Genomic DNA, 72089 nt, shown 5'->3' with positions numbered 1-72089 from the left:
TGCATTGACAAAAGGGATGGTTGGGGATAATCATGTACCCCGTGGCGGGCACTCTTTGGTGCCTGTCACACTGTGCCTGGCTGGGAAGAGGGGACATCCACGGGCCGGATTTGGAGGGCCCCAGTTGAAGGGACCTGCTACTGGCCCCCAAATACCGATTCTGGAAGCCTTTTCAATCCGGGCAAACTGAATCCAAAAGGCAGCCCGAATCGGTCATTGTGCTTGCTCACTCGTAATACCTAGTCCATAGAGCTGTACAAATCAGCTCTGGAAGGCTCTATCTCTCCGAATGCCTTCCGGAACAAATTTAGTCAGCGCTAAGGCTTTCCAGGCATCGTACTTGTTCTTTCGGAACTGTGAACGATTAGATCAGAAACAAGGGCTCAGGATCGCTTTAGGCAATTCCAAATCCGATTTGGAACCCTTCTGACCGAGATCGGAATCGACCCCTTTCTCTACTGTTGCTGAAACTGCAGTTGGAATAGTAACTGTAATCCCTCTGAAGTTAAACACTTTTCCGTACTGTTGCATAAATTGGAGTGGGAATAGTAAATATAACCCCTCCGAAGTCCATCGCTTTCCATACTGTTGCTTAGACTGCAGTGGGAATAGTAAGTCCAGCCCCTCCAAAGTCCAACACACATACAGAGATAGAGGAGGATACAACTAGTACCCTGGGTATATATTAGAAAGAACTATCATATTGTGGATTGAACAAGGAAAAGAAACCAGCCCTTTCAAACCATCATCGAAATGTTTGCCCCAATTGCCCATTGATGCAATCGATAACTTTGTGGAGGCAGTCAATAAGGATCTTCTCAAACTGAGAACAAAGACGAGCAGGAGAATAAAATACAACACAATAAAGGAACAACATCAAGCTTTAGAAAACTTGCAAAATGACACGTCGATAATATGCAAGTCTTCAGATAAAGGCAGCAATATTGTCATAGAAGCTAGAGAGCAATACTAAGCTGAAGCTCAAAGACAATTTTTGGACAGTAAATGCTATGAAAGAATAACTAAAGAAAGATACTATGAAAGCATAACGCAATACCATCTGCTGATCAAATCCTGGTATGATAAAGCCATGCTTGAAACAGACGAATATCTCTTACTTCATTTTTTGAACACGACAATACCAACCTTCTACCACATACCCAAGATTCACAAAGATCAAGACCATCCACCTGGTAGAACGATTGTGTCCTCACAGGGGAGTTTAACTGAACACTTGTCTATATTCATAGATAATTTTTTAATAAACTTTGTGACTGAATTAACGTCTTATATAAAAGATACTAAATACTTTTTTTGTTGCATGGAAGAGTTGCATTGGGACTCGAGTTACAAATTAATGGTTTTGGACATCACAAGTCTTTATACTTGCATAAATCACAAACAGGGCTTGCAAGCTGTGAAATATTTTTGGTCTAAACGATCATTGGAGTTTGCTGAGCATAATAAGATGTTGTTGGAATTCACTGACTTTTGTTTGACACACAATATTTTTTTATTCGAAGAAGACCACTATAGGCATATTTCTGGGACAGCAATGGGCACCTGCTTCACCCCCAGCTACTCAAATTTATTTGTGGGCTTAAAAGAGAAGCAGGTGGCCTGGTCACAGGAAAACAAACCATGGATAGAAAATGTTGTATCATGGTATCGATATATTGATGATTTGCTTATAGTTTGGAGTGGGTCCATAGAACTAGCAGTGGAGTTCATTAAACATCTGAACAACAATAATGTCAACTTACAATTCATAGGGGAGGTCAATCCTAAGACAGTTAACTTTTTAGACCTCAAGGTTAGTGCAGCAGACAATCAACTCAGCATGTCACTATATTGTAAACCAATGGTAGGTAATTCTACCTTACACGCGTGGAGTAGTCATCACCTCAACTGATTAGAAGTATTCCCTACGGGGAATTCTTAAGATTAAAGAGGAACAGCACCAGGGATAGTGACTTCAGCAGTGAAAAATAATAGTGACAGATTTGTGATGTGAGGCTACAATATAGAACTGTTAGAGGCAACACTTAAAAAGGTTGAAAAGATTCCCAGACAACAGCTATTGAAGGCAAAGGCAAAAAGATCAATGATGAAACTATAACTAAGTTCAGAATGATCACAACATTCTCAGAGGATGCAAATTATCTCAGGAAAATACTGATAAAGAACTGGCACATCCTTAAGATGGATGGAGTCATTGGTCCGGATTTACCAGCAGTTCCCCTAATAGCTTTTAAGATGTCAAGATCAGTGGGAGACCATTCAGTACCCAGTTACCTAGAAAAGAAGCCAAGCAATAAGGGAACCCTCAAAGAAATGAGGGGATTTTTTGCCATGTTGAAAATGCAAAGCTTGCATCAGCAGTAAGAGAACATTTTCATATGGAATACCAGGCTTAAAAAACGTAAAACTATAAATAGGTTTCTTACTTGCAACTCAAGCTATGTGGTATATTGCTTGACATGTCCTTGTGGACTTGGGTATATAGGAAGCACTATTCACCCAATTAAGGTTCGGATTTTGGAACATATGCGTGCCATAGCTAAAAATGATGCTGCATACCCAGTCGTCAGACATTTTGCCAAAAAACATCAGAGCAATAGGGATCTGCTACAATACTTCGGCATAGATTATGTACCGCCAAATGTGAGATTGGCAACAGAATTACCAAACTTTGGAGGTTGGAATCAAGGTACATCATAGACCTTCAGACAAAACCCCCAAAATGGATCAATAGTGGGGAGGAATTGCAATACACTTAGGGGATTCAATATGGGTTACTGGTTATAATGTGGAAAATAAAGTCATATCTGACAATGTGCAAGCCAATACATGGCAGGAGCAGGGGTAGGAACCATTGGGAATAGAAATGAATCGTGAATGTGTGTATGCAGATTCTTTTAGAATTAAGGCAGTGTATGTTAATCCATTGTCGACCCCTAGAAATTATATTCTTTGTTCAAAATATCAGAAGATACAATGCTATGCAGATACACAGCAAGAAATGTACTATGAATTCAAATATATATCCACGGCCAGGGCAATTCAATTGATTTTATTTGAGAGAGAAAGTATTATGGTACTAATCTGACACCGTTCCAGTATGGCGGCTTTGATTACTTTTTATGTGAGTCCATCGTTGATATCTGTGTGTATAGCGTGTTAATGTCTATTTACATAAAAACATTCTTTTTTGACGTGCATATTAAACATCGAAAAAGGCACAAGCCAAAACGTGTCTGTTTGCTCTGAGTAAACAGATTCAAAAGTACCCCAGTGAGTGCTCTTTCCTTAAGGAGAGGAGGAGGAAAAGGAGCGTTGAGATATATATATATATATATATATATATATATATATATATATATATATATATATATATATATATATAAACAAAATTCGACAAGTTGCCCTTGAGAGATGCTACTCACGTCGGGGTAAATGCACACCACTTCACAGGCGACAGCAGGATTAGCAGCCTGCACCCATCCCAGATGCCATACGCGTTTCGAGCTAATTGTAGCTCTTGTTCACTGGCTACTTGACGACAGGAAACACCAATGTCAGAACAAATCACTTTTATTTAATTGAGAGTCCCCGCCCCAGTGGGCGCGTGGCATGATGGTTAAGGTAGTTCCAAAGTTATAGCCACACCGAGACTTTACAGTTCTTTGACCAAGTGGATGGTATTCCTGCCCCAAGTCAATAAATCATCCTTGTATATATCTAAATACACACTGAGGAAGGCGCACCGTGTTGTTTTGAGTTTGTGCCATTAAATCCGGACTGAGGATTTACCCCCTGCGAGTGCTGGTGTTATTCTTTTGAGTGTGGGGATATATATATATATATATATATATACTATCAATCAATCAATCAATCATGCCATTTGTATAGCGCACTACTCACCCGGGAGGGTCTCAAGGCGCTTGGGGGGAGGGGTATGCTACTGCTCGAACAGCCAGGTCTTGAGTTGTTTCCTGAAGGCGAGATTGTCCTGGGTCAGCCGAAGGTGGATGGGGAGGGAGTTCCAAGTCTTGGCAGCCAGGTAAGAGAAGGATCTTCCTCCGGCGGTGGCTCTTCGGATGCGTGGTACGGCTGCGAGGGCGAGGCTGGTGGACCGTAGCTGGCGGGTGGGCGTGTAGAAGGTCAGGCTGTCGTTGAGGTACTTGGGGCCCAGGTCGTGGAGAGACTTGTGTGCGTGGGTGAGGAGCCAGAACGTGATCCTCTTGTCAACGGGGAGCCAGTGCAGGTTCCTCAGGTGGCTGGAGATGTGGCTGCGTCGGGGGACATCCAGGATGAGTCGGGCGGAGGCGTTCTGGATGCGCTGGAGTCTTTTCTGTAGCTTGGCTGTGGTTCCGGCGTAGAGGGCGTTTCCGTAGTCCAGTCGGCTGGTGACGAGTGCCTGGGTGACAGTCTTCCTGGTCTCGGTCGGGATCCAGCGGAAGATCTTGCGAACCATACGCAGGGTGTTGAAGCACGATGAGGAGACGGCGTTGACTTGTCTGGTCATCGAGAGGGAGGGGTCCAGGATGAAGCCCAGGTTGCGTGCGTGGTCGGTTGGCTTGGGTGCGGTGCCCAGGGCTGGGGGCCACCAGGAGTCGTCCCAGGCGGATGGCGAAGATCCCAGGATGAGGACTTTCGTCTTGTCCGAGTTCAGTTTCAGGCGGCTGTCCTTCATCCACTCGGCGACGTCTTTCATCCCTTCGTGTAGGCAGGTTCTGGCGGTGGCTGCGATGAGGGCGGTCTCGGTGCTGTGGTTGGCTCTGAAGCCGGACTGCGAGGGGTCGAGGGATCCGTTCGTCTCGAGGAAGGTGGTCAGCTGTCTGTTGACGATCTTCTCGATGACTTTAGCAGGAAAAGGGAGGAGCGAGATGGGGCGGAAGTTTTTGAGATCGGTGGGGTCCGCTGTAGGTTTCTTCAGGAGGGCGCTGATCTCGGCGTGCTTCCAGCTCTCCGGGAAGGTGGCGGTGTTGAAGGAGGCATTGATGATGTTCCGGAGTTGGGGTGCGATGGTGGAGTCGGCCTTGTTGAAGACGTGGTGTGGGCAGGGGTCGGTCGGTGATCCGGAGTGGATGGTGTTCATCGTGTGGGCTGTGTCTTCGGTGGTCACCGTGGTCCAGGTGCGAAGGGTGGCGGTGGGGGGCGTTGGTTCTACGGTTGGGTGCGTGGGTGGGACGCCGAAGCTGTTGTGGACGTCGGCGATCTTGCGGTGGAAGAACGAGGCGAGGGAGTCGCAGAGGTCTTGTGACGGAGTGATGTTGTTGGTGCCGGTGCTGGGGTTGGAGAACTCCTTGACGATAGTGAAGAGCTCTTTGCTGTTGTGGGCGTTGTTGTCCAGTCGTTCCTTCAGGGATTTCTTCTTGGTGGTGCGGATGAGCTGGTGGTGCTTGCGGGTAGCGTGTTTGAGGGCGGTCATGTTGTCGGTGGTCCGGTCGAGGAGCCAGGCTTTCTCGAGGGTGCGGCAGGTCTTCTTGGAGTCCTTGAGGTCGTCGGTGAACCAGGATGCCTTCTTGCTTCTGGGTCTGCTGGGAGGGTTCTTTAGTGGCGCGAGGTCGTCGGCGCAGGCGGTCAGCCACTGTGTGAAGTTGCGGGCTGCTTCGTTGGGGTCCGTTGTGTTGGCGGTTGGGCTCTGGCTGAGGGAGGTGGTGAGCTGGTCTGCGGTGATCTTGCTCCAATTCCTGTGAGGTACCTGTTGCGGGTGGTGGTGGGTCGTGGATCTTTTGAAGCTGAAGTGGACGCAGCTGTGGTCGGTCCAGTGGAGTCCGGTGGCGTGGCTGAAGGGGATGTACTTGCTGGAAGAGAAGACGGGATCAAGAGTGTGGCCGGCGTAGTGGGTTGGGGTGTTGACCAGTTGCTTGAGTCCGAGGTTGGCGAGGTTTTCCAGCAGGGCGGTGGTGTTGCGGTCCTTGTTGTTCTCCAGGTGGAAGTTGAGGTCCCTGAGGAGGATGTAGTCGGTGGAGGGGAGGGTGTGCGGGCTGATGAAGTCTGTGATGTCTTCGCTGAATTGTGTGCGTGGTCCCGGGGGTCTGTAGACGAGGGTGCCTCTGAGGGTCGTCTTAGGGTCGGTGTGAATCTGGAAGTGGAGATGTTCGGCTGCGGCGAAGGAGTCGTTGGCGTCGGTCGTGATGCGGATGGTGTTCCTGTGGACGATGGTGATGCCACCTCCGGTCTGGTTGATGCGGTCCCTCCTGATGATCTTGTACCCGTCCGGGATGGCGATGGCGATGTCGGGTGCTATAATATCCTCAAAAGAGAAAGAGGCAGATTATTAAATGTAATCTCATTCTGTCAAAGCATTTAAACTGTTAGGTATTGTTTCTATGTCCATGAAATGTTTTGATGCACTAGCACTTTAAATTTGGACAATTGTCTGCGCATGATCAGGTGATCAAGGCCGCTTGGACAGCCGAAACGTGTCTTGACGAATGTGAGATTGGAATAAATAATGCTGGAGCACAAGTTGATCTACGCTCGTGATTTTCGTTCGTAAGCGAAGTACTTTACGAGTTGTTGCATATATATATATATATATATTACCTACTGGCGGTCGCCAGTAGGTATATATAGTTAGGATTTTTTTGAATAGGGATTTCTGAAAATTCTATGTTGAATAAATTTGGCGTTGATGGAGGTAATTGGCTGAAATTTTCAGGAAAATGGCACAATTTGTTTCTGAGCGTCCCCTGAAAGTTTGGGGGGGTTTCGTCAAGCGGGGGCCGAGAAAAAAGGGGGTCCCAAAACGTGTTTTTAACATTGTTTTCCATAGGGCGGTTGGACTCACTTTTAGCTCGAACGGCTGAATGGATTTCCACAAAACTTGGCAAAATTGTAGGGACTGGTAGCCCGATGTGCCTTTGCTATGTCTCAAGATATATGCTCCAAGGGTTTTTACGAAAATTAACTTTGAAAAATATATATTGGGCTACATTGGGCTATATATATATGTTAGAGCCCAAATGTAGCCCAATGTAGCCCAAAGATGGCCACCAGAGACAAAAAAAAACAAATGTAGCCCAAATATCAGCCAGATGTAGCCCAACTATAGCCCAGTGACAGAATGTCCCAGAGTCTAAAGAACAACTAGAGCGCTAACAGTCTTACTTATGACAAAAGTATGGCACACCTGAAGTCATCTTGATTGGAATAAAGTGTTAACACTTAAAACATTTAATTTGCAAAGGAACAAAATGAGGGGTTTCATTTTGCCATAGAAATGTTATATATATATATATATTCACTGAAAAAACCATAGGTTATAAACCATATATAGTTAGGAATTAGCATTTACAAAACCTTATTTTATTCACACAAAACCATTGAAATTCGCATATATAGTTAGTTGCACTAACTATATATCGCGCACCCGCAATCCACTGCTGATCATGTCACATATTACATCATTCATGACATGGTCAGTGACATCACTGATGACATCACTGATGACATCTCAAATGACATCACTGATGACATCACTGATGACATCTCAAATGACATCACTGATGATATCACTGATGACATCACTGGTGACATCTCAAATGACATCACTGATGACATCACTGATGACATCACTGATGGCATCTCAAATGACATCACTGATGATATCACTGATGACATCACTGGTGACATCTCAAATGACATCACTGATGACATCACTGATGACATCTCATTTGACATTACTGATCACATCACTGATGACATCATTCATGTGATAATACGATGAACCTCTTCAGACTCTAATATAACCTTAGATACACTCAGTGTAAACAGACACTCACAGACTGTCACTCATCCATGGAGTTACTCACACACCTAGTCAGTCATGCAAAGAATCAATCACACCTCCATTTCCTCAACTATACAGTTATACACACCTTACTTATTCAAACATATACTAACACATATTTACTCTCTTATACAATCCCTGATACAAGTTCACAATGATCCATACAGCCACTCACACATTCACTGGCTCTTATGCACAGTTATTTATATATGTCAACTCTCACATGTACTGTGTTTTACATATGTACTTACTTTGACATGTAGCACTGAGATATCCATTCACTCACCAATACACTCATGCACACAGTCAACCGCCCATACAGCTGTTTCCACATGCACTTTTGAACCCATACATCTAGTGAATCAACTGCTCACACGCTCATACACCTCCCAGCCACCCACACACACACTCAGTCTCCCATACAAATACTTGGGCAACCAATCAATAACCCATATAGTTACTCATATAGCTACTGATCAACACATGCAGCAGTTTACAGAACAACAGACATAATGATGCACAAATTAAGACAGTTTAGTCACTAACCCATGCACTCAGTGAGACACATTTAATCACTCACTCATACAGTCAGTCATGCACCTACTAAATCCTTCATCCAGACACTTATACATCCACTAATTCTTCAATATGTAAGACATATTTTAACTTTACAGAAACATACAGTCACTGGATGTTGTCATCAGTGATGTCATCAGTGATGTAATTTGAGATGTCATCAGTGATGTCATCAGTGATGTCCCTGACCATATCATGAATGATGTAATATGTGACATGATCAGCAGTGGATTGCGGGTGCGCGATATATAGTTAGTGCAACTAACTATATATGCGAATTTCAATGGTTTTGTGTGAGTAAAATAAGGTTTTGTAAATGCTAATTCCTAACTATATATGGTCTATAACCTATGGTTTTTTCAGTGAATTTTCAAGGTTTTGTAAATGCTAATTCCTAACTATATATGGTCTATAACCTATGGTTTTTTCAGTGAATTGCAATGGTTTTTTAATAGCAAATATCAAAAGCTGTAAAATGTATTCTTCTTTTAAAGGAAAAATATATTTTATATGTATTTAATATAATTTTTTTATGTATATACATTTTTTGAGGGAACGAATTTATTAACTATCATGCTGAAGAAGAGTGTGGGGAAAAAAACAAAGAGGAGGACTAAGAGGAAAGAACAATCAGTTCAATGAAGTGCTTTTCCACACATTTACATTTAAATAACCCATATTAGAACATACAAAATATCTACAGAGGAGACGGTGTACATTGAATTTTAGACTCTTCATTGGTACCTACATGTTGGTACTTACATCACCCACACAACACAACAACCGGGACGCTGTCACAGATATATATATATTTTTTTTAACGTTAATTTTTTAAAATCCACTGGAGCACATATCTTGAGACCTAGCAAAGGCACATCGGGCAAACAGTCTCTACAATTTTGCCAAGTTTCATAGAAATCCATTCAGCCGTTCGAGCTAAAAGTTAGTCCAACCGCCCTATGGAAAACTCAATGTTAAAAACACGTTTTGGGACCCCCCTTTTCTCTCGGTCCCCGCTTTACGAAACCCCCCAAACTTTCAGGGGACGGTCAGAAACGAAATGTGCCATTTTTCTGAAAATTTCCGCCAATTCCGTCCATCAACGCCAAAGTTATTCAACATTGAATTTCAGAAATCCCTATTCAAAAAAATCCTAACTGTATATACCTACTGGCATATATATATATATATATATATATATATATATATATATATATATATATATATATATATATATATATATATATATATATATATATATATATATATATATATATATATATATATATATATATATATATATATATATATATATATATATATTTATATATATATATTACCTACTGGCGGTCGCCAGTAGGTATATATAGTTAGGATTTTTTCTCTATGGGTTTTTTGAAAATTCTATGTCTAATAACTTTGGCGTTTGTGGACGGAATTGGCTGAAATTTTCAGGAAAATGGCACATTTTGTTTCTGAGCAGCCCCTGAAAATTGGGGGGGGGGTCGTCCAGGGGGGGTCGAGAAAAAAGGGGGGTCCCAAAACTTGTTTTTAACATTGAGTTTTCCATAGGGCGGTTGGCCTCACTTTTAGCCCGAACGGCTGAATGGATTTGCACGAAACTTGGCAAAATTGTAGGGACTGGTAGCCCGATGTGCCTTTTGTAGGTCTCAATATATGTGCTACAGTGGATTTTGAGAAATTAACGTTTAAAAAAAGATATATATCTGTAACAGCGGACCGGGCAGCGCTCCAGGACGCGTACTTTTCGCGCAACGGAGCTTTGTGAAGCGAAGCTGATTGGTTCTCCGGCGTCTGTCAACATTCCAAACAGTCCATAGCGGCCGCCATCTTGTCTCTCGGTAGGATCGAGAGACAAGAGGAGGCCAAAGCGAAGGGGCAAATGACCATAAGGGGGAATAGTAGATCCTCGCTGACCCCCTAGGTTTGATGTGGAGGTTTTAAAAGGGCCCCGCGGGGCAAAAAAAATAAATAATAATAATAATCGAACGGCTGAATGGATTTGCACGAAACTTGGCAAAATTGTAGGGACTGGTAGCCCGATGTGCCTTTGCTAGGTCTCAATATATGTGCTTCAGTGGATTTTGAGAAATTAACGTTCAAAAAAAGATATATATCTGTAACAGCGCACCGCTTCGCGTACTTTTCGCGTTACGGAGCTTTGCGAAGCGAAGCTGATTGGCTCTCCGGTGTCTGTAAACATTCCAAACAGTACGTAGCGGCCGCCATCTTGTCTCTCGGTAGGATCGAGAGACAAGAGGAGGCCAAAGCGAAGGGGCAAATGACCATAAGGGGGCATAGTAGATCCTCGCTGACCCCCTAGGTTTGATGTGGAGGTTTAAAAAGGGCCCCGCGGGGCAAAAAAATAAAATAATAATAATAATCGAACGGCTGAATGGATTTGCACGAAACTTGGTAAAATATTAGGGACTGGTAGCCCGATGTGCCTTTGCTAGGTCTCAATATATGTGCTTCAGTGCATTTTGAGAAATTAACGTTCAAAAACAAGATATATATCTGTAACAGCGCTCCGCTTCGCGGAGATAAAATTATATCTGTATTACCTAGCTGTTGCTAACACCAGTTAGCGACGGCTAGTAGGAGATAGCGACCATCTTGGGCCCCACTTTGCATGTGAGTGATATTTATCACTAATGACATGCAAAGTGGGCATGCCAAGATGTTAGCGACTGGAAACAGTCGCTAACATCGCTATCTCCTATTATCAACTTTTGGAAATATTCGAGATAAGCGCGAATATCTCCAAAAAGTAACAGCTGCCCTGAGCAGTTCTTAGCCATGTTATGCAATGGGAGGTGGATAACATGGCTAAGAGCATTAGCTCGGTAATGCATGAATATCGCTGAGTTTTCAGCGATATTAATGCATTGCGGTCGTTTTTTATCGTATTTGCGATAAACCTTGATAATAGCAAGGTTTATCTGCGATAATTTCTGACGGTAAAAAAATCTTTGCAATACATCGTTAGCGATAAATATCGCTTAACTTTGGTAATATGCCCCAACGTCTGTTAACGTTCGATTCGAAGGAAATCAGGAAGTGTTGAAAAACATTGTCTGCGCCATCTTGTCTTTTTTCAAATGCCACACTTTTGTCGTGCACGGCAGCCATTTTAGATGCCTTGACCAGACCCACTCTGTGCACGCTGTCGATCCTTAGCATGGCTCCCCACCCTCGCAAGCATCTCACCCAGGCAGTGGTCACCCCCGCTCTCTGTCTTATGCATGGGTAATAAACCTCCCCCCATCTGCGCTGCTCTTCCCTGAGAATCACACCCTGTGCCCGCCCGACACCTCCCTTTCGCCCTATTCACTACCGCACCCTCTGACACTCCTTTTCCTCTGTGTCCGATTGTCCAGGCCGGTCCTAGGCTATCAGCTAGCCCTGCAGATGTAGTTTATGGCCACAGCTGTAAAGAATCACCCCTCTTCAAAGGAGTTATAGTAGATCAAGGCCCACACTCGATGAGATCCGTCACAGCAGAAGCGTTGCTATTATCTGAAAACCATCCTGTATTGTGATTGGGGAGGGGACCGAGCGTGAAGCGGAAGATTCCAGGGATGACTCTTTGTACATCAAAGTTTTTACAATTATGTGTCACATTAAAAATATATAGCACTCCGACAAAGTAGTAAGATTATAAAACTTTAATAATTTATAAATATATACAAGAAAACAAAAATAGTAATAACATATAAACATTTTTAGGGAAAAACAACGAAGTAGCGGTCGGCTGTGCGAATAGTCCCAATGCAGCACAACGTCCAGATTTCCGGCGTGGGGCGTCGCGGGGGGTGGGTCATCAGTAGCAAACTGTTGTGCGAATAGTTCGAAGGCAGCAGAACGCGCCGAAATCTAGATGACACGAAAGTGATGTCTAGTAAGTTGCCACCCAGCAAATAACGGCGTGGGGCGTCGCGGGGGGTGGGTCATCAGTAGCAAACTGTTGTGCGAATAGTTCCAAGGCAGCAGAACGATGGCACCAAGGTGATGTCCAGTAAGTTGCCGCACTGGTTTTGGTATCCTACAATGCTGCTCCGAATAACGGCGTGGGGCGCCCCGGGGGAGGCGGCGTGAACGGGCCTCTCCAGGTGGAGTGTCATCTGTTGTAGTGGGGCGCCCCTTTACCGTTTCAGTTGCCATTCCGTCCGTTTTTGGTCCACTGTGTCAAAAGCCGCAATTCAGCTGAGTTGCGCCCACTCTTGCGGTGCAGCGATAGGCGGCTGTCACAGGACTCTCAAAATGGCGGCAGGCTCTTTCCTTTTTGGGCCTGGTCCACTGAAATGGCCCTGGGACACCTTGGAAATCAGACGCTTGTCTGCTAGGTCTTGGACCCCATTCTCGAAAGCGTCCCCTCCGCCTTGAGAATTCATCAAAAGTTTTGGGGGCCCCGACTCCAGCAGGCTTCTGGTGGGGAGCGGCTGCCATGATTGCTCGCGGAATGACCACGACGGAGCTACGAGATGGTGGTGCTCTCATGCTGACGCCAGTTTAGTCTGAAACATCCAGAAACAAGGTGGGGCTTTCATCGTTTGGGAAAAAAAAAAAAGTTTTCATCCAATGAAAAGTGTTGTTTTTAGGTCATATGATCAAGCCTTCCATCATTAGGAAACCAAAAGTAAAATGAACCAATGAAAAGTTTTATAAACAAGTCACATGACCTGTTATGCGGCATAGGGTATAAAATGCGGAGAAAATACGTTGGCACGTGAGGCGGCGTCAGTAGCGGACCGATGTGCGAATAGGCCGAAGGCAATACAACGCGCCAAGATCCGGATGGCACCGAGGTGGTGTCCAGCAAGTTGCAGCACTGGTGTGGCCATCCTACAATGCTGAAAGTCGGCGTGGGGCGCCCCGTTGGCCTGTGAGTTTGCGTCAGTAGCGGACCGATGTGCGAATAGGCCGAAGGCAGCACAACGCGCCAAGATCCGGATGGCACCGAGGTGGTGTCTAGTAAGTTGCCGCACTGGTGTGGCCATCCAACAATGCTGAAAGTCGGCGTGGGGCGCCCCGTTGGCCTGTGAGATGGCGTCAGTAGCGGACCGATGTGCGAATAGGCCGAAGGCAGCACAACGCGCCAAGATCCGGATGGCACCAAGGTGGTGTCTAGTAAGTTGTCGCACTTCTGTGGCCATCCTACAATGTTGAAAGTCGGCGTGGGGCGCCCCGTTGGCCTGTGAGATGGCGTCAGTAGCGGACCGATGTGCGAATGGGGCCAAAGGCAGCGCAACAATATTTTCTGACTGACACCACAAGGCGCTGAGATGCCAAGATCCGGATGGCACCGAGGTGATGTCTAAGTTGCGGACTGATGTGCGAATGGGGCCAAAGGCAGCGTAACAATATTTTTTGTATGGAAGATACCACTAGGCGTTGAGATGCCAAGATTCGGATGGCACCGAGGTGATGTCTAGCAAGTTGCTGTACTGGTGTGGTCATTCTACAATGCTGAAACTCGGCGTGGGTCGCCCCATTAGCCTGTGAGATGGCGTCAGTAGCGGACCGATGTGCGAATAGGCCGAAGGCAGCACAACGCGCCAAGATCCGGATGTCACCGTGGTGGTTTCATAGTTGAGAGGCACTTCATCTGCAGTGGGGCGCCGAGATCCGGATGGCACCGAGGTGATGTCTAGCAAGTTGCTGTACTGGTGTGGTCATTCTACAATGCTGAAAGTCGGCGTGGGGCGCCCCATTAGCCTGTGAGATGGCGTCAGTAGCGGACTGATGTGCGAATGGGGCCAAAGGCAGCGCAACAATATTTTCTGAAGAGAAGACACCAAAAGGTGCTGAGATTCCAAGATCCGGATGGCACCGAGGTGGTGTCTAGCAAGCTATGCAGTTGAGTTGTGTGCGCACTTGCGGCGAATAGGTCGAAGGCAGCATAACAATGTTTTTTGAATAGAAGACACCACAAGGCGTTGAGATTCGGTTACCACCGAGGTGATGTCTAGCAAGTTGCCGCACTGGTGTGGCCATCCTACAATACTGCTCCGAATAACGGCGTGGGGTGCCCGAAGGGGGGGGGAGCCGGCGTGAATGGGCCTTCCTAGGTGGAGGCTCGTCTGCTGTAGTAGGGGGCCCCTTTACCGTTTCAGTTGCCATTCAGCTGAGTTTCGGCTGCTCTTGATGCTACAGCGACAGGCGGCTGCAAGAGGACTCTCAAAATGGCGGCCTGTTCTTTGGATTTGGGCCTGGTCCACTAAAATGGCCCTGGGACACCTTAGAACTCGGACGCTCGATTTTTTTTCCTTTCCTGTACATGCAAAAAAAGGTAAATGCTTGGTACGTTACACGCTTCATCTGCCACGATGAACTCTCCAGAGGAACCGAAAAAAAATATAGTTGTGGTAACTATACCATGCATCGTCATATGGAGAGGTGGCACCAATTAATTATAGTGCTGCATAAAAGAGAGATTTGGAGGAGAACCCCTGACCTGCTAGTACATTCATCAAAGAAGTGGCACTGAGAGCTTCAGAGGCAAGGGAAACGGTCCCAAATATTTAGAAGAACTTTGGAAAGATTAAAATGACATGTTTAGATTGTGGCAAATTAATTTCATGTGGACAGATGAGTGTTACTCTAATAAATACAGCATATAAACATCATCATAGTCGATGGTTGGTAGAGACATTTTGACTATATCCTGGACCTGCCCGTCCTCGCCCAAAATGGCGCCGGAATAAATGGGACTCGTAACTCCTTGTTGTGTACTGGTTGCAGAACCTTGAAATCACGAGATACGTATGCAGTTTTGAAGCACATGGCGGGCGGGGACGAGAATTGATTGACTATTTCGACATCCCTATTGATATTAAGTTCTGATGTGTTATTGATTACTGTACTGTTGAAAGTTCGAATTAACGTCACCCATGGTACTTGCCCGCAAATGTATATCTAGATAATTTTATTGTAACTGGCCCTGTCGTATTTTAATTATAAAATGTACGTCCACCGATTCCGTAACTGTTAGACACCTTAGTTCTTGCAACCTAATGGCCCGCCCGTTACGTTCCTCTACAGTGTAAATGTCTATTCATCATATACGATTACAGTTTGCTCTGTGGCAGGCCCACGTGGTTATAGGCTCGTATTTGTATAATGAAATTTTCACAATAAAGGTTTTTAAAAGAAAACATGGTAGTAGTATATACATTGGTAAAGTTTTTAATAATAGTGACTGTTTTAGAATCATTAAAAGGCAAGTGAAATAAAGCAGACCAATTACATGAAGGGTAAAAGGTATAATACGAAGGAACGCAGTAAAGATAAATGGTCAAGGGCTGTTGTGTTTTCTATTCCTGCAACATAAAGTGATCGATAAGAATCTCATATTCAGGCGTATCGGCGACTAAGACAGCAGGTCGACCCTCTTTTGCTCAACGGCTCCGTCATGGGACGAAGAAACGCTCTTTTTCTCGAAAAAAGAATATATTTTACTTGCAGGACAGTTGTAAAATTTCCGGGAAAGTACATTAGCCTGGAACATTATAACATATATTTAAGAAAAAATAATGTTCGGAAGTAATGAAAAGCGTACTTTTTAGGTCATATGACCAAGCCTTTCATCATTACAATAAGAAAAGTAAAATGAACCAATGAAAAGTTTTATTAACAAGTCACATGACTTGTTATGCTTACATTACGCGCTGCGCGCCCCGGATGACTTCCGGATGCGCTAACGCGGCGCGTCATATGACGCATTACGCGACAACGCAGGTCCAGAATATAGTCAAAATGTCTCCACCAACCAGCGGTCGGAACACAACCCCTTTCAGCAGGCTAAATAGTTCTGTTAAATGACAACAGAAGGGACAGGCAACAAGAACCATCAGTCAAAGAGGGGAGGGCTAGTTCTTCTCTACCGGGTTACATTGGGGCGCTACCGGAACTGATCGAATTGGTAGTCTACAGTGTTTCTGGATGTTTCAGACTGAAGCTGGGGTTAGCATGAGAGCAGCACCATTTCGTAGCTCCGTCGTGGTCATTCCGCAACCAATCATGGCAGCCGTTCTTTATCGTTATTTTGGGCGGGGTGGGTGGCGGAGCCGAGCTGTTTTGCAGCCATCATTGTGTGGAGTTCAGTTCATCTCACTAGTTTTGTATTTGTCATGAGGGGTTGTTCCTAATGTTTCTATTTTAGCGAGGTCAAAAAGAGATCCCATTAGTGGCCTACTGATTTTGCTCGATTCCTTTTCGTTTTTTTTACACGATTTTTCGTTATCTGCAAAGACTAAACAGAGTATTGCGACTCTGTGTTTGTTTGTAAATAGAGAATGAACCAAAGAGAACTAATTCTAAAACAGTAAATACTTGGATAACAATCAATCAAATGGAGAGAGAAGCAGGCACGACGGATTACAACGGGGCAAAGGCCTGCGTTAACTACCTTTCACTATCTGCAAAGAGAGAGTACTCCTAATAGAAATGAGGGGGGGGGGCACCATTCAAAGCAGATCAGTGTGCATAAACACGAAAATGTTTTCACTTACCACGTACTTGACATTCGACAGCTTATGATATTTGCTATTAAAAAACCATTGAAATTCACTGAAAAAACCATAGGTTATAGACCATATATAGTTAGGAATTAGCATTTACAAAACCTTGAAAATTCACTGAAAAAACCATAGGTTATAGACCATATATAGTTAGGAATTAGCATTTAAAAAACCTTATTTTACTCACACAAAACCATTGAAATTCCATATATAGTTAGTTGCACTAACTATATATTGCGCACCCGCAATCCACTGCTGATCATGTCACATATTACATCATTCATGACATGGTCAGTGACATCACTGATGACATCACTGATGACATCTCAAATGACATCACTGATGACATCACTGATGACATCTCATTTGACATCATTCTTGTGCTAATACGATAAACCTCTTCAGACTCTAATATAACCTTAGATACACTCAGTGTATACAGACACTCACACACTGCCACTCATCCATGGAGTTACTCACACACCCAGTCAGTCATGCAAAGAAACAATCTCACCTCCATTTCTTCAACTATACAGTTAAACACACCTTACTTATTGAAACATATACTAACACATATTTACTCTCTTATACAATCCCTGATACAAGTTCACAATGATCGATACAACCACTCACTCATTCAGTGGCTCTCATGCACAGTTATTTATATATGCCAACTCTCACATGTACTGTGTTTTACATATGTACTTACTATGACATGTAGCATTGAGATATCCATTCACTCATCAATACACTCATGCACACAGTCAACTGCCCATGTAGCTGTTTCCACATGCACTCTTGAACTCATACACCTAGTGAATAAACTGCTCACACATCTATGCATAGAGTCACACACCTTCCAGCCACCCCCACACAAACTCAATCTCCCATAGAAATACTTGGGCAACCAATTAATAACACATATAGCCTCTCGTATAGCTAATGATCAACACATGCAGCAGTTTACAGAACAACAGACATAATGATGCACAAATTAAGACAGTTTAGTTACTAACCCATGCATTCAGTGAGACACATTTAATCACTCACTCATACAGTCAGTCACGCACCTACTAAATCCTTCATCCAGACACTTATACATCCACTCATTCTTCAATATGTAAGACATATTTTAACTTTACAGAAACATACAGTCACTGGATGTTGTCATCAGTGATGTCATCAGTGATGTCATTTGAGATGTCATCAGTGATGTCATCAGTGATGTCACTGACCATGTCATGAATGATGTAATATGTGACATGATCAGCAGTGGATTGCGGGTGCGCAATATATAGTTAGTGCAACTAACTATATATGGAATTTCAATGGTTTTGTGTGAGTAAAATAAGGTTTTTTAAATGCTAATTCCTAACTATATATGGTCTATAACCTATGGTTTTTTCAGTGAATATATATATATATATATATATATATATATTACCTACTGGCGGTCGCCAGTAGGTATATATAGTTAGGATTTTTTCTCTATGGGATTTTTTTAAATTCTATGTCGAATAACTTTGGCGTTTGAGGACGGAATTGGCTGACATTTTCAGGAAAATGGAACATTTTGTTTCTGAGCAGCCCCTGAAAATTTTGAGCCGAGAAAAAAGGGGGGTCCCAAAACGCGTTTTTCCCATGCAATTTTCCATAGGGCGGTTGGCCTCACTTTTAGCTCAAACGGCTGAATGGATTTCCACGAAACTTGGCAAAATTGCAGGGACTGGTAGCCTGATGTGCCTTTGCTAGGTCTCAATATATGTGTTCCAGTGGATTTTGAGAAATGAACGTTCAAAAAAATATATATATCTGTAAGCGCGCTCCGGGCAGCGCCCCGGTAACGTACCTGACGCGTAACGGAACTTCGCGAAGCGAAGCTGATTGGCTCTCCGGTGTCTGTCAACATTCTAAACAGTCCGGAGCGGCCGCCATCTTGTCTCTCGGTAGGATCGAGACACAAGAGGAGGCCAAAACAAAGGGATAAATGACCATAAGGGGGCATAGCAGATCCTCCCTGACCCCCTAGGTTTGATGTGGAGGCTTTAAAAGGGCCCCGCGGGGGAAAAGAAAAAAAAAATCATTTTTTTTGCGTGGGGAGCGCCCGGTACGCACACCGGGAAGCGGTCCGGGGAGCGTATTATAAGGAAAAAAGAATGATAGACTTTTTAAATATTGTATGTTTATTGATTGTTCGTTTTGTTGGGTTTTTTTTCGTTTTTTTATTTAAGTAGCAATATGTAGGTACCAATGCAGAGTCAAAAAATTAATATACACCGTCTCCTTTGTAGATATCTTGCATGTTGTTTCAGAAGTTATTGTGGAATATGGAATTCATACCATAGTGTGTCAGGAAAGCAGAAACAATATGGAGGCAGGAGATGATAAAGAGATGTTAAATACACATTGGAGATAATATAAAGTTGCACAGTATACTATAAGTCTGACTTTACATTATAATCAATTTGGTACTAGTTTATGAATTAGATATAAAAATGATTAAAGACTCGAACAATTTTTGATTATTAAATATAAATTTATTTTTCTGATTCTTTTTCAAAATTTAATAGAACGTCTAACATTTGACTGTCCGAAATGTCTTCTTTTTGACTGAACATAACTTCCAACATTTGACCGTCCTCATATTGAAGTAAGAAATCCACAGATTCTACACATTGTAGAAGTTCATGGTCATCCATGAATTCCAAGTCAATGGGTTCAATGATTTCCTCATTGTTCATCTCTAGGACAATTTCAAAGGAAACGTTCTGTTCTCCTTCCATTTTTGTGCTGACATTTGCATAAAAAATAAATATATCAGTAGAGATAGGGCACTGTTGGGTTTAAGTTCAGACAGGTACTTTTCAGGCGTGAAGTAGTACTATTAAAAAGTGCCTGTGAAAAAGCCTAAGTAAATTCATAATTATACCACAGAAACCCAAATCAATCCATAATTATAATAAACAAGCCTTTCTCAATGTCTAACTCTTACAGAGGGATAGTATATCACTATCTGAAAATGTTTTCAAATTTATAAAATAACATCTTACCTTTTAAAAACAAGTTTAAGTTGTCAGTGAAAATGCTCTTGCAATGTAGTTCAGGAAGTAGTAGTCAAAATGGCTGTGTTTCTCTCTCTTTCTTTATATATATTCAGGTACATAACCAATCAAATGTCAGGTAAAAAAAGTAGAAAATGAAAGTAACATTTTAATTGGTTGTCAATTCCAACACTTCAGATGTGTTTTGTGAAGTAATTTACCTCAGGGTATTCAGAGAGGTCTAGAGGCTAAATGGCTAAATGGAATTCCAACCAAATTTGTGAAAATGGTAGGGATTGGTATGTAGTATGAGCTAATCTATATTTGGTGAAAGTGTCTCCAGTGGTTTTTCTGTATATTACTTTCCCACCTTTTTTGAGCGAGCGCTTCCCGGTGCGCGCCCCGATACGCGAACCGGCAGCGTTACGGGAGTCCTCCATTTTGTGTTTCGGTAGATTTGAGATACAAGATGGAGGGCAAATAATGTTGAGAATAGGTAGAAGGGGGCACGGTAGACGTATCCTGACCCCCTAGGTTTTCTGAGGGTGGCTGAGGAGGCCCATATGTGCAAAAAAACCACATTTTTTTTCAAATTTTTGCACGGTTAGCGTCCGGTGCGCGTACTGGGTAGCGCTCCGGTGAGCGTACTTTGGTGAAAATTAGTGAAAAAAGTTAGAGTAAAATAATAATTGTGAGTGATCAGATGTAGGGTAGCTTTGAAAAGAGCTTTTGGGTCCTGTGGCTGATTTAGGTACCTACAAGTAGGTACCAATACATAGTCTTAAATTCAGGATGAAAATTCTGTTCCCCTCATCTGAGAAGTGAACTCCATCTCCTCTGTAGATATCTTGCATGTAGTAACGCAAGTTATTGTTGTAGATGGAGCCCATTCCATGGTCTCTCATGTAAGCTGAAACAGACTTATTTACATGCTTCCTCGATTTCTCAATTTGTGGACAAAATTGGTTGGACCACCTCCATTTCTGTCTTTGGCATATATTTGAATATACCAAGGCAGTTTGAGGAAAAAGTGCCATCAATTGGTCAAAGGTGTCTTTTAAAAGCATTTCCAGACCTACCCCAGTCAAAGTGCCCAAGTCATTTCCTCCACAGTGCACAATTAACAGGTCAGGCTTTGGCAAATGCAAAAAGGTTTTCACCAATGGTATCAATTGGTGACATCTTAATCCTCTGTGGCCAATCCAGTTGATTTCCACATTTTGTAAATTGAGGTTGTGTAAATTTCTATTATCAGCATACCTTTGAGCCCAGTGGATATAACTATGTCCAACAATCCAGACAGAAAACATGGTGAGAGGAGGTTCTGCTGCAGTCAGATGAAGTGTGGTAATGAAATGGCAGTTGGAACAGTAGGAGTATGTAATGAAAAACACTGTGGAGTTTCTGTGGTAATTAATCAGTAGCAATGATTGGTGGATTTTGATTGCTGAAAACAGAAAGTTAGGGTGCATGGATGAGTTCTTTGAAAGATGTAATTTGAATGGTCAAGAAAAAATCGTTTTATGAAAGATTGCACTGGATACGCAGGTGTACTGAGAGTTCAGAGTTCAATTGAAACATTGTTGTGTGAACTTGCAAACATGAGAGGTCTTTCAGGAGGTGGTTGCTATGGAAAAAAGGCAGAAAGGGCAGAAGGGGGAAGGGTGTTGATTTGAAAAAAGTGAGGGAAGAGTTTTGATTGGGTGACATGAGAGATATGTGTGATGAATTACAGCATTTCTGTGCCATTGTTGGTTGCAGCCTCTGGAGTGCATACCTTTTGCTCTGCTGAAGACAAATTGGTGTGTGTCTGAGACTGTTTTGAAACTCAAAAAATATTTGCTAAGGTGAGAAAAGATTCATTTAATTTAGATAGAGAATAGTATGCTTTAGGGAGAAAATTATGAAGAAAGTTGTGTATTTAAAATGTTTCATAGGTTGCTTGGGGCATATTTACAAGGCCTTTGAGTCCCTTTGATATTATTTTTCCCATTTTAATTTAAGACATTTCCCCGTGGTGCAAGGTCCTTGTAAATACGCCCCCATGTGTGCTTGGCAAATTTAGATTTTGTTTCTTTGAGTTACAAAGCCATGTTAAAAGTGATGCAAAAATGGTTTAAGGGCCTTCAAAATACGCTTTCATGTGTGTTAGGGCATTTTAAGTCACTTCCCCATGAATGTAGTTGAATAACTGCTTTACTTGATGTGTTTAAAAACGTTTATTGAAGTCATTTAAGTTTCTTGATATGTACTGCTAGAGTTTCATAGGCTGCTTGGGGCATATTTACAAGGCCTTTGAGTCCCTTTGATATTATTTTTCCCATTTTAATGTAAGACATTTCCCCGTGGTGCAAGGTCCTTGTAAATACGCCCCCATGTGTGCTTGGCAAATTTAGATTTTGTTTCTTTGAGTTACATAGCCATGTTAAAAGTGATGCAAAAATGGTTTAAGGGCCTTCAAAATATGCTTTCATGTGTGTTAGGGCATTTTAAGTCACTTCCCCTTGAATGTAGTTGAATAACTGCTTTACTTGATGTGTTTAAAAATGTTTATTGAAGTCATTTAAGTTTCTTGATATGTACTGCTAGAGTTTCATAGGCTGCTTGGGGCATATTTACAAGGCCTTTGAGTCCCTTTGATGTTTTTTTCCCCATTTTAATTTAAGTCATTTCCCTATGGTGCAAGGTCCTTGTAAATACGCCCCCATGTGTGCTTGGCAAATTTAGATTTTGTTTCTTTGAGTTACATAGCCATGTTAAAAGTGATGGAAAAATGGTGCAAGGACCTTCAAAATACGCTTTCATGTGTGTTAGGGCATTTTAAGTCACTTCCCCTTGAATGTAGTTGAATAACTGCTTTACTTGATGTGTTTAAAAACGTTTATTGAAGTCATTTAAGTTTCTTGATATGTACTGCTAGAGTTTCATAGGCTGCTTGGGGCATATTTAAAAGGCCTTTGAGTCCCTTTGATGTTATTTTCCCCATTTTAATTTAAGTTATTTCCCCGTGGTGTAAGGTCCTTGTAAATACGCTCCCATGTGTGCTTGGCTAATTTAAGTACTGATAGGATGTGCTTCTACATAGGACCTGTGTTGTGTTTTCAAATTATGACCAGAAAATCGTTTTAAAAGAAAAAAAAATTGCTTTTCACATTTATGAGAAAGTCATATTGGTGTCTGCTTCTTTAAATAAATATTGAACTGAGAAATATTAAACTGAGGCTTCTGTAAGTGTCAAAGGAGGTGAGTAATGTACATTGCTCTGTTGGATACAGTCCTCATCCTCTGCGTACTCTTGGATATGCTAGACTAAATCTGCTCAATGAGATAACTAAGCTGAGGAAACACAGGTTATGTGATTCTGAAATGAGGAAAATAAATTCCATATTTTTCAATTACATCACCTGTGTTTCCTAACATTATGAATCACATTGTGCAGTTGAGGTTTAGGCCTGTCCAGGGACACAGAAGAGGTCTGGCCTTTGTTCAAGAGTGAAGTGGACATGACTCACTTCATTGGTATGCCTGCACATGTATTATCTCCTCTGTACTCTTCAACAAGCCCAAATTTCATGTGCAACCCTGAGTAGGCCTCACCTCAAACAAACCTCTGGATAGGCCACACCTTATCGTCATCCTGAATCAATCATTTAAAATGTTAGGGGCAGATTTATGATGGCCGTGCGCCTCTTTTGTGCCGCTGTTGCGTCACTTTTGTGATGCAGCAGTGATGCAAAAGATGCACCATGTTGCATGACAGGCCTCACTTCATCTCCAACAAGATACCGTCAGTTTAAACTGTAAACATTTAGGACTGTGTAGGGGGCATGGAGAAGCTGAATCTTCTGTAAATGTCAAAATTGTTGCATACAGTGCTCAACTTCTGCGTAGTCTTTGATATGTTAGTTTCCATCTGCACAATGAGATACCTAAGCAAAGGAAACACAGGTTATGTGATTCTGAAATGAGGAAAATAAATTCAACATTTTTCAATTACATCACCTGTGTTTCCTAACATTATGAATCACATTGTGCAGTTGGGGTTTAGATCTGTCCAGGGACACAGAAGAGGTCTGGCCTTTGTTCAAGAGTGAAGTGGACATGACTCACTTCATTGGTAGGCCTGCACATGTATTATCTCCTCTGTACTCTTCAACAAGCCTAAATTTCATCTGCAACCCTGAGTAGGCCTCACCTCAAACAACCCCCTGGATAGGCCACACCTTATCGTCATCCTGAATCAATCATTTAAAATGTTAGGGGCAGATTTATGATGGCCGTGTGCCTCTTTTGCGCCGCTGTTGCGTCACTTTTGTGATGCAGCAGTGATGCAAAAGATGCACCATGTTGCAAGATAGGCCTCACTTCATCTGCAACAAGATACTGTTAGTTTAAAATGTATATATTTAGGACTGTGTAGGGGGCATGGAGAAGCAGAGGCTTCTGTAAGTGTCAAAGTTGTTGAAAAACTGTTTGTCCTTCAATCTTTTCCCTTGTCTTTTCTAATTTTTAAATACATGTTTGAATATTTTTCAAATTTTTGTTCTTTCTTTCACAGATTGAAAGTATAAAAATAACAAGTGACTAAGTTAACGACAATTATAAGGTAAATGTTTTGTACTCTTTTCGTTACATTTCTATCACATTTAACTTCTATTAGTTCCACTGCTTCATTTCTTTAACCCTCAGTTTCCTGCCTTTGCTACTTCCCTCATTCCTTTCTCTATTACTTACTTACTCTACTCCTTCCACTCCTTTTCTCAGTACCTCTGTTCTCATAGTTCCTCACTCCAGTTCACTCACTCCGTCTCTATTACTCTCACTGTCTCTGACTGATCACTCTTTCACTACTTGTTCATTATGCTTTCTCCCTGTAGTTCAAGCACACTAAGGGGCATATTATCAACACAGGCAATAAAATGATCGCTGCTTTTATCGGCAGAAAACTGCCGCAAAAGCGGCTTTAGCGGCAGTTTTCTGCCGCAAAAGCGGCTTTAGCGGCAGATTTCTGCCGATAAAAGCAGCGATAATTTTATCACCTATGTTGATAATATGCCCCTATGTTATTTACATTTCTTTGCTGTTTCAATCATTCCTTTTCTGTTACTTCTTCTTTTCTGCTTTCTGTTTTTTCTCTCTGTTATTCCACATGTTTTAATCTTATTTTGAACATTCACTCACATTCTCTAAGAAACTCTTGTTTATTATTCTTCTACTCTCCTTTTTTTCTTTCACTTCCTTATCTATTTTGTTTTTCACAATTATACCCTCTTCCATCTTTTCTTCGGTAAATAGATCTATTAAACAGTATCTCTGTGTTACTCCCTATAGCTGTCTTTCTTTTAACATTACTCTCTGTTTCCTTCCCTTATACTTACTCTTCTTTTTTTTTTTTTTTTGGTTCGCTTTCGGTTCGCGTACCGGCGAGCGAACCGGGAAGCGAACCAAAAGAAATAGAGGTTGCCAGAGTGCTAAACATTCTAGCAATTTTTTTATAAAGGGGAGGTAGTTCTGAAAAGAACTTTTTTTAAATTATTTTTGTTGTTTTATATTTTTTTATTATTCTTCTGAACATTTTTTTACTTTTTTTTATTTTTTGAACGGTTTTATATTTTTTTTGTTTTTTTTGGGGGTGGGAAACGAAAACGATTCATTGTAAAGGGCTCAACAGGAGCAACAAAAAAAAAAGATAATTTATTCTCTGGGGCGTTTTGGACAATCATGATTATCAATTGCTAAGTTGATTAAATTGATGCTACTTTCTCTGTAGCAAATCAACTGACCGCAACGCACGCACACTTGTTTGATTGTCCCGAACCTCATCTGTATATTTGGGACCATGTCCCTCGCCTCTGGTCCCGTCACTTCCTCTACATTTGATCTTCGGGCCACAGGAGGGGGGTTATCCTGCAGGTCACGTACCTGCGCAGCACTGTAGTTGATAGGGTGCCACTTCTCCATATGGCGATGCATCGTATAATTGCCATAACTATATTTTTTATTTGTCCCTCTGGACAGATCTTTCTTGCAGATAAGGCAAGTTACATACCGGGCATTCACTTTTTTTTGGCCCCGGGGATATTTAAAAAATTGCCAAATGAAACTCTCTTTGACACGGGACGTCCTAGGCTCTTCTTGCAAAAACTGCCTCCTCTCTTGCTCCTCTTCCTCTTCTTCCTCTTCTTCCTCCTCTTGATTGAGGATTACCTGAGGAGGTGGTCCTCTCTTCCTAGGAGGTGGTGGTGGTGGTGGGGGTGCACCAGCTGAAGCTACAACACTTGCCATTGCTAAGTAATGAAAAAAGGTCTTCCTCTCACAAAGATGAAAGTCAGAGTGAGGAAACAAGGAGGGGTTTTCATCATTTGGGAAAAAAAATTGTTCTGAACCAATGAAAAGTGTTATTTTTAGGTCACATGACCTAGCCTTACATCATTAGGAAACCAAAAGTGAAATGAACCAATGAAAAGTGTTATTAACAAGTCACATGACCTGTTATGCTTACGTTACGCGCTCCTCGCCGCGCCCCGGATCGCTTCCGGGAAGCTGCGCTTCGCGCCTCGCTTCGCGTACCGGAGCACTTCCGGGTGCGCTAACGCGACGCGTCATATGACGCATTACGCGACAACGCGATACGTCGCGGTTACGCGACGCGTCACCATGTTGTTTTCTAACGCGGCAGTTGCGCAAACGGAACGTTTACCGGTTCGCGGACCGGGTCGCGGCAGCAAATTGAGCTAACGGGAAGCTACCCGGTTCGCGGACCGGGAGCGAAACAAAAAAATATATAAAAAAAAAATACATTAAAAAATTGTATTAAAAACATATAAAATATATTTTTCGATTTAAAGAAGAATACATTTTAAAGCTTTTGATATTTACTATTAAAAAACCATTGAAATTCACTGAAAAAACCATAGGTTATAGACCATATATAGTTAGGAATTAGCATTTACAAAACCTTGAAAATTCACTGAAAAAACCATAGGTTATAGACCATATATAGTTAGGAATTAGCATTTACAAAAACTTATTTTACTCACACAAAACCATTGAAATTCCATATATAGTTAGTTGCACTAACTATATATCGCGCACCCCCAATCCACTGCTGATGATGTCACATATTACATCATTCATGACATGGTCAGTGACATCACTGATGACATCACTGATGACATCTCAAATGACATCACTGATGACATCACCGATGACATCTCATTTGACATCAATGATCACATCACTGATGATATCATTCATGTGATAATACAATGCATCTCCTCACACTTTAATATAACCTCTGTTACACCCAGTGTTAAATACAGAGTATAATTTTTGAAACCATTGACACACCAATACTAATTACTACATACGCACTCACTGATTCCTACTTCTACACACACATTCACTCATTCACCCATACAATCATTCATACATACAATGACTCATCTTTACGACACTATCCTATGCACTCATACACCTATACAGACACTCACACTCTGCCACTCATCCATGGAGTTACTCACACACCTAGTCAGTTCTGTAAAGAATCAATCACACTTCCATTTTCTAATCTATACAGTTAAACATAGAGCACATAACATTTTCAAACATATACTAACACATACTTACTCTCTTGTACAATCATTGATACAAGTACACATTGATCTGCACAGAGTCACACACCTCCCAGCCAGCCACACACACGCTCAGTCTCCCATACAAATAATTGGGCAACCAATCAATAACCCATATAGTTACTCATATAGCTACTGATCAACACATGCAGCAGTTTACAGAACAACAGAAATAATGATGCACAAATTAAGACAGTTTAGTCACTAACCCATGCACTTAGTGAGACACATTTAATCACTCACTCATACAGTCAGTCATGCACCTACTAAATCCTTCGTCCAGACACTTATACATCCACTCATTCTTCAATATGTAAGACATATTTTAACTTTACAGAAACATACAGTCACTGGATGTAGTCATCAGTGATGTCATCAGTGATGTCATTTGAGATGTCATCAGTGATGTCATCAGTGATGTCACTGACCATGTCATGAATGATGTAATATGTGACATCATCAGCAGTGGATTGCGGGTGCGCGATATATAGTTAGTGCAACTAACTATATATGGAATTTCAATGGTTTTGTGTGAGTAAAATAAGGTTTTGTAAATACTAATTCCTAACTATGGGGCTCATTAGGATGGCGGACGGACTTGCGTCCGTCCGCCACCCTAGAGTAGGAGGGACCGTCCGCATGGGCTGCGGCGGTCCCTCTGTGCAAATTAGGATGTGACCGCCACCCTGGCGGTCACATCCTGGATATTTAACATTGCGGCGGGTGCAGCTTCAAGCTGCACCCGCCGCAATGTTAAAAAAGCATACATTGCATATGTATGCAGCAAGCAGCAGGCACCGCGCGGTGCCTGCCGATTGCTGCATACATATGCAGGGGGTACCATAGGTACCCCCCATGTGCACCCCCCACCCCCCCTTTACCCAGGGGGCCCGCAAAGGGCCCCCGCAGTGAAGCACCGTATGCTTTTACACGGCGGAATATCCGCCGTGTAAAAGCATTTCTTTCTGTGCATCCTAATATGGTGGACGGTTGTAAGCCAACCGCGGCGGAAAAGCTGCGGACGGAAAACAGGACCCACCAGCCATCCTAATGTAGCGGTGGGTCTTTGGTTGGTCCGCTGCGGTTTTTCCGCATCCTCCGGGCCGGCGGTGGATTCCGCCGGCCCAGAGGATGCGGAAAAACCGCTATCCTAATGAGCCCCTATATATGGTCTATAACCTATGGTTTTTTCAGTGAATATATATATATATATATATATATATATATATATATATATATATATATATATATATATATATATATATATATATATATATATATATATATGTGTAACAAAGCTAAGTCCTGAATGCGAGGAAGTTGCCGCTTTTCTTGGTGACACACGGCATACACTCTTTACCGGATGCGTTTCGGCGATTTTAATTCACCTTAATCATTGGTGAACAAAACGGATGATGGACATTAACAAACTCATAAATTAATCCTTTTTCATTCATTTCCCACAATGCAGTATTATATCCAGGTAAGTTTGATATCTTCATGTTTGTTACAATCATATTTTACAATGATTTTCAAATTCTGTGACAGTCCATTTACCTTCTCCTCAGTGGCATTGTTTGTTATGTGTTGCAGTGATAAAATTTCAGGAGTCTAAAAAAGTAGCGTTCAACCAGCTCTCTGCAGAGATTCTGGAGGCTTTTGTTGTTTTCTTAAATGTTGCAGGAGTGACTCTGTGCCTGTGCTGCTCAGTCCACCCTGTTAGAGTCGGAGCCCCGCGTTTTGCAGAGAACTGGTTGAAGCGTCTTTTCATGGGGGATGACTCGCTTGCCACCAACAATTTAGAAGAATTTGTATGATACTACAAAACTGATTCTGGAGGTGAGTAAGGGACGCTAGAGTAGCATCCAACTAGTCAGGTGGAGTGTGAGGGACGCTGCTGCATGCGATAGGAAACCACATGGATAAAAGACTGTGATTTTTTGTTTGGCTGTTCCTTTTTTTTTCTTTTATTACTGAACTTTATTGGGACCCACCAGGATACCCTTTTGAAGTCAGCGCTGACTGGGTTTTCAACAACCATTATTTAATCAACTCACAGGCAGATGTATGCCTTTAAAGCGTTGCTTTTTGCCACATTATAAGCTATAGATAGAGCTGTCCTTTGTTTTTAGAAGAAGAGACCTCTTTTTGAGCTTGACACTATCCTACGCTGACAAACATTTCTGTACCTGAGCTGTGGTCTCTGTGCTGAATCCTCTTCCCTAAGGCTGCGGGCGGACGGGCTTTATTCTTTTGTTGCCGGGAGGGACTCTCGCTGTTCTTGCACCATCGTCACACCCTGGTGGGACCCGGAGCCCCCGGGTGCATTTCACCTCCCTAATTGACATCAGCTGCCGTGGGGGGAGGCGTGACCATCGCGCTATAAAGCGCTGCCTCTACCACCACGGCACGGGACTTGCAGCGGGATGAGTCCGTCAGAGACATTAAGAGGCTGGGCCATCCCCCTAAGAGTTTGGCTCTGGGATTGATAACGTCTATTTTATATTCTGGTACTGTTGCTTACATACTATAGTTTGCGGCTAGCCATTGTCAAATATGAGTAAGCGAAAACATAGTAAAGGTCAGAATGTTGTAGGGACTCTAGATGCTTTTCCACAGAGGGCGGAATCATGCCTCTTAAATTAAATAAAACTTACTGAACTAAGGTTGTCCCTAGAACCTATACCTTCTCAGAGTAGACTTTCCATGACGCACGCATTTATGGTATCAGGTGCAGCAATTAGCAACGAGACATCCCCCTCACTGGCCAGTACTTCAGCACAAGCTGTAACAGAACAAGCAATAGATATTGTTTCCTCCTCACCCTCTGACTCGGAATTCAGTCCTGCTAGGTCTAAAATCATCACCAGAGGGCAAAAGGCCACGCATAGGGTAGATTATATTGCAGAACCTCCCTCGAAAAAAGGAAAGGTAAAAATATACAAAAACAGAGTAAATCTGTCCAGAGAATAAATGGGAAGAAGGCAAAAGTGGTTATTTGTATGGGTAAACTCAATGAGGGACCACCGGATATTACAAAACAGTGTGAGATTGAGAAGCCTGCTGACAATACACAAGATGGGAACTTTTGGGGTAGACTCGAGACAATGATGTTAACCCTCTTGGAACCCATCATGTTAAAGGTAACTAATGTAGAAGCTAGGCTTGCTAAGGTGGAGGAGTTGGTTAGCAGTAAATATCTAGCTACACTTGCAGATAGCACCAACCCAAATGAATTTGTTTCGTCTAGTAGGGGGGCAGGCACGGGAGCCGGGCCATTCTCTAGCCCCAATGTTATTAATCGAACATAACACAGGAGTAATAATATCATCAAGAATTCTTTATTCGGCATTTTAAATTTACGCCATAAAAGTACAGATAAAAATGACAGTAATATACAATTTAAAAAGGGATACGAAAACTATTACTCTTACAATGCATTCATTGAGCCCGTCTCCCCCCCCACATATTAATCAGAATATTGGGGGTATTTTACTCAGCGAGTTCCTCTAGTGTCTCTTAGTTTTACTGTTAACCTTAAGAAGTTTGTCACAGAAAACAAGGTCAGGGGGTCTTGGACCATTTGTAAATGCAACAGGGCCTCCTTCGCATGCCTGAATTTGGCCTTTTTCAGCAAACTTACTAGAAAACGGTGCCTGGGCAATGAATAAAATGGACATAGTAATACAAAATGAAGGGTATCCTGCGTAGATCGTTGATCATAGCCGCAGGGACCCTTTGACTCAACTGAATTCGTAAAACCCGCCGGATCGGCTAATAAATGATGTAAAAGGTTGACCCTAAAACGAGTGATTAAAAATCTGTCCTGGGTGGTATGTATGAGGGCAAGGTAAAGCTCTATACCTTCACAGGTCCTCACTAAACCATGGGCAGTGACTGATTATTTGCCCCCGTCCCTTCCTTCTCTGGCTAAGGTTTTGTGTTTCAAAAACATCTCCATAACCCTGACCTGATCCTGACCTGTTATGCCAGTCGGCATCAGAAAAAGGTCCTTACAGCCGATGCTTTCCTAAACTCCCTTTATGTACTTCAGCCACGGTATATTCATTCCCCTATCCCTCCCCAGGCAATCCATGATTACTTGCTTAGTCAGGCTAGCTTCTGGGTTAACCCAGTTCTTTAACCATGCTAGCAAGGGCCTGCTCTCCACCCTGTCCTCTATAAACGCTCCACCCAGTTCTTCATGTATGATATAAAAGGATACGCACTGTGGGACTTTGAGGAGTCTTCTCAGATATTTGTTCTCCTCTATCTGCAATTCGTCTGCATTAGCCATTCCCCAGAGTTCTCCCCCATACTATATAATATTTATATGCAACCTCTTGCTGACATAGTGTACTCATTCGGCATAGACATAGTGACCTATGCCGATGATACACAATTAGTTGTGTCCACGAACCAACCCGATCACTCCCGTTCGAATCTTAGCAACTGCTTGGTAGCAGTTACACAATGGATGGCTGCCTCGCATTTGAAATTAAATGGCGAGAAAACTGAGCTCATGATTTTAGGTAATCCAACTATTCCTAGTCCTCTGATGGACTGGCCACCTTGCATGGGCCCACTGCCCCAACCAAAGCCCTATATAAAAAGTTTGGGCATTTGGTTAGATACAAACCTAAGTTTCATCCAGCAGGCAATTATTCTGTCTGCTACTTGTTTTGGCCTTATGCGAATGCTCAGAAAAGTGCTACCACTTCTCCCTGTCCAGGCCCGAAAAATAATGACACAGGCCATTGTCCTGTCCCGTTTGGACTATGGGAACTCCTTATATTTGGGGGCACCTGCATCCACAATAAGGAAGTTTCAGGTGACCCAGAACGCTGCAGCCCGTCTTCTATTGGGCCTCAGTCAGCGGGAATCAGGAACAGCGGCTTTGAGGAAACTACATTGGCTTCCCGTTAAGGCTAGAATAATGTTCAAATCTATGTGCATTATGCACAAAGCCATGAGGAAGACAGCACCAACAATGATTTGTGCCTTAGCAACTCCCTACCTCCCCCATAGAGCCCTACGCTCTAGCACTGCTTTCCTGGCTACCGTCAATAAAATCAGACGCACCAGATGGGGTGGGCGTTCTTTTTCTTGGAATGCCGCAAAAGCCTGGAATTCCCTCCCCACTACCCTTCGTAGTGAACCTGACCTTCTGAAATTTCGGAAGGAATTAAAAACTTTCCTTTTTATCTAAATAGCCTGTTTATACTGTTCTGTTCTGTTTCTTTAGTCTGACTGTACACAGCGCTACGAGGCCTCTGGGTTGTTTGCGCTTAATAAAACACAATTAATAATAATAATAATAATATGTTCCATCAATGAATTTTTCCAAACATAGAACCATGATGAGCCAAAGCAGGAGGAAAAGTACACCTAACACAATCCAAAATTCAATCCATGGTGAAATCAGGTATGTTTCTTTGAGTTGATGAAAGAGTTCAGTTACTTTTTCTTTGAAAGTTTTTGTTGCTGGCGTTTCTTCATGCTTGCTTGGATTTTCCGAAAAGTCATCGAAATTGATGAAGTAGCCAGATGCAGTTCTGTCAATTGTTGGAATTGCTTCCGGATTTTCATTTGCTTTTGTATTTTTCTTTGTTTCACTAGCATAGTCTGAGGCTACATCGTTATAGACTGGTGTTTCTTGACGAACTGTTGCAATTTGGGGTTTCAAGAGGCACAAGTTCCATGGCTTTGTTGCATAGTCCTTTTTTATTCACTGCAGGTTTATCAAAAGTGATTAGTCTCTCAGTTTGAACCTCTTCGATTGTAGCAAATGTTGGTATTCTGCTATTTCTTGGTAGTCCACTGGGCCTACTACTTATTATTGGCCACATGATTGTGGTTTTACCAGGTTGATGGATACAACTCGGTTCTCCTTTTTACCAGCAAGGGGCGGTAGTACTACTGATCGGGAAACATCACTTACAACGAAACTTTTACAACGCACTACCATTACAACGCGGTCATTACAACGCAAACTATTACAACGCATTGCGCTGGGGGGCGCTCTAGGATAGGGAATAGGTTAATTTGCTATCCAATAACCTTCCCTAGTGTCCACGGGGACTGGAGTTGGAATAGTAAATTAAACTATTCACTATCCAACACCCAAAAGCGATATGCGTTGTAATGGTATGCGATGTAAAAACCGCGTTGTAAAGGCATGCGATGTAAAAGCATGCGTTGTAACGTCATACATCCCTACTGATTTTGTTCCGCTGACAGCTAAGACAGGTACTGCTTTTCTGTAAGAAGGCCCAAATTCCTTCTTCACCGCTATCTTCTCTCTGACCAGATCCCTAATCTTTGGAATCCAGACAGATCTTGCTGGGACAGGTGGTTTTTCTTCAGTGGCTCTTGGCTGTGTTTTTAGATTACTCAGACTTCTTCTTGTTTCATTTAAGTCCTGTAAAACAGCCAAACGGTCTTTGATATCAAAGGCTTTTTCTTCTACCACTGAAGTTTGTCCTGGATATGCATTCTAGTACCGAACAATAGTTCGCAGGGAGTGAGACCTTTTAGAGAATTTCTTGGCAGATTGTTAAGACTACATTGGACACTTGTTAAATGTTTAACCCACCCATCACCCGAACCTAATACCCTCGCCGTTATAGATTGCTTTATGTCACGGTTTTTTCTTTCCACTACCGCATTTCCCTCAGGATGGAATGGAGAAGAGTACCGCAATGCAATGCCCATGCTGGTCATGGCCTCTTTGTAAGCCCTAGAGCTAAACGCCGGACCCTGGTCAGAATGTAGCATGCCAATTGCGTATATGCCGATAAAGACTCGCAAATCTTTTATAACAGTTCTGGCGTCAGCCGAGCGCTGGTGTCTGCATTTTAAGTGAATCTAGTTAGTCAGTAAGTCAGTTAAAATACACTTTATTCGATTTGATTAAAATCATAAAATCCAATAAAAACACATTAATATATACAAGTTATAAAGAATACATACAGATCTTAAGTTTTAGCGACGTATTAAACAGTCCTAAATAACGGGACAAATATATCGACAATCATGTTACAGCATTACCCTTATTGAGCCTTGATTTGGTTCTAAATGCTGCAACTAAAAAGCTAGCCACAGAATATGTAATAAAAATATTGCTTAAAGACTGTAAGTGTAACAGGGCAGGCCTGACTTGTATAAATCCAGATTCTTTTAAAACGGGTAATAGATATTTAATTCTTGGCTCCCTGAATGTACTGCAAAACATCATAAAGTGCAGCGTGTCCTGAATGGAAAAATCGTCACATTTACATGGGGCTCCTGATTCCGGCGTGCTCCATTGCTGGAAGCAGCCCAACACATAAGGAATTTGATTAAATCTAAATTTAATTAGGAGGTGTCTATGTAAGGGTTTAGTAACAAAGGTGAGGTAGGGCTCTAAAGATGGGAAGGATAACAGCATGTAGTGTGCTCGTACTGTTATTTTTGTCAGCTCGAATTCCTCCCGAGCCAGCCTTACATTCTCCATAAAATGTTTTTTGACCCATTTGATATCCTCAGCCCTGATAGTAGATGGCAAATTAAATAAACCTGGGCGACCTAGTTTTTCAAAAGCTAGTCGAACATATTCTAACCAGGGGATTTTCTTGCTGTGGTCAAGAGACAAGACGTCCTCCAAGATGACATGATTAAAAAAAGTGGAGGTAGATTGGGGGATAGAGAGAAGTTGTCAAAGAAATTTGTTTTCTGCCCTTTGTAGAAGATCATTGGACAGGTACCCCCATAGAGGTGCGCCATATGTAGCTATTGCGACACATTTTGCGTTGTAAATTTTTAAAATAGCCTCCATGGGTCTAGATCCCAGCCTGTTCGCGAACCCTACAAGAGCTGAAGCGGCTCTAGTCATGGCCAGCTTTTTTAGCTTAATCTGTGGACCCCAGGTGCCCTTCTCATCGAAAGTAACACCCAAGTAAGGGAATGATGTTACTCTGGACAAAACCTCTCCTTTACAGTGTAATGGAATAGTTTTATGCTTCTTTCGGGCCACCGCCATAGTGTGGGACTTCTTGGGGTTGATTTTAAGGTCTAACTGGTCCATGAAGTTGCCAAATGAGTCTAACAGGCGTTGAAGGCCCACCCCAGTGCGAGCTATCAGGACAGCATCGTCCACGTATAGGAGAGCTGGTATTTTTCTCTCTCCTACACGCGGAACATCCCCCTCCACGGCCACCAGATGTTTTTCAAGCCCGTTTATATAGATCGTGAAAAGGAGGGGGGCCAAGATGCAGCCCTGCCGCACCCCTCTCTCCAATCTGAAACAGCTGGTGCACCTGCCCTCTTTTGTCACTCTCACTTTGGCAAACAGATCCTGATGTAAAGAGGCTATAAAATTCACTAGAGAGCCATCCACCCCCATCTCCAGCATGGCTGGCCACAATTTAGCCCTGTTAACCATGTCAAAAGCCGAGGAGAGGTCCATGAATGCAAGGAACAGGTACCCCTCCTTGGCGACTGTATACTTGGAGATTAGCAGTTGCAGGTTGAGACATTGGTCCACAGTTCCCCTCTTGTCCCTAAACCCATACTGTAAGTTTGACAGCCCCTCCCCCTCCTTGATGTTATCTCTCAGTTGGGACCGAAGGACTCTGCCTAAGATCTTGATTGCAGAGTCCAGCAGGGAAATGGGCCTGTAGCAGCCCGGGTCATCGTGCTGCCCCTTTTTAAAAATTGGCACGATGACCGCGGTTGCCCAACTTTTAGGGAAAATATTGCTATTGGCCGCTGTAAAGACCTGACTTAGGACCCCAGCCCAGAGTTTCGGTGCGAACAAGTAAAAATCACCAGGCACCCCGTCCGGGCCAGGGGCCTTCCTTTTAGAAGTTTCTAGGATAGCCCGTTCCACCTCACCTGCAGTAAAGACCAATGGTGCACACACTAAAGGTTCCCAGGGTTCGGTTTGGTTGGCCATCTCGCCAAGACCATAAATTTTGCCAAAGTGGGTTGACCACTTATCATCCGGTATCACACAATCCATGATGCAGCTATCTGATTCTGAAAGAAAAGGTTGGTTTACTGTGGCCCAGAACTGTGAGCTATCCCGTACAACTGCTGAGGAAGTTAAATTATCCCATGCTGCTTCTTTGAGCGCTTTCTTTCTCCCCCTAATGGTTGCTTTGTACACCCTTCTGGCTTCTGAGAGTTTACCCCTATCTCTCGGGCTGCTTTTCAATTCCCTCATTAATGACCTGTGTGCTTTTGAGCACCTTTCGTCGAACCACCTATGGAATTTAGGGGAACCTTGGGTGCATTTAGCAGTTAGGGCAGTCAAAACCTCTGAGCAAATTAATTCAAAGCTTCTCATGATGGCTTGTGCAGGTGTGCCTACCTCCTGGCAGATCGCTATTTGGGGCCCATTCTTTGATGAAATTTCCTGCATAAAATTCTCAGGTACCACGTTCGCCCATTTTAGTCTGCGTCCTTGATCTATAGGACGTACTGCTGGACCCGGGACGTCCCCCCGTTGCTTTATATGCAGCCAACCCCCCCCCCCCTGTACCACAAGCAGAACAGGGTTATGGTCACTATATGGTCACTATAGACTACGAAGAGTGCATTATACATCTCAACTCTGGCTAATATGCCTGACGACACAAAAATGTAATCTACTATGGAACCAGGAGATGTACGCTTAAAGGGAACTGTCCTGTCACCCCTCTCCGTAATATTGGCTTCAAAAAAATTATAAGATGCCAATAGCTCCTGAAGAGCCTCCCCCCCTTTAGAATGTTCGAAATGTGGCACCTGATTGTTCTGTAAATCATCCATTTCATCTCTTCTACACAATTCATTACAGAGATGTACATTAAAATCACCTAATAAAACCAGCTCGAAATGTGTGCATTTATTCAGACTAAACAGTGAGAGAAAATTATCCAGCCCAACCAGATGTTCTCTTTCGTTAATTCTCTCCCAAGCGTTATCCAAATTTATAACAAGGATAGTGCAAACTGGTGAAACTACCCATTCTACAACTAAAAGGTTTGGCGAATCGCAATGAATCTGCCTAAAACTACCCTTCAGTTTAAGGGAAAACAGGGACATTAAACCCCCCTTAGCTCGACCTGACCGACTTGGGACTGCTTGTGTGGTAAAGGTAATGAATCCATCAACCCAGAAATCAGGGGAGCTATCCCACGTTTCCTGGCATGCAATAATATTGTGTGCCTTAATAAACTCCATCCAGGATATATCTGTCCTCTTAGCTCTTAAGCCTGCAATGTTCCAACTAATTAGTTTGCAGGCCTCTGCTTCTATACATGTATTGGGCATAGGGCATGTATTTTGTGTTTGGACTGGTTGTCAGTCGATTTCCTCTAAATCCGAGAGGGGGGCATAACGGTTGGTCTGGGTCACTGGTAATGGCTCCTTCCCCATAGTCTGTAGCGCCTCAGAAGGCGTGATAGTAGGGGACGAGATGCTCCCAGGAATAATGTGTGTCTGTGTCATGAGCCTAAGCCTGCCTACCATAGGGCGATTAGTCTCCCTACGGTTGGCAGGGCGGAAATACCTTGGGCCCCAGAGCCGGTGGTGAGGGCGGGTAGAAATACCCTAAGGGGACAGGTCTCAGATAATCCTCGCTGGTAATATTAGAACCATTCCAGAACAGTCTATAGGCCACATTGGGGATGTTAAAATTTACAATGACACAATCGCCCCTGATATGTTTATGCCTTTTCCCAATCCATCTTACCCTGTGAGCAAAAATCACATTGTTAGCTATGTCACACCCACCACTACATGCCCCAGCACACCATGATTTTGCCTTATTCACAAGGGCAGATGCAGATTCAACCGCCCCTTCTAACAGCGGAGGAACACCCACAAAAACCGCTACTAGCGGGGCTGCTTCTGGGGGTAGTTCAGTGGTTGGATAACCAGACTGTTGCTCCCGATGCACATCTGTCACTTTGGGATTGCTTTTGTTTGGCTGAGGTGCTTGCTTGGGGTTGGCTGAGTTTAGGAGAGTTCTATTAATTGTTTGTCGGCAAACCTCATTCGAGTCTTTGGTGCTCCCACTGCTAGATGGTAAGGGGTTCGCAGTGTCCATAGCGTCAGATGATCCCGAGTCCCTCAAACCAGTTCCCCCAATTAACTGTGAGGATATAGCAGCAAGGTCTTTAACCAACTTGTCGACTAGGGAACATTTAGCCAATAGGCCAGAAAGGCAAGTGTTAAGAGTCTCCACGATATCCTTAGCGATATCAACAATTTGTGGTTCAATGCGTGAGGTAAACAGAGTTTCTAGCTGATCACCAAGTGGGCTTTCCGACACTGAAGGTGTAGAAAGTGTTCCCCGTTATCTTCCTGTTTTTCGCAGTGTGCTTTTGGCCTTGTGCTTGTGGGGGGGAGGGCTCTGGTGCCAGGGGGACCTGAGTACTGGTAGGTAAGGTGGGCCCCACTGATGTCGCAACTGTGGTGGGCTTTACAATCAGCACCTCTGGGTCCAGAGGGACTGGTGGCGCCGAAGCTGGTGAGAATGTCTGTGGCAAAGGAGGGGTAGATGGCAGGCCCAGTTCGGATTCGGCATGCGCTATTTCTTTATAGAGGGCCCCCACCGCTGATGAGAGGTACGATATTATGGATTCGGAGTGAATAGTAATTTTCGCTTTCTTACCTCCCTGGTCAGTGTGCGCCGTACCTTTTCTTTTGCCCATTTTTGCAGACTTAGGGGGGTGGCCCAGCCCAGCCTCCTCCTGCCCCGGACGGCTACAGACGGCCCGCGCTCTGCCCGGGGTCCGCCCGGCACCGACCGCGCGTGTCCGCGAGGCAGAGGGTACCTCCTCCTTATCAGCGCCTCCGGGCGCGTGGTTGCAGGAAGTGGTTGGGCGGAGGGTCGCTCAGCCTGCTGGGAGCTGTAGTTCCTCCCCACAGCGGCCATGCATCTGTCTTAATATTTATGGGGACGCATTTCTCCTGCTGGATTTCTGCGTATAGATAGCCTGATGCTTTCTAATAAAGGGGTCCTGGCAATACTCTGTTCGGTTCACGACTGCGATCTCGGTTGTAGTCTGGACAATCCTTTGCAAACTTGTAATGTTGCAGGCTCATCCCCGGCCACCAGTATTCTGATTGTAATTCTTTTAGAGATTTCACGATCTCTTGGTGCCTTAGACCCTAACCCATATGTGCGTCTGCTATTAAAAAGACTCTCCTGCTCGTGTTTGGAATTACTCTATCCCCACTCCAGGGATTTGAGCAAAAGGAACGGAGTTTGCATCAATTATGTATGTATTACTGAGTGGATAGTTCAGAGGTAATGCCGCATAGTCGCCTTTTAAAGACGTTTTTACCGCTAGCATAGTTTCTCCGTCTATTTAATTTTTTAGAACGCTTTTTTGTGGCTACCGAAGCCGGTTGGACCGCTTCCGCTGTGGCTCTGTTAGCCAATGAATTCCCTGCAACGTGAACGTCATAACATTGATAGCTCAGTGTATGTATCACGTGAGTCTTTTGTAGTTCTTTCTGCAAAAGAACTACCTGTTCCCAAAGCTTTTTATGCTTTATTGTGGCACCTGTGTCATCTTTGTAACCGTTTTGAATCCAGATCTGCATATCATTATTATAAGACTTGACGCAGTAATGCGAATCGCACACTATTACTGTGGGGAATTCGCAATCGGCATTTTCAAGCGCCATCTTTAAAGATCTTTTTTCAGCTCGCTGAGCTGAACAGTTTCTGAGTGATTCAGTCTTTGTGACTATTGGCCTGAATTTACCAAAGCGCCAGTGACCTTTAACAATCGCGCACCCTGTGTTGTAGGATTTTTCTTCTACATCGTAGTGTTGTGCAAATCTGTCCATGTAGGATACACATGTGTATTGTTCGAGAGGCAGAATTTCGATTGGCAGAGGATATTCTTCTTCATAGTCTAGATTTTCTAGTTTTTTCATTTTCGGGTCAAAATAGAATTTAACGTCTTCTGCAGCAAGAGAATTTTCCCATTGTATCCACTTTGGATTTAATGCCACAGCATTCAAATTGCGTGGGCTTGTTAATGCCTCAAGGGCTGATTCTGCTGTTAAAACAGTTATTCTTCTGCCTTGGGCTTGGGTTCTTTCTTTTGCTACAGCAGTTTGAACCGCTTTTAGAATTTTTTCAGTAGAACTGAATTTCATTTCAGCTTGTGTGTACAAATGTGATTTGTAAGCTATTGGTACCGTTTCTCCCTCATTAGAGGTTAGATACGTGAATCCGCATCTTCCTGGGATGACTCGGATTACAAGGTTGCGTTCATTTTCACGAGTTTGCAATTTAGTTTTAGCTAACATGTCTGTTTGCAATGATCTTAAAATTTCTGTGTGTTTCTGAGTCCAATTTATTGGTTTGAAATCAGGTTTTATTAATTCATAGAGAGGTTTAACCCTCTCTGCATAATTTAGAATGTATGTTCTTCCGAAATTCAGGAAACCTAATATTGATTGTTAGTTCTTCAGTGTTTTAGGTGTTTGGAGTACAGCACACTTCTCTAAGAAGTTGTCTGCTAGGCTTTTGCCTTCACTTGATAATTCATATCCTAAAAACAGGACAGTTAGATGGGCAATTCTTGACTTTTTAAAGTTGAATTTGTAACCCTCACCTGCAAACCCAAGTATGATGGTGTTCACTCTTTTCAACTGAGTCTTCAGGTCATCATCTGTGAGATAGATGTCATCGACATAAGATAATGCCTCATCATCATATATTTGTAGCAACTCTGTTACTCTTGCTGAGAATAATCCTGGGCTATTCTTGAATCCCTGTGGGAGTCGACAGAAGTGTTTATGCGACCCCATTATTGAGAAAGCGGTCAAATGCCTGCTTCAGGTGCAATGTTTTGACAAAAGAAGCCATTTGATATGTCTAATGTCGTTTTATATTTTTTGCGCACGACGTTATTCATTAGTGCTGCACTGTGTGCGTTTTGTACTGCAAATGTTTTACAACATGAGTTAAGGTGGCTGTAGTCCAAAACTAGACGATATGAATCATCTGGCTTGGAGACAGGAAACAAAGGATTGTTCATTTGTGAGGTGCATGTTTCAATCACCCCCTGGTATTCAAGTTGATCTAAAATCTCCCTGACATGTTTTTTAGCTTCTTGCTTAACTGGGTACTGCCTATGTGCAGTGGGTTGATTTTTTAACTGGATTTTATGGTGAGGAGAATCCTCATCCCATCCTACATGATTTTTATATAATGCAGGAGCTTGGGCCACTGCCCATTTTCTTGCAAGTGTATATTTTGTATGAATTGGAATATGATTTGAGAAGGCAGGCATAATCATTTCTTCGCCATGAGGGCACTCCCTGACAAACTCTGGTGGCCAGTCTTTCTCAGCTAACAGGATGTCATAGCCTTTCGAAAGGTTATCCCAAAAGAGACCCCTTACTTTCCTAGTCTTGTCCCACTCTATACGTAATGTTATTTTGCATAATTTATGGGGCTTGCTATCTCTGGTGTCTGCAGTTTCCACTTGAATGTATTGGTAAACAACCTTTACAACGCAACTTTTACATCGCAGAGCCTTTACAACGCAACCATTACAACGCAAACTATTACAACGCATTGCTCTGGAGGACTCTCTAGGATAGGGAATAGGTTAATTTACTATCCAATAACCTTCCCTAGTGTCCACGGGGACAGGAGTTGGAATAGTAAATTAAACTATTCACTATCCAGCACCCCAAAGCACTATGCGTTGTAATGGACTGCGTTGTAAAACTTGCGTTGTAAAGGCATGCGATGTAAAAGCATGCGTTGTAATGTCATACATCCAATGTATTCATTCGTGGCCACTGTCTCCAGAAGATTCATCAAGATCTTGCGAGCTATGGTTACTTCTGCTGCGCTGTCTAGCATTGTCTGGGCCCACTCCCCGTTTTTCAGTTGTGTCCTCACTATCCTCGGCATGTTTTATTATTTTAATACTAGCTACCTTCTTTCTTGGAAATTGTAATTTTTTACTTTGATGAGCAGGTTCCTTGTCTTTGGACTTGACGTGCTCTTCCTTGTGTTCTGACCGTCCTCTTCTTTCCGATTTCTGTGAGGAAGTCTGAAAAGATCGAGAGGGACGTGTATCAATATCTTGATATCTGTCAGGTTTTCTCAATTTATCCCTATCTCTAAGGTTGTATCTTTTTTCAGAGTGCTCCCTCTGGGGAGACCTGCCTCCTCGTTCTGGAGATCTATCTCTCCGTTGAGGAGACCTTTCTCTGGACTGGAATCGTGTTTCTTTGGGAGTGGATTGTTTATTTCCATCCCAACTCTTTTTTGGAGTGTTTAGATTATTTTTAATAAATGTATTGTCAGGATTTTCAAGTAGTTGGGGTTTTACTGGTTTCCCACCCAAACTATCTCTACCTAGTTCTTCATAGGATTTTTCTTTTATTCTGGCAAGTTCAAAAGGTTGTTCTGCTATATCTGTTTCTTTCAATTTCTGGCAGATCGCCACAGATGCTGCTTCTCCTTTTATGTTGGCTAATAATATAGCCGAGACCTGCTTGAAGTCTTTCAGTGATTTCATACCCAGAGTTAAAGCAGGTTCTGGGCCGTATTCATTTTTAATCTGTCTTAATACGTCTGGTATAACCGCCATGGACGGAACACCATGTGTTTTTGTGTATATCGAAGCAAAGACTTTGCCCTAAGTGTCACAGTCCTCCACATGTGGTGCGATCCCCATTGGAAGACAGATAGTCAGAATTCTGTGTTTCTCAGTAGGCGTAGTATCAGGAAATACTGCCTCTATTTAAGTGATTTTCTGAGCTAACCAGAATGGAATTTGATCCCGTTTTGTAGGTACATTGCCAATGGCTGATTGTATATTTTGTGGTGTGATTTTATTTGTGTTCCCCTGGTGAGGGGTGGTCTCTGGAATTTTTATTGCCGGTTGGACTGTTGAAGTCCTCATAACATATTGGACCAATTGTCTGGGTATTTTAATTAACAGTTTTAGTTGAGCTAAGAGCTCTCGGTCTGACATTTTTTCAATGTCTGGATGTGGTGTGTAGCTGTCTAGAACCGGCCACGTGGCTCCTGGTCTACCTAGTGGACCGAGCCTGGTGGTGTTATTTTGATGTTTTAGGGCGCCTTTAAACCAGAGCAGGTGCTCTTGGTAAGTTAGTGGGATTTCAACGTCCTCGAAAGGAGCGTATTCATCCGGAGGTTCCTCTATTTTGTAATAGTGGAATTCGTGTGTTACAGCGTTTGCTGCTGGAAAGTTTATCCATGAATAGAATACCTCTGCCTGCCGATATTCATGGGCCTCTACCATGAATATGACAGTACCACCTCTTGGTATAGGAGTTATAGTTTTCCTTACATTTAGCGGAATGATTATAGCATTCGGGTCATTTTCTTGGAGACTTGTGTCATCCGCTAGGAGTTGAGCTGCTATTCTAGCTGCCTCCCTTTCGTCTTCACTTTCTACCATTTTTACTGACAGAAAGTTTGTTGTTGCAGATCAAGTTTCAAGGGAAACAAAGATTAGGTGCACAATATTTTGGAACACTGTATCCTTCAACGTTGACTAAACCAAAAACTATACATAGGATTCTCATCCTACTAAGTTCCGGCGGATATTAACTTTTTACCCACTCCAGATGTCTTTTGGAGTATTTACGGGAAAAAGGGGTCTGTGTGAAAAAGCACGACTGAGTTACTCTAATGTCTTGCATTAGATTATCGCTTTACCAAACGTTGGGCGCCATGTAGTGTAGTTCCTATATTCCCAATAGGCTCTGCACATTGGAATAATATAAACAGCAGTTTAGACGTAGGACTGAGGTCGACTAGGTCTCTACTGACTATATTAGACTTAATTAGTTTTGCCAGCTAGCTCAGAGGTCACTAGAAACTTTCTCGAATAAACAAGGAGGAGTTTAACTTCCCTGGATAGACAAGAAGGGATTAGCTTCTGACAACCATAAACATGACAACTTTGCTCCCTCAGAATAAAGAGTGTATCTCTAGAGTCGTGTGAAAACAATAGACAATTATTTTACTCAGTCAATCGAGCGTACTTAGTTTCACCAGAGTGCAGAGAAATAGAGAGACGGGCGTTTTCAATAAAAGGTGTTATTTATTGAGCAGTCTTCTTTCTCATGCAAGAGAAATGAATTGCCACTATTGCAATACTTAGTATAAAGTAAAGTGCATACAGTAAAATGAGTATTATAAAATAATACTGTAAAAGCATTGATATGGTTTCTTAGCCATATGATACTTTAAAATGGATAAAATATATACATACATAAAAGAATTGACTAACGTACTCAACTGGTGCTTCTAATCTACGCCTACCCCGGTGTACCTGACCTAAGCCTAATACGTGGGAAGGAGTAAGTAAGTAGCAGTTTAAGTTAAGTTGGTTTTTCCAAGGATCTGAATCAAGAATTCTCTCAAGGGTTTAGTCAGCTCCGTACCTTGGTAATAGAATGAAGGAGGTCTTGTATCTCTCTCTCAGGACTCGATATCCCAGCAACCCGCAAGGGCGGCTGGAAACACCGGAGCTGGATTTTTTCGGCTGGAGAAAAAGACAGCGTCTTTCTCAGTGCGTCAAAAGGGAGGGGTGACGTCCGTGGGCTCTCGCATCAGCTGGGCTCTCGGGCAAGTAGATAGCCACTCTGCTCCAAACCACCGTGTGTTTGCTTAAGGCAACGTTGGTATATTTATACCTGAAAGGTGCCGGGTTTTACGTAAGGTTGGACATAAGACGTCACCAAGAACTAACAGTTCTTTCTGACTCTAGGAGTTCTTGTGCAAATCAAAACAAGAGCAGGGGGATTTCCCTGGCTGCTGGAGGCTTGGTTTGTTTAAAGAACGCGTTGTACTTTCTAGGAGTCTAGGGGAGTAGCCATGGCTGGATTTGGACTGCATGGGCTATTACTAAATATGGAAATGATTCTTATGCCTTTATAAGGATATTATTTATTATAGCCATACAAGGGCATACATCGGGAATATCGAATTAGGGTCCTAGATAGAAACACAAAAAGCCACACTGTGTTTGCATTTGTTTTCAACACACTCATTACAAAAGTCAAACTTGGAATGTTATGTTATGTTATATTGAAGGTGATTTGTTGAGAGCACATTCACCAGGCGGTTTCTCGGTGCTGAGGGAGGACGGCTGCAGTTGCAAAATAGTGAATGGGTGTCAGTTGTATGACTGGGTGAGTAGCCAGGTCTTAAATAATTTCCTGAACTCGGTGTAGGAATCAGTGATGCGCAAATGAGAGGGGAGGGCGTTCCAGAACTGGGGGCAAGGTCATTTATCTAAGACCTTCATGTTTTTACGTTTCAAGGTATGGGGGACCAACAAGTTCTTGTTAGAGGAATGTAGGTCGCGAAAGGGAATGTACCTTTGTATATTTGAGGTGATAAAAGCGGGACCAGGTCCTGAAAGGGCTTTATAGATGGTACAGCCCAACTTGAATAGGCAGCTTTGAGGTAAAGGACGCCAATGAAGGTTTTTCAACAATGGTCTCACATGCCGATGTTTAGGGTGACCGAAGATAAGCCTAGCTGCCTGATTCTGGACCAGTTGCAGCCGAGTGTAACTGGTATGCTGGTATGCTGGTATGCCAGCATACAGGGAATTAGCATAATCAATATGTGAGATGACCAGGGCAAGAACCACTTGGGTCAGGGCTGCGTTGGAAAGGAATCTGCTAATTTTCTGTATTCTTTGAAGATGGAAAAAAACACGCAGAGACCACTGAGCTGATCTGGGCCTTCATGGTTAGATCATTACTGATCACGAATCCCAGGCGTTTTATTGAGCTGGCTGGGAGTGGAGGGCTCCCTAATACCGGTGTCCAGAAGTTAGAATTCCAAGGATTGGCCAGACCACCAGTAAGGATCAACTCGGTTTTATCTGGATTTAACTTGAGTTGATTGGCATTCATCCAATCACTGATGAAGTTCATAGTAGATTGGAAGCTGGACACAGATGATACGGAAGCGTCAACGTTAAATGCCAACTGAAGGTCATCAGCATAATTAAAGACTACGATCTCTCTCTTACGCAGGGCCAGAACCAAGGGGAGAACATACAAATTGAAAAGTTAGGGTAAAAGGAAAGAGCCCTGCGGGACTCCACATGTCAATTTTTTTTGTTCTGCCCTGAAGCTAGCAAGGCACACAGATTGAGAATAATTGCTGAGAAAGGAAGTAGTCCATTTCAATGACAAGCCCTGAATCCCAGCACAGCCGACACGTCGATCAGAAGATGGTGATCGACCGCGTCGAAGGCAACCGACAGATCGAGAAGCACCAGGGCCTGGGTAGTACCCTGTTCGGCCCCCCTTCTCAGTTCATCCAGATCTGCCACGATAACAGACTCGGTGGAATGTTCAGGTCTAAAACCTGCCCGGTGAGAGTCCAGATTGTAAGTCTTCTCTACAAAAGAGCTAAAGCAGGTGGCAATTTGGACTTCTAAAACCTTGCTCGGATAGGGTAGGAGGAAAATGGGATGGTAGTTGTATTGTGCTAATGGGGTTAGGCTGGGTCTCTTAAGATTAGGGACAACTTCTGCAATCTTAAATAAATCGGGGACAATCCCTTGGGCAAGGGAGTTGTTGAGAAGCAGTAAAGGAGGGTCCGGGCAGCGTGAAACAAATTCCCGAAGGATTTAAGGGGGACAGCTATCCGTGGGAGAGCCAGATCCGACTTTTTTAAGTAGGGCGAAGAAAGCATCTTTAGTGATCGGAGGAATGTGATCTAAAAGCACGGAGAAAGTGAGGGCAAGTCAGGGGTATTGTAGATTTGGAGATACTAGATTTGATGGTTACAATTTTCTCAATAAAAAATGTATTGAGCGAATCACATAGAGATTGTGATAGAACGGGTTTTGCGATGACTCGGTCTAATGTTGATTTGTATTTAAAAAGAGAACAATGATGAGTGGCAACAATTTACTGGACATGTATTTCTCGAAGAATGTTTTGATTTGAGCATAATTCTAATTATATGTAAGTATTGTTATGATAAGTTGCAGGATAATAAAATGGCAGCTAGAGCAGTCCATAACAAGTTAGAGCTAGTTACAATCCCACCCAAACTTCAAGATTTAAATGTTTACGAATCAATTCTGATACAATGTATATATCCACTCCAAGCTATAGTTCATATGGAACCAAAGACAGTGAATTTACCTCCAAATGAGCTCCATCAAGGTCTTAAAGCTAGAGTTTTACACTTGATATTAGATTTCAAACAGAATCTTGAAACTATAAGGGTGCATAGAGATTTTGGAGAAGAATTTGTTATTCTAGTCAATGTTATCCCTAGCAAGGATAAAACAATATAGCAAGGGTTGGTAGATGTTAGTAAACTAAAAAAAGCAACATTATATCATGTACAAAATAACATTTACTATAAAAATATAGATGTTTTTCAAGATATGACTCACATGGAGGATGACACATTATCATCAAGAGGTCAGATTGAAAAGGTGGATCGATCCAGATCAGAAGAAATTTATGAACACTACAGTATTCATCCTCTGCATTCGAAAGAGAGTATTGATGATGCTATAGATCTCTTTCAAATGAAAGAAGCAAAAGGAGCTACCTTAAGTGTGTGGGAGAAAAATTTAGAAGCTCACTGTTTTCTGCATCTGTTTCCTATTGGAGTAGGTGGTCAGTATGATGACTGGCATGTACAAATATCACCAGCCAAGTACAGATCAACTAGACTTTATTCTGAGGACCCTACACTAGCCTGTACTAATACCATCAGCCAATTAAAGATCAACTAGACTTTATTCAGAGGACCCTAGATTTTGCCATTGTTTTCCCTATATATTTCATCTACTGTTTGAGAGTGACTTGTCTCGGGTATCTTATGCAGTAAATCACATTCTTAAAACAGGAATGAATCTGCAAAATGTGTTGAGAACATAATGGAAAAGATGAAAACCTGGAATACAACGTGATTAATTTGATGGCGTCTCAACGTGGTATCAACGAGTATTGGAAACATTGTCATGGTGAGCTGAAATGTATGTTGAGAAATGTAGGAGCACCTACTTAGACAGACAGACAGACAGACAGACAAACAGACAGACAGACAGACAGACAGATAGATAGATAGATAGATAGATACATAGATAGATAGATAGATAGATAGATAGATAGATAGATTTATTTTATTGTTATTTAAAACCATCACAATATAAAAGGCACCAATGATAAAACAATTAAAACTGCAAGGGAGCAGAAAATGTCCAGTTTAGCCTTAGCATGCCTAATTCTATCCATTTAATACATCATAAAAGGACCTGTTCATTGAAGCTTTTAAAGTCCGGATCTAAAAAAGAAATCAGACAGCAACATGAGGACTGTTCGAGAACAGGCGGCGATGATAACCCTCCTCCAGACATATAAGGGCAAAGACCATTATTTACGATGGTGCTGAATTCTAAATTAGTTTAATTTGGTGTATGTTGCAGTGTCTTGTGGCCCATAGATTCAGCTCACTCAGAATCTTACTGCCCGGGGGTTGCCTTTTCTTGAGCCGATTACTACCATGGTTCTTTTGCACTGAAAGGACCAATGAGTGAGGTGGAGGAAGTAATCAAAGTGAGTTTGATAAAATGCATAGCTTAAATGACACCTGGCATCATGATTTTAAATGTGCTCTAAAAGGCACAGCTGGTAGCTAAGGTGCAGACTGCACTCAGTTTTGAATAAAATAAAGTGCAAATGCTATGGTTCTAGGCAAATTAGTTTTGGCTAGTTCTAATAATGTGATTCTTCTAAGATGCAAAAAGGGTCAGGTGTGAATTGACTTAAATAGAGTAGGCCAGCCCTGACCCTGCCACTATGAGTCACACTGGCAAACGATGGAGGGGCAGGTGTTTTTACTTTTAGTAGCCTGCAGGGCACAAGTTCAGCAGCTTGAGTGCCTCTCTGAAGAGTTTCGCACATCTGACTGATAGCTGCGCGTCAGCTCAACTCAGACATGCAGGAATGGCCTTATTGCCAGGTGTTGGGGCAACAGTTTCAGCCAGTAGCACCTTACACTCTTTAAGGTAGGACAAACACAGACCACATGTATAAGAGATTACTTCTTGTAGTTTCACAATTGGCAGTTGTGGTCCGAGGATCTGTTTAGACACTCAAATTTGTGGCCTTTTAAGGGTATTAAACAGAATCTCAGTCTCATTAGTTCTTTCTTGAAGTGCTCTCCCCTGTCCTTGGTACAACGTTCCAAATAGGTCGAAGTGGGCCTATTGTAAAAGCCCTTGCCTGTCTTCATCTCCAGATTTTATTTGAGCTGTTTTGGTCAACAATTTTGCTGTTTACTTTGAGGTCACATTTTGTTTGAGGAGGTTCTGGGCTCCAAGAGAGTCAATTGCTTCTTCACGTAGTTCTCCCACTGGAGTCTTTTTTCTTGGATGCCTTGTCTTATAATTTCTTTGAGGGATCCAGAGGGGCATCCTTAACCTTCACATACTATCCCAAGAATTGGTGTGGCTGGGACATGATTTTAACTTAGAAAATAAAAAGACAAGAGGCGTTTCGCAAAACAGGAACATGTTGGTTCAGTTAAACGCAGCGGCCAAGAGAGTCTCGACAGTGTGCGTCTGAAGAAAGTCTCTCTCTCTTTGTACTGTGTCTGACAATATCTACATCTCATGAGGTACAATAAAACAATTCTGCATTCTTGAAAAAGCATCTCAGTCATAAATTAACAAGTTTAGGCATCTGATAAGCACACAGATGGCTCTTGACCTCACGGAGAGCTAGTGTGGTTCAGTGTGTATGTGTCTAGATGTCTGGTGCGGGGAGCGTGTGATCACTACGTGTCTTGTGCCCGTCGTGTCCTGATTGGCTGAGTGTTCCTATCTACTTGTGACATCTAGCTTGTGCCTTTGGCCAAACATGTTTCATTGGGCCAATTTCATTGGACATGTTTGTGATGCAACTATCTGTCTATAGGATCGTAGAGGGTTTTCCAGGGTGCTCATTTGTCTTTGGGCTAAGTGAGACCTCCACCTGTGACCTGTCACTCAATAGGTGTGGGTTGGGATCGCAGGACCAGTCTGACCATGTATCTCTGACTCAGGGTTGATGGGGAGGTCACCTTGGGTGAATCCGACAGCAATGATACAGATTCATTAGAACTTCTGAAAATAATATTGCACTCATTGATATAATTGTTACCAACATACTCAACATCGTGCGTACAGTTGTCATCGCGTACATCAATATTGTCTTTTCTAATATTGACATAGATATGCGCACCTAGATAATGGCATACATCGACATTGTTTCTATTAGTAACAACATTGTTATGAATTAATGGAGTATGGCATTGAAATTGTTACTGGCAGTATCGACACTGCTGTGATGGAATAGATTATGGCATTAATTGTTATTAATTACAAGTTCGGCCTGACGAACTCATGGTGGAGATTTGGTGGTGGTCGGGGACCACTGAACTAGTGGTCCGACTGCCGTATTACGAGCACAGTGGTCGGACCGTGAGTGGAATGCCCCACCCAAGAGGAATCTGCAAACCCTGGTGTGGAGGTCTTGAGGCAGCAATATGCTTGGTGGAGCCGCTGCAGCACTGCCAAGCATATTATAAGTTTCCTCACTGCAACCCTAACCATGGCGGAGAGACCGCATTTGTTAGGGTGGCAATGACAACTGCCCTATAGCACCCGCCGGTGTCTCATTGCCCATGGGTTACATGCAGGGGGACACATGGTGTGCCTCCCCTGTGTGCATGCAACCCCTTTCTTGCAGCGGCATGGACTGCACAGTCCATTCAGTGCAGGAACAGTCATTGACGTTCCCATTGCAGTGACTTTTTGAAAGGCACCACTGTGGGAACACCAAAAAACAGCCCTCCAGACCAGGACAAAACTCCTAATTTGGCAGGCAGCCAGTGGTTGAGTTTGGCGGTGCGAGAGCAGGGCGGTGGCATGACACTCCGCTCAAACACCACCAAACTTGTATTCAGGCCTTTAGTTGTCAGCACCAGAAAGTTCCTCTGACAGTCTGCAACATTGTGGTGTGTTTCCTTAATTTAGAGACGAGCAGAACAAAAGTTGTTCATTAATTCAATATACTATATATATATATTAAAAATGACTAATAGCTACTGCCAAAGTCATTTTTTAGGTCTCGCGTCAGCGAAACACCTTATGTCACCCGTTTGCGGGAATGTGGACAGGAGATATGCACGCGCTTTCCCTCGCCGATTTCATCTCGTGGGCGCGCACGCCCAGGCCGGCGCCGTGCACATCCCCTGTCCCACTTTCACTGCAAGTCAGCCTCTCGCCTCTCGCGCGCGCACACACAGCCACACTCACGACGCATGCACACACATATACAAACAAGCACACACACGCGCAGGCACACATGCAGGCAAACACACACACACACGCAGGCACACACGCACACACACACGCAGGCATACACACACGCGCACACAGACACTTGTTTAGGACTTGTGCCCTGATATAGCGACCACCTCGTAATCACGGCCTAAGAATGCAGCGCTAAGTTTAAAGTCGGCCACAAACAAGGTTTGCACCTAATTGTGCTCGGTCTGTGGTTTTTTTGCACTCGCAGTTTCCTCCTGAAAATAAAACTGCATGTGCACGTGTTAAGAGGAATAGTAAGTGGTAAAACTGGTCCGAATACAGTTTGTGGACATCGCTTGATACACAGTGCACTGGGGGTGGGGGGACGACTGCTTAACTAGGCCAAGACCCGACCTGATGCTGTGCACTAACGGAACCCCCTGGAGTGTCTGCACGACTCTATAATGAGGCTTCAAGAAAGCAAGTGTGCGACAGTGTCCTTCACCAAGGCTTGTTTACCGCACCCACAGGGCTTGCAAGCTGCTTCCTGTGTCATGACAGCCCTCCCCACCACAGACGCCCCACAGGGCATAGAAAGAGCAACAATTGCAACATTAAACAAAACCGCCTGGAATAGCAAGGTAGGATTATTGTCATCATTATTGCGTTTACGCGTGAGATTTGCTCCTCTCGGATCGTGTTAGGTGTTGATTTGTGTCGACCTGGAAGGTTGTACTCTTACTGCGCCAAGAAGCACGCTCGGCTACCTGAACAGCACCTTCATACCTCGTTTGGAGCAGCCAGGCAGGTCTGCTGTGCCCAGTGAGTGCTGTCTTCCCAGCCATCCATATTCCTGCTTTATTTAAAAGCCATTCCTGTTGCGATAAACGACATTTTTTAAAGTGTTATTTTACTTTGTCAGTTTTGTTTTTGGTCGCATTTCTTCTGTGTTGTGTTTGCTTCCTGTCCAAGTGTTTAGAAGCAGGATCGAGGCTGGACTGACCCCACTCCAGTCCTCTTACAGTATTAGCCGGGTTTGCTGTTGCGAAGCAATAAAGCGCTTTAGTACTAAGGAAATGCACGAATTCAAAATGTAAATAAAAAATACTTGAGCAAAAAGCCCTACAGCCCCTATTTTTTATTTTTTTATTTTATTTAATGCGATTTTACATAGCGCCCCTATTTTTTATTTTTTTATTTTATTTAATGCGATTTTACATAGCGCGAACTTTACCCGAAGGTGTCAGAGCGCTTTACATAAGAACCAGTTTCAATACATAAGGATTTAGAATTACGTGCGGTTACATAAAAGATACAAGCAGATAAAAAAATGTAAAAGTTGTAAAGTCATACAACTTGAAGAGAGACACTCAGGGAAGTGATACAAATGGATAAACTCTAAGCGTCACATAGGAATGGTAGAGAGTACAATGGTCTACAGCATATACTCCCCCCTCCTCTACCCTCCCCCCTTCAGCAAACGCCCCAAAGCACCCCTCCATTTTCCAGGGGTGCATTTGATGCTAGGTGCGGCTCCCTAGGGGGGCGGGCTCACTGAACCCCTGCCTTTTCGCCACCCTCATCACTGGCTCCGGGGTCTCCTGGGCTGGGCTCAGGGCTGCATCACTGCGGGTGATCCCCGACCCTCCCTACCCCCCCACCAGAGCAGAACCAACAACCTGCACGAATGCTTCATTAGCATGAGAGAACACGCAAGGAGTCGTGATCCTGAGTGATAGTGACACCCGCTGTGCTGCCGAACCCCCCCACTATGAGGAATGAGCTCCCAGCTATTCTGTGCTGAGCGGGGGAACGCGCCCCTGCGTCTAAGAAGAAAGGATCTGAAATGCTTGAGAGGGTAAATTATAGTCGTTAGTTGGTCTCCTAGCGCCAAGAATCCGACAGGTGCTTTGTGGCGCTTTATAAAAAAGCGAACTTTTGTACATTTGGTATAGTTAAGAGGTTTTCTGCACCTGTCATGACAGGGTGAACGGGTAAAACGAGCCCAGAAGCGCAGCCAGGGCACAAGTTGGGAGGGAGGGTGGGGGAGGGGGTTGGGTCGCATAAGTTTGGGACGCTTCATCGGGTGTCTTGCACAGGGGCGGCTGGCAGTGGCAGGGGTGATGGGGCTGAAGGGAGGGACGCACGGGGTGAGTGGAGGCCCCTCCCCCTCACTGACAACTGAAGGGACAGAGTGAGTGAGGGAGGAGAGGCGAAGACTGAGCGAGGGGGGATACAGATGAAGCTAACAAATACACGGATGCCCACAGAGGCAGCAATGCGTCTCTGCCCTTCGCAGGATAGATTCCTGTAGTGTCGCCTTAATGTCACGAGTGGGCAACTGAGCCCCGGCCTTGGGCAGTGGTGTAACAAATGTGCCATGGGCCCTAATACAAGCAAGGAAGCCACCATGCCCTGGGTTTGTAGCAAAAAAACAGCCATTGGGGTGCAGTGGGCGCCCCAGCCCCCTGGCAGTGCCACTGCACCTGCTGCACTATTGATAGCTAGGCCCCAGACCCACAGCCCGCACTCCTGGCGCCGCCTGCTCAGGGAGACAGGACCACCTCAGTGGTCTGTGCCCAGCAGCAGGCGTGTGTCCAGGGGAGCTCAGAGTGCCTCTTCTGCTTCGCTTCTCTGCCCAGATCTGTATCCAGGGTGCAATGTGTGGTGGGGGTGGGTCTGGTGGGGGGGTAGGGTTCGGGGGGCATCATGTTGTATCTCTCTGCTACAAGGTACGCCCATTGCTGAAAGTTCTCATGTCGGATATTATCTCTTATAAATACTGCATGAAACATATCAAACATCAATATCGGGTTTCATTGACATTTATTTATTGGGCACAGATGCAAGTGTCATTTCCCTTAGACATTTGCAATCATCATTCAGAATTGTGCTCCACAGGCCCTCAATCCATCTTGAGATAGAAGATCTATCTCCCAAGAAGTTAGGGCCATATTAGCAACAACTTGCGATAATTATCGCAAACCGCAATTTTTTTATCACCTCCTATCGCTGGATTTTATCGCGGAGATAACACAGTATTACCAATGTTTATCTCCACGGCGAGAAAAAATCCAGGGATAGCGGTGAATTCCATCTTTAACGTGAGATTTCCAGCCATAAAAATCCTATCGCTAAGGAAAATCTTGCTAATAGGCAGGTGGGGACTTAGCCGTGGAATCCACATCCCATCGACTATTATGGCTAAGTCAGGTTTTTACCAGGTGTAAAATCCTGGTACTAATCACGGTTAGTGCGCGTTTTTTTATCGCGTTGCGGGTATTGCTATTAGGCGATAGCTGTGTTAGCGACTGCTTTCAGTCGTTACCAGTTTGGGTACGCCCACTTTGCATGTCATTAGCAATAAATATCGCAGACATGCAAAGTGGGCCCCAAACCGGTAGATATCACCTGGAAGCTGTCGCTAACTGCTGTTAGCGACAGCTTGGTAATTGGGAGATAAAAAAACTCTGCTTTATCGGCTAAAAGTTCCACTAAAGCGGCGATCTGGCCCATGCTAATATGCCCCTTAGATTTTCCCCTAGAATGATAGCTCTGTTGGGATGGGCTTCAGCATTTAAGATGTTTGTAACCCGTGGGTTGAGTTTGCTAAATCTTAATCTGCAATCTTTAACCTGTGTGATAGCTCTGCAGTCTCATTCGAAATCCTGTCAAATCTATGGGGCATATTAGCAACAATTTGGGATAATTATTGCAAACCGCGCTTAGCGCGATTTTTTTTATCGCCTCCTATCACTGGATTTTATCGCGGAGATAACGCAGTATTACCAACATTTATCTCCACGGCAATAAAAAATCCAGCGATAGCGGCGAATCCCACCTTTAAAGTGACATTTCCAGAGATAAAAATCCTATTGCTAAGGAAAATCATGCTGATAGGCAGGTGGGGACTTAGCCGTAGAATCCACCTCCCATGATTATTATGGCTAGGTCAGGTTTTTACCAGGTGTAAAATCCTGGCGCTAATCGCGGTTAGCGCGTATTTTTTTTATCGCGTCACGGGTATTGCTAATAGGCAATAGCTGTGTTAGCGACTGCTTTCAGTCGCTACCAGTTTGCGTACGCCCACTTTGCATGTCATTAGTGATAAATATCACTGACATGCAAAGCGGGCCCCAAACCGGTCGCTATCACCTGGAAGCTGTCACTAACTGCTGTTAGCGACAGCTTGGTACCACCACCACATCCACCACCACAATATCCACCAGATCCACCACCACCACATCCACCAAATATATATATGTGTGTGTGAGTGTGTGGCTCTGTGTGTGTGTGTGTCTCTCTATGTGTGTGTGTAGGTGCAAATGCAATGTTCTTGGATTTTCGTCACAATAAAAAACACTGAACATAATCTTCCCAAAAGTTATTTACAAACGTTTAAGCTATTGCCATTATAAATTACAATAACTTTTATTTAAGTATTAATTATTAAAAAAAATAAAAGTCATTGTTATTTGTAATATCAATACATCCATGTCACGTAAATACAACACACATTGCATTACAAATGCTATAGGTGCCACATTTGCGAAAGTTAAAACTATTGGCATTGCAACTGACAAAGCTATTAATTTCCCTATTTTCAAAACCAACACATAAATAAAAAAATTGTCATTACAATACCAATAGCTCAAACTTCCTAATGCAAAACCTATTGCATTGCAAATGCTTGTTAACTTTGCGTCCTAGCATTGTTAGAATTGTCTCACATGTAGGAAGGAGTGTGACGGTTATTAGTTAAGCTGTTACTGTGATTGACAGCAGCAGGTGGTGCAAGTGGAAGTGGCCTGTTGAATTTTTTTTTTGTTTATTTACTAAGCATTGGATGCGTGCTATCTAATGATTATTTGTCCTAAGATTATAATATATAATTTAAGTGTGATCATTTGGGATCGAAAGCAATACTAAAAGCTCGGTTTTATTTTTAGTCCTCTGCCGCCCTCTTGTGCTCTTAAATATTCTAGTCTGCGCATTACTCCGAATCACTGAATAAGAGTTTGATTACAATGCAACAGAAATGCAATTTTGACTCATTGAAACTACTTGTTTTATCCTTTTGCCTTTTTTAAATATTTGTTGGTCACCAGTAACTTACAATCAAACATTGAGTATATGAAAACAGCACTTAATGGAGCACATGAATATATTTTTCTGTACATTATGAACAGTACATAACATTGTAGTATTTGGTATACTTATTTTGTAATTAATTTAACGTTAAGTATATTCTTTATTATGCTGACATGCCTCCGATGACTCATTATTTATGGGAGTTTAATTTACTTTTGTGAACGTTTTTTAAACGGTTTGGCGCGAGGGTAGAGTTGCCAATTTGAGCTAACGCCTAAGGGAACCTGGTGGCCGGTCCTTTAATTAGGAAAGTTTGGGGCATATTATCAAGAGGGTTTATCTCCGCTTTTTTGGCTTTAAAAGCCAAGAAAGCGGAGATAAAATTATCTCCCTATTACCTAGCTGTCGCTAACACAAGTTAGCGACAGCTAGTAGGAGATAGCGACCATCTTGGGCCCCACTTTGCATGTCAGTGATATTTATCACTAATGACATGCAAAGTGGGCGTGCCAAGATGTTATCGACTGGAAACAGTCGCTAACATCGCTATCTCTTATTACCAACTTATGGAGATATTCGCGCTAAGCGCGAATATCTCCAAAAGCTACCACCTGCCATGAGCAGTTCTTAGCCATGTTATCCAATGGGAGGTGGATAACATGGCTAAGAGCATTAGCTCGGTAATGCATGAATATCGCTGACTTTTCAGCGATATTCATGCATTGCGGCCGATTTTTATCGCATTTGCGATAAACCTTGGTAATACCAAGGTTTATTTGCGATAAAAATCGCCGCAGCTCAGCGGTAAATTTATGTCTCTAACCAAGCAATAGCGATAATATCGCTATTGCTTCGATAATTATCGCTATTGCTTGGTAATATGCCCCTTTGTTTTCTGTAATTATTATTTACAAGCTGTCATTTTGAGAAGTTGTTTAGAAGAATAAACGAATAATATAGTATGCGTGCGTTAATTCGCGCTTATCATGAAAAAACTTTTGAGACGTTTCTATAAGTGGCATTGCGCTTTAAAATGTCGCTCTTTTTTTTGATAGTTTCTAAATGATGTTCATGGTTTTATTTACATCTGTCACAAATATGCTCTCCTAATTATACTGGCATACAGGGGCTATGTTTAAATTTGAAAAAAATCACTGAATCTCAAAAGCGGTGCCCTTTGGGTCATATTTACAAGCCCAGTGTATCGCTCTTGAACCATGCAATGTAGTGAAAGAGCAACACAACTAAAGAGATTTACGAGGTCACGCTAGCTCACCTTGCGTGACTTCATAAATCTCAACTCATGTAATGAAGCGCAAATCGCTGTGTGCCTTTACTCTGCACCAGGGAGGAGTTCCACGGGCGTTGTGTGGGTGTTCCCACCAACTCCTATGTCTTTTGATAGATTCCCAGCTTCCTCACAACTGGTAAACCTAGGAATGAGCCAAAAAGATAAGCCTCCCAGGTGAGGCGTAACAAGGAGAAATATGCTTATTTATGCTTATTTCTCCTTGCTACTTCCTCTCTCTACGCATTTTGCGGCACACATAGAGGTCTTTGCCTCTAAGAATTGTTTTTGTGCAGGAAGGTGTCCCTTACTGCACACAACAAAAGGCTGCCTACAATGCAGGCACCCTTGCATCTTAGTGCAAAGGTGCCTGCATTGGCGTTAGGCAGCCAAAACAGTGCCTGCCCAGAGACAAGGACAGGAATGTGTCCTATTCTTTAAAAGAAGGCCTATTCCTGCCCTTTCCCTGTAACACTTGCTGCGGTGTGTAGCTTTGCCATACATATGGGGCCTCATTTATGAGAAATGACACATCGCTGCGTGAAAGCAGCAATGCGTCGCTTCTCAGTGCGCACTCCTTGCGACATGATTGATGCGTCATATTTACAGTATGACGCATCATGTCACAAGGAGTTACAGATACATCAGTATTTCTGACGTATCTGTAAGCGCAAAAGTCACGCATTGCTGGAATGTGTCACAAAAGTGACGCAACTCCAGCAATGCGTCCTTTCACATGGGGAAACCTCATGTGAAAGGGCTTGCGTCAGTCTTACGCCTGCTGTGAGGCAGGCGCAAGATTTTTACGCAACAGCTTCCTAAAAGTGACGCAGTGAAATCTCATAGATTTCACTGCGTCACTATTACGAGGCTTTTTGCGGGGGAACGCCCCCTCTGCATACATTATACCTGACGCAGGTATAATGTAGCGCAGGGGTTTACAAAGTGACGTATCTGCTTAGATGCGTCACTTTGTAAATAGTGCGCAACAGGGGGCATGTTTCACGCCGCTGATGCGTCACAAAAAGTGACGCATCGAAAGCGCAAATCTGCTGCAAGGCCTCATAATGAGGCCCATGGACCTTAGCTCTCATCCGTAGGGGCACCCAGCTCTTGCTTCCAACCACTAATCTAACAGCTCAACCAGCTGAGGATAGCCAGCTCCTAATTTCCTTCATATGTAGCTAGTTGGTTGGCAGTTGCTCTTAGGTTGAGCTGGACTTTATTCCTCAGAGAAGGGTCTTGGACCTGGGATTCTATCCGCTGCAACCCCATTTATGAATCACAAACGTGATATTGTGAGTTGATACTTGCCTGGCATCTGACGAGAGCGGTATGAGTCTGGCACACACTGTAGACTTCTCAGTCAGGAAGAGAGGCCTATATGTGTGGGTGACCCGCTGTGCAATGCAAATTACTTTACATCTCATCTGGCCTGCAGGGCACTGACCTGGGCTCTTATTTTCTGCGCACTCAGCAGGTTATTGTTTAATACAGTTTCTGTTAGACCAGGCCGCTCAATTGACATTGTCCATCTTGGAGCTTAACAGGAAAAGCACAGCTGAGACAGTGAAGTCAGATAGTGCCAATACGTGTGTGCCACTTGTCCTCACTCTTTTCACAAATGTGTACAAAGCCTCACCCTATTTCAGAGTTTTTGAGTATCGGCAGTGGTCCCTTGGACTGAACCCAGAAGACCTGGCTTAATCTATCTTTTGATTTAAAAATGACCAGGCCAGGGCTTAATTTGTTAGCAAAAAAATCCGGATGACTAAAGATGTCTCTTTTTCCTCCCCCCTACGCTTCCTGTCCATTTATCTCACTCTTGCAGGTTCTTTTCGTTCGTTTTCTCTTTCTCTTTTCCTCCCCTTTTCACCTTTCTGCATTTCTCGCTAATAATCGATTAATGAAAATAAGTCACAGCCCACAAAAACGAGCACTGTTTCCATCACCTGCAACTTCAAGCGCAAATTAAAACCTGGTTCAGGTATAAGACATTGCAACTGGCAAGTGACTGCTGTCAGAAGTCCTTCCTTGAGACCAGTTGAAGCTGTGTGTTGTCAACACAGTTATGAAATTAATCCAAACGACTATGCCAGAGAGGAAAGTCCATATATTAAAGAGCGGTACCAAAAGCATCATCTCAGTGACATGCTCCATGGTAAAATTCATCCAGCATAATTAAATAGGAGAGTGTTGCTGTCTGTGTTCGGGGGAAGAAGTCGACCTGTACCCGAGCAACGTCCGAGGGGAAGGCATTGTACATTAGAGTGCTGAAGGATGGCAAAGCCAAAACATTCAAAGCGGCTGTCACTGTCTGCAGCCATCTCGCATTTAAAGGTATGCACGCTGCTGTGAGCACTACTTTTGTGTTGCGATCAGTGTGTTGTGATTCGGAAGTAAGTTTATGCTGGGACCTCATATGTTGTATGGATCCACAAATTTCTGCTGTTCAGTGGTTAGTGTGACCTTTTAAATTTAAGCAGGAAATAAAAGATTACGTGCCAGTGTATAGATCCATTGTACATGTGGATTTAATGTCGATTTCTAATTTATTTTTATGTATTTTGAAATGTATACTTGCTTGGAAAAATGCCAGTTGCGACATACACTTAGGTATCAAAGCACAATGGTAGATGACTGAAGTTGTTAGAGAAGATAAGTCAATAAAAGTGGAGGCAACCCGCTAGGTTTTTCATTGATTCTGAGACAGAGTAAGTGTCTCCGAGTTGCGGAGGAAAGGAGTTCAGAAGGTGCAAAAAAGGAAGGGGGGATAATGGAAGTCTAAAAAGGGTTCCTGGTGGATGATCACACTCTTATTCTGGTATTATGGGATATGGCAAGGTTGGATAGCTCTTAGGTGCTCTTTTAATCAGGGCTTGATAAGTTAAACAAATAGGGGCAGATTTACAAGCCCCTTGCGACACATTTACGCCGCCGTTGCGTCACTTCTGTGATGCAGCGGCGGCGTAAACCATGCGCCATGTTGCGCCTTTTTTACAACGTGACGCATCTGGGGAGATGCGTCATGTTGTAAAGCCCTGCGCCACATTAAACCTGCGTCAGGTTTAATGTTTGCATGGTGGGCGTTCTGTCGGAAAAAGCTTCGGAAAAGTGACTGAGTTACTTTTCCGACGCCGCTGCGTCAAAACCCTGCACCTGCTTGAAGCAGGCATAAGGCGTGATGCAGCATGTTAGGTATGGGCAGCCCCTGAGCATTGCTGGAATTGCTTTGCGCTTGTCACACTACTCCAGCAATGCGCCGCCTTTACGCCATCAGATGCATCATGCATCTGTTTATCCTTGCGCCACGACGCTCTGCATTGTAAATACGGTGCATCTGTGGTGGCGCCAGGGTAAACTTGTTTGACGCAACTTACCTGGCGCATCCCTGCTGATATGCAGGGATGCGCCCGTCCTTGTAAATCTACCCCATAATTTTGAACTTCCACTAGCGATTCATGGGAACGGGGTACTTTTAGAATCAGTTCCACTGCGTACAAAGGGACGGTGTATGTATTTAATATCTCACTAGAATTTCGCAAAATTTCGAGCTTCTTTAGGGTTTAAGCCAATTACTTTAGGCCTACTTTGGAATAGTTAACGCCTGAGTTATTTTCCAGATGTTGACCATGTAGACTTGAACAGGAAGTAACCAGAACAGCAAATTGTGTTTATGTGTGTTCTGAGTGGTACCGAGGCATCACTGGTGTCTACACATATGTTAAAGTTTTTTGGCATGAGCGTATTCTGGGTAATACAGCAAGGATTTCGGTTGCGGCTCTGGGGCTCTCCAAGATACACAAATTAATCTCAGAAATGTTTAGGCAAAACATTGGCAATCCCTATCTTAATGATGTGCATTGGCCACACCTCTCCAATCCTGTCTGAAACACTGACCGTATTAATGAAGCTATTTATAATCTCATATTGGGGTATATTTATAAAGAAATGCTGTGGCGCTGCAAGCAATTTAGCTGTGCTACTGTTGCAAAGTCATCCAGTGTGCCCTGTGCACCCCATTTTTTTGTTTTGCTGATTGGTTCTGGTCGTAACTGACTCTGACAATCCCTGCCCTCTGTATAACCAGACTCAGGGCCAGTGCCATGTTGAAAACACAAGTGAAAACACCCACATGCATTAGGGTACACTATATATTAGGTTACACATACAATTGGCATGACCTACCCTATATGTCCCTGGTAGATAGTTGGGCAGGGAGATAATAAAACTACCTATAGGTCCCTAGTATATACTTAGGGCATGGCAGTTTTGAGGTCAGCAGCCCTTTCTACACTTGCATGTGTGCACTGCTGAGCCCTGAGGTCATTATAAAAGCAGCCTGTGTTGCAGCACTCTTTTTAAAAGCAATTTCACTGCAAACTCGACTTTGGTTGTAGGGGCACTTAAAAAGTGAGGGAGAGGCTATCTGTTGGAAAGAGCTCTGCTACACAGGAATACCAGAGCATAGAGGAGGGGTTGTAAAGCATGAAGCTTCAAAGGAGAAATAGTGCAGGCAGGAAATGCCAGGTCCAACCACATCGGAGGCTTAAGGAAGGAATCTGCAGATGTTAGGCGGTGGAGAGCTATGGAAATGAGCCATACTGAGAGTTGGTTTAGTTAGCTCTTCATGCTCTGCTGAGATTTAAGCCCTGTTGAATTTTGGAGGGTTAGTGCTTCCTGGGAGAAGATTATGCCAAAAAAAACAGAAGGAGGGCCTGAAGGGATAAGTTTAAATAGTTCCTGACTAAATCCCCTATTTCAATTAATCAACCACAAAAAGTAGTCCGAAGTCTGACAACAAGGGCGTGTTCTATAGTATCTGAACCACCCAAATCTCAAGTACTCGTTGCTAAAGTACAAAAGATAAACAGAAATAATTTTTCAGATTGAAAAGAGAATTGTAGAAAAGGCGCCCTTTTGGGTCGCTACAGAGAACAAAGAAACAAGAAAAACTCTGCCAGGGATCATTGGTGTCCCATCATTACACAATGCGTGCCCAGTGTCATCATCTGGGCTACCAAATAACTATACTTCACCCGACCTCTAATTAGGAGGGGGATAGAAGAAAATAGTTATATCCTCTTCGTAGAGTTCTTACAAGAGAATAGCATCAAAGGACAAATCTCCTTTGGTTAAGTAGTTCAGTGCAAAAATAGAAAAACAACCAAGTGAATTAAAAAGGATACACATCGGAGACATAAGTGTCACTAACACTCAAAACTGTGGCCTCAGACATGTCTTCCTATCTAAAAACTGTGAAGGATAGAATATATAAATTAAGAGCAGTTGGAATATAGCACTGCTCCTATGGTCGACATGTTTCTTTCAGCTTACGAGGCAAAAAATCCCTAGCTTTCTTCAGAACCTTGATGCTTCAAAGAAGCTTTTGTCACTGTCACCAAATCGTACTTTATACATACATTTTGTTAGTTTCACAAATTGAGAGATCCTTTCTCAAAATCCTCCAAATGGACATGATGTATCTGACATCTGTAAAACATTAAGGAGACAAAAATAACCAAACTACATTTCTCATCTATCAAACTATAAAAACACATACAATGAATATTTTAACAGCAATGGTAAACTTACCAATGCACCATGAGGACTAGGCCTCACCTCTCTGGACACCAACGTGTGTCTAAGAGGCCCCGCTCTGCAGAAGAAAACACTTCAACATACAGAGAAATGTGCATGTAATTGTCACTCACAAAACAAAAGTAACTGTTGTTTCTAATAGTAGTTTCTGTCACCATAAGGTTTTAATATCAGTCACTACTAAAAACTACTTCTCAATAGTGCGATGAATCTGCCAACTTTGACTGCAATGTTGCCTAGCACTTGTTTGGACATGAGTGCTCTCCTCCTTGACCAAAGAGAACACTAAATAAATATGTGAGAGTAGCAGAGCCTCTCAGATCTCCAGCTTGAAACTAAGAGAAGAAGAGGGATTGCCATGCTCGAACTTTGATTTGCATCACCAGGCCCTGACTGACATCACCTGCTCAACAATCTGGAACTACAGCCCTGTGGATGTACCTTTCTTCTAGAGGATTAAGGAGTGGATTTCCTGCAAGCCACAGGTTAACACAGTCTAGAACATCACCACCAAGCTGCCCCTGCCTAGAATTCATCCAGTGGATTTGTAAGGGTTTTGTTCAGTTGCATTGTGGGAATTGTGGTCTCAAACTTTCAAGTACCATCTTGGAGCATCCTGACCCTTGGATTGTGCTTTAGAACCTTTAGACACTCAAGAGGAGCTTCAGGGAGAAGTTCCAGAAGTTTGGAGCAACTTTGGAAAAAAGTTCTATTAGGTGAGCAGCTCAACCACGAGAGCCAAGCCGGCCACCTTCAACCGCAAACTGGCCCAGATTCCAGGTTCATCCCGCTGAAGAGCCCTGGAGGTCCAACTTGCACAGTTTGACCGGTAGCTCCCTGAAAGTCAAGCCGGTGAACCCTCACCGAATCCAGACTGGGTAAGAGCATAGAGAGAACCCGGTGGAAAAAGCTCCAGAAAAGTTTCTAAGTCCGAAATATTTGACTGGGCCTGCCGCTTACTGTATCCATGCAGAGCTCCATCGCAGTCGGCCTGAAAGTTTGACTTTGTCCTGGGCTAGCGGGACCAGATGTCACAGAGTGGTGCTATAGGTTTCTATGTGTTAGAAATTGTTTAATCTTTAAAAATTCATATCTCGGGTTCCCTACATTAGATTTCTGTCGTTTTGGTATTAGCTTACAGATAAAATTGGTTCCTATTTTTATAAGTTTGTGTGGGATTTTTATTGTTTGTGGTGTCTTAATTATTTACTGAATTGGTGTTTTTAAAAGCTTTATGTACCTGCCTCCTAAGTTAAGCCTGACTGCTCGCTGCCAACCTTCCCAGGGATGAGCTTGGGAATAATTTACTGAGACCTATTCTGAGCCCTAGACCATGTTAGTCACTTTATTGTCAGTGGCAGATGCATATTTACCACTACTCGTAACCCACTTTCCAACAGCCGCACTGCGTCATTTAAAAAAACACTGGGATGCACCATATCTACAAGAATACGACGCACCCTTGAGTTTTCCCCTGAGCTGGCACTTTAAAAAGCTACCTAGCCCAAACAAAGACACCCTTGCGATATGGTGCAAAGGTGGCTGCATTGCAGGGAATCATCCCCGGGACACAGGCACCCATGGACTGTGGCGCAAGGGTGTGTGTTGCAGGGATGATTGTTTTTCTGTCCTCTAAGGGACACCTTCCTGCACATAAACAACCTTTAAAGGCAATTTGCTCCATCTATATCTGCTGCAGAATGCAGCACACATAGAAAGAGCAAAAGCAAGGAGAAATAAAGGTATTTCTCCTAGTTGCACAAATCTAATGCCTACTATTCAGTGGTGTGTTGGCTCTGCCTCAGATTTACACATCCTTGTAAATCTGAAACAGCAACAAAAAACAATAGATGTTGCAGTGGAACACCCACAGCAACACCTAATGTATGCCCCTTTCATGCAGATACCTCAGTGAAAGGGTACAATATTTACAAAGCAGGGTTAAGCCACACAAGGTGGCTTAGTGCCGCTTTGTAAATATGGAAAAGGCCATTGTGCCATCGGAGCATCCTAATAAGTGATGCTCCGGTGTTTCAATCCACTTGTAAATATGCCCAATAGTGTTTGAGGGTTGGTTAGCCAAATGCCAATTGCAAATCTAGGCTACCCCTCAATCTAATGGGATTTTCATACTGCACAGGTTTATTTTCCAATTCTATTGTACAGTCTCCCCTGCAGTCTTACCAGTGTCCACAACACCTTTACAATTCAGATAGGATCTTGGCTAGTTAAAAGAGGGAGGCATTTTAGTAAACCACATGCTGATGTATGTAGGTGTCTTGTACATTCTGCCAAACTCTATATTTACTGTAGCTGAGGTCAGCCAGAGAGGGTTCCTAATCAAATTATTGATTGTTTAGAGTTCACTATTTGTGAACTGTATATCAGTCTGAATCTTGCTACTCTCTAAATAATTTGTTAAGTTTCTTTGTTATTGAGGCATCTGTATAAATCATTTTATTTTCCATGCCGTTTGACATCTGTACCACTTTCATAGGGACATTTTCACCTAATGTAGTCATCAGCAATTCCTTTATATGATCCATGGATATTAATGGACTGAGGTCCACAGACAATTTAGGAGCGGTGGACTACTATGTATTCATGGAATGCAAACATAGTTTAATCCACAAATGGCATTAAGCAATTAAACTGTTATAGGTTTACATAGGTTAAAAGATGTGTCTGTTCATGCATATTGCATGGTAGATTAGATGATCATTTTATGTAGTTTGAAAAAAAATCCTATACCTCTCCATATCTCACACAAGCATACTAGATAGGACATTTTGAATCAATGGTATATGCAGGCATAGACTCAGATATGCTTATAATCTGACTTACAGAAGGGGAAGTGAAAGATATTTGAAAAAAGGAGAAGCTACATCTTGCAGACTTCTTTTTCTGAGTATTCTACCAGGATTCGTCCTGATGAAGGCATTGGACCCTTTTAGGCTATGGATATACACTGAAACTTGGCAGTTAAGGCATGAATGATAGGCTGTTTGGTGATACCATTACAGTTCCTTAAACCTTCCTAGACACAGTTTTAGTTCACTCGAAAAGCTGGAGGCAGTTGAAAACAGGATCGTTATCAGACAGGTTATGTACAAGTTGTAAGGCAACACAGCATTATGGATGCAGACTGTAAAATGATTAATAGAAGCTTAACTAATATCATACGTACTTATCTACATCACTCACCAATTCACATATATAAATGTTCACTTTGTGATTGTAACCCTATGGAGAGAACCAGGTGGGTTTAGGTGCATTGAGTCTTCCCTTCTAAATACTTGTGGTCCTCATTTACAATGAATTGGCGTGGGGCAGCACTGTAAGTCTTTTTGCTGTGCTGACCTATGCCTTGAAAGGGCAGGAATGCACAATATTTACAAGACATTTCTGCCGGCGCAAAAATTGGTACCTAGCGCCAACTCAAGCCCCCTTTTTCCATGGTGAAGGGTTGCAGAGAAGGAATATCGAAGTAGAAATATCGAGGGACCTAAATATCGCTGTAAAATATTGTGGAGTAGAAATATCGACAACAAAAATATTGTGGACAAGAATATCGACTGACAGGTAATTAATATTGATTGCAAAAATATCGATGTATTAACTACCGTTTACAAAATATAGTTGACAAAAATATCGAATTATTAAAAATGTTATGTATTTTTGTAGTATAAATGAGAATTGTTTGTCATTTTATTCTATGTTTTAAAATTGTAGTAGTTAATAATTTATTTTAAGTTTAATTTTGTGTTTTTAGTTCAGTAGTGGGTTGTTGGTTTGTAGGGGAATAGGGTGGGAAGTCATTTCATTATATAGATTTAAATTATAATTTATAGTAGTTAATATTTTTTTTTATTAGAATTTTGGGTTTTTAGTTCCGTAGCGGGTTGTGGGTTTATAGGGGAATAGGGCAGGAAGCAATTTAATTATATACAATTCATAGAATAATTAATGTGTTAATTGATTAATTAATGATAGTTTATAATTAGTTGTTAATAATTTCAATTATTCAATCAATAATTGATTATGTTAATTGTTTAATTAATTATAGGTGTGTGTTGTGGTGTTTATATGTGTACATGGTGGTAAGTGATATATTTTTGATTGATTAATTATTAAATATTTATAAATTCATTTCCATTAAATAATTAGTAATTATTAATTGTAATTGTGTAATTAATTTTAGGTGTGTGTTGTGCATGTTATAGTGTTAAGTAATGTGTAATTAATAATTTTGTATTATCTTTGTTAATAATAATATATTACATTTTTTATATTAACTATGTTAATATTGGAAATTACATTTAATAAAAATGTTGATGTTTTTGATTTTTATTGTGGGATCCAGCACTTTCCCTACTGTTGCACTCACTGGAGTGGTAATAGTAATTTTTACCCCTACGATGTCCAGCGCTTTCCCTACTGTTGCACTCACTGGAGTGGGAATAGTAATTTTTACCCCTATGCTATCAATCGCTTTCCCTACTGTTGCACTCACTGGAGTGGGAATAGTAATTTTTACCCCTACGCTATCCAACGCTTGCTCTACTGTTGCACTCACTGGAGTGGGAATAGTAATTTTCACCCCTACGCTACCCAACGCTTTCCCTACTGTTGCACTCACTGGAGTGGGAATAGTAATTTTTATCCCTCCGCTATCCAGTCCTTTCCCTACTGTTGCACTCACTGGAGTGGGAGAAATCATTTTTACCCCCTCGCTATCCAATTTTCCCACTACTATTGTGTTTATTTTGTTATTAAATGTATGTTTTTTATAGTTTAATGTGTTACTTAAATATAGAATATTTAATTTAATTTTAAATTCGCCCCTTGGTTAAGAATTTCCAGTAAAGACATGGGGGCATATTTAGGAGCCCCTTGCACTAATGTAGCATCACTTTTTCTGACGCCATCGCACAAATCAAAATATCATTTTTATGATATCACGCAAAGCCACATTGTGTGCCTTTGAATGACCTCATAGATATGGAGTGATGCAAGGTAGCACAACCTTAACCCCTTCGGCGCTGCACACATTTTCGCCCTGTGCGGGCGATTTAAATAGTGGGCGGGATTCGGACGGCCCCTGGAGTCCTCCGCACAAGCCCACAGTGACGCATGACGGCCGGGGGTCACCATGCGCACCGAAGCGGTTAATCTGCGTTAGGGAGGAATTCCATTAGCATTGCGATGGGTGTCCCCATTTAACATCTATTGATTTTGACACTTCCCCAGATTTGCAAAACCATGTAAACCTGGGGATGCGCCAAAACCTTACGCTTCCCCAGGGGAGGTGCAAATAGGAGAAATAACTTAATTTCTCCTGGTGCGCACTGCATTCATAGAAAGAGGAAATAGCCTTCCAGGATTTTTCATTTGCAGGAAAGTCTTCCTTGCACCTTGGTGTATGGGTGCCTGTGTTTGCTCTAGGCTGACAAAATGGCACCAGCGCTGGGGGAAAGGACAAAAATGCACCCCAATATATAAATACTGGGCATTCCTGCCCTTTCACTTTGTTGTAGGGCAGCGTAGCACGGTAAGGCCAGATCTACAAAGCATTTTTTGACTGCCAAAGGCCTGATTCTAAGAATGAGGCTGTTTGAAACCAAAAAAATGCTTTTCAAATGACCAAACATCAAACTGCGATTCTAACGAATCACTGTTTGGGTTTGCGACCAAAAGCAGAAACGCTGTTTGGAAGGGACATGTTCAAGACATCCCTTCCAAATAGGGAATCAGAATGATATGTACTAATATTTTGCAGCTGAAATGCGGTAGCAAAGTTGGTGGTATCCCATTCACAAATGGGAAGGGATCTAGGGATGCATTCCCCTTTGAGAATGTTAAAAAATATTTTAGGAGCAGGCAGTGGTTCCAGGGACCACTGCCCACTCTTAAAAACCCTAAATGAAACATTTCCTTTGTTTTTTTTAATGCATTAACTCTTCCTGTAAGGAAATCAGTGGGGAAAAAAAGATTGCTTTTAAAGCAATCACAGATATGGTGGTTTACTGACCCCATCAGGCCGTCATCCCTGTGATGACATCGATTCCTAGTGGCTCACACATTGCAAACTACCTCATTAATATTCATAGGTTAGGTCTTTTTGTGAACCACTACTTATCCCTTTTTAGGCAATAAGGGCCAAATATAACTTTTGTATTAGTAGACTATGTAGCATTTTTTGTGAGCCAGGACTGTTAACAATCTAGCAGATTAAAAATGATAAATTTGGATTTGTTTTCTAACCAAATGCTAACAACTAATGAGTCAGTTACGATGTCATTCGGAAAGGTTCCGAACGGGATTTGATGCGCCCAAATCTGATTCGGAACCTGCCTTTCCGACCGACTCGGACACTCTTCCTTATGAGCGATTACAATGGCTGGAAAGCATTGGGTCAGACCGATTCAGTTCCGAAAGGCATTGGGGTAACCGAGTAGGTCGGAGCCAAATCGTAGCTGTCTATGGACCGCATTTCCAGCCAATCAATTAGGATGTCACATTTAGACAGCCTTTCTGAATCGGTTGTTATTGCATGGATCGGCGGTCGGAATCTCACTTTGGGTGCCCGTAGCAAGTCCCGCTTCATCCAGGGCCCTCCGAATGGGCCAATGAGGGTACCCATGTGACTCCCCTTCCCATGTATGCACAGTGTTGCAGGTACCGTGGGGTGCCCACCACAGGGTGCAAGGTTTTCCCCAAACACACCTTTTGTCAATGGGAGCCTGTGTTCTCGTTTGGAGCACAGGCTCCCATTGAAGTCAATGTGAGTTCAACCGAACGATGCCCGGAAGCATCATAATCTTTTAGTCAGACTCACAGAACCCGATTCGGTGGGAAACAATTCTGAATCCAATTTGGTCGGAAGAGTTTCCACACGAAAACGTAATGGGCCCCTAAGAAGGCAATATTAGTATTGAAAGATGCCATCATTATCAACATTCTTGCTGGGGATGGGAAAAAGGGATAGCCAGCTCAACAGGCATTAACTAGTCCATATATGGTAAAATCTCTGGGGATCATAGATTGGACAAGTACCATACAGATTTTCTTCCTGGGTTAAAAACGTTTGTCTTAAAAGGAAATCCATGGATTTATAGCCTCAGGTTTTACCCAGGGTTAAGCAGGTACACATTAATTTGCTGTTTTGAATTTGTGATATTGGTCTCCCTTTTTGAAATGTGGCAGATTCCTGAATACTATTTTGAATCAGCTTCTGTGTAGTTTACACGATATTTTATTAATATGGATTAAATTATGGATTTGTGCAGTTCAATAGTCAGTGTAAGAAGAAAAAACATCCTCGTAAAGACAAGCCATTTACTATAGCGGAACGGTGTAAATCTTAAAGAGGGAAGTATCCACGCCCAGATATGCTAATCTTGTTTTTAGTGTCCTCCTTAGCACGTACTTCCACGTATTAGAATATCCTTCAGCAACATCCACTCTCCAAATTGGGTACTCATTGGTGTGGCCGATTCTGTTAATTGCCAAGGGGACTATTTTCACAGTAAATAAGCTCAGAAAATGGATTCAACAACTTTAAAATATGAATTTCTGAAACACGAATCTATTTTAACATACTCCTCAGTATATGCTCTATTTCAAGGGTATCCTCGCTCTCTCCCTCAGAACATATCTAGCAGAACGAAAATAAAATATTTATCGAATCTATCTTACCTGTGACCGTCATTTAAAGTGGTCTGTATGTTGCACCTAAACTGTTCTTCTTATGGTTTTTTTCTGTTTCCTTTTACATTGCATTTTCCTTTCTCATTACGGTTCTGGGTATATTTCATGGCCCTCATGCGCGGCAGTCTTTTTGAATCTCTGCTTATTCACGTCAACCTTGACCGAACACGTTTGGCATCTAAGACTATCTAAGAAACCTTTTAGTGCCATTGGGCTTCCAGGAACTTCCATAAGTTTGATTAGGTTTGCCTATATTTTCTCAAATTCTGTTTCATGTTGAACCCTCGCTGTTGTAACTTTACAGTGGTCCCTTCCCTCCGGCCGTCCTCCCCTCTCCTTCCCAGGTTGTGGTTTAGTCCAGCTGTCAGGCTAGAGGCAGCCTTAGAATGTTGACAGACTCTGTTTTCCGCCCAGCTGGGAGCACCTGATGTGAATCTTACTGATTAAACCTAATGAACTCTTTACCTTGTGAAGT

This window comes from Lissotriton helveticus, chromosome 2_1 (genome assembly GCF_964261635.1).
Source record: "Lissotriton helveticus chromosome 2_1, aLisHel1.1, whole genome shotgun sequence".
Taxonomy (NCBI): Eukaryota; Metazoa; Chordata; class Amphibia; order Caudata; family Salamandridae; genus Lissotriton; species Lissotriton helveticus.
Note: the sequence above shows the minus strand (reverse complement) of the source record.